This window comes from Polypterus senegalus, chromosome 15, assembly GCF_016835505.1.
Source record: "Polypterus senegalus isolate Bchr_013 chromosome 15, ASM1683550v1, whole genome shotgun sequence".
NCBI classification, from domain to species: domain Eukaryota; kingdom Metazoa; phylum Chordata; class Cladistia; order Polypteriformes; family Polypteridae; genus Polypterus; species Polypterus senegalus.
In genome coordinates, this window is record NC_053168.1 from 85,192,844 (window position 1) to 85,264,932 (window position 72,089).

Below are 72,089 nucleotides of genomic sequence, written 5' to 3' on the forward strand. Positions count from 1 at the left end.
AATTGCAAAAATGTATGATAGTTTTGTCAAGGGTTTACTGCCTGACAGGAAATATCAAAGGGCAAAGGAATCAACAAAATGATACAGTAAAAGTGACAGTGTCTAAATTAATTACTCTAAAAGAAGAAACAAAAATATTGAGAGCCAGAGTCCATCTCTGCATGATAGCAAATGCTAAGAGTGATGCTGCTAGTGAGTAATGTAGCTCTGTTTGATGAAGATTTCCAAATGGTTCAGTTATGACCTCTAATTGTCCATGACTACGATTTTTTTGTTTCAAACTCTACGACTCTCAGTCCGTGCATTTCTCACAATAATCTCAATAGACCGCAAGTATCACAACATGGCCCTTTTTAAGTTCAAGGCTGCATTCACACTGGGGCAACAGGATCTTTTCTAAAAAATGATCCAGCAATAAATGACCAGCTCTTTTAATCTCTCCTGTCATCTTCTCTAATGGTTGCTTTTCACATAATTTCTGCTCTTTGGTTCCTCCTTCCTAGCTTTGTTTCCTCCTCCTTCTCCTTCTATATGTGTACACTGTTTTTATTTCGTTCCACTCACACAGCTGATGAAGGCTATACATTCCAAATATTTGTGCCTCTAATTTTTTTCCTTTTATCCCATACAGAGTTATTCTTAAGTAAGTCTTTTGTCTATTTTTGCATTAGCCTAGACACAGAAACTCTTAGGATTTTTTATACAAAATAATGTTTTTAGATTGTGTGGAGGCTAAGGGGCGCTAGAGAACTCCAAAGGCCAAATACAAACACACAAAGATAGTCCAGGGTTCAAATAAAAGGATGTCGAATTATGCAATACCTCAGTAAGCACAAGCACAGACACCAGTTTGTTCTTTCTTTCTTTCGTTCTTCTCCTTCTCTCTCTTCCACCACCACCCTGCTCTCCTACAGTCAAGTTTGGCCTCCTTTCCTTTCAGCTCCGACTCTCCTGGACAAAGCAGTGTGGTCCCTTTAATTGAGGACCCAGAAGTACGTCTGGTGCCAGGGCTTTGCCCATTGGAAGCACTTCCGGGTCATATGGAAGTCCCAAATAGTAGGGAGTGTATCCCACTTCAGCAACCTCTTACGGCACTCCAGACCCCAACGGGGCTGCATTACTGGACAGCAATCCCTGCTGGTGTCCAAATGGGCATGGATGTCCAGGGATGTCCATCTAGCATCTTGGGAGATAAAATGGCCCTGGAGACATTCTTTTCCTTTCCTTCACTTCTATCCCTGCCAGGAAAGGTACCGTTGGCATAACTGGTTGGGATGCTTGTCCATCTGCCTGGGACTTTCTGTCTGGACAAAGGAACTATCCACATGGCGCCACTTGTTCGGGTAAGGAACTTTCCCCCTCTCAGTAGGGAGACCTGTCCATCTGCTTGGTGCTTCCTGTCTGGTTAATAATTCTTCCCCTCTCATATGATGGTAGGTCCAATTGTTTATTTATAATTGTGTTTCATTTGTTATGTTATCATGGCACCATTTTGTGCATGTATTGAAGCTGCATTCTCTGCCAATTTGTGTGTTGCTTTAATTTTTATCACTGCCACCCCTGTCAGTCATATGATTCAGACATTGCATGGCATGTAATGTCATCATGTTATTGCTATTTAATATATCCGTATGTTTTAACTTAGTACCCAAACTTTAACTTTTTGTGTTATCATTAGGCTTAACAATTTAAAAAACTGTGTAAATCATTTAATAAATGACTATGGTGTACACACTTCACAAGTAATCTGAGACATAAAACAAAGGGTCAAAAAATCCCAGAAATCTAAAATAATAATTCAAAAACACAAACCTGACAAAAGAAAGGGAGCCGAACAACAAAACATGGAATATTAAAGCCCCAGCCTGCTGGGCCCTTAAATAGGCCTCAGGCAAAGCTGTGTCAAGAGGTACTATTCCATTGACACAACATGTAAGTTAATACAAATATAAACAGAACTAATATGTTTAACAATTACAAAGTAATTTTAAAAATACAATAATGACAAAACAAATTATTAACCAAAACGTTAACACAGAAAAACATTACAAAATGATTAACAAAATGCTGACAAAAAAAATCTAAAATAAAGATGATTGAGACCAGAGGCCTCATTTATAAAGCTTGCATATGCACAAAAAGAAGTTTGAGCATTGGCAGCTTTGCATTTAAACCTCAGGATTTATAAAAGGAAATTTGACAGGAGAATGTGCATACATTTACAGCTACTCTAACACACGCATAGACAACATTTCAGAGAAACTGAGAAATGACAACACCCTTGATAAAATAAGGAAATGCAGCCAAAACCAGCTAAACAATAACTTGTATGAATTATTATAAAGTAATAGTATAATAGTTGACATCATGCTGTTATTACAATATGCATTGACATAACAAACATATTACATCTCAAAAGTGATGGATAGTTAACTTTTAACAAGGCCAATGAGGCGCATTTGCTCTGAAGAACTGTTTTGGTTATTTGTCAATTTGTATTGGCTACCTGTTGTCACTTGTCAGAGAACTAGCAGACAGGTGAGGAATATCTCAGCCAAGCTTTATTCCATCATGCCAGCTGTGCTGTAAGCCTTTAGCTGACTGAGGAAGCACTGCATTCAGATTATGTATGATGTGAGTATCCATATTTAACACATAACATGTTTTTGCCACCTTAAAAAGCCATTTCACAGCTGTGTCTGGGTCCCCTAACATAATCAGATCACTTTACTGCATATGCAATAAGGGCATACAGGCAGAATGAAACTCTTTTTTCTGCCATAAACTGTTATATTCCATTAACACACAAGTCACTTGTTTTGCTAAGATGAGACTGACAAACATCATGTCTCCATGACATGGGTCAACCTATGGTTAATTTATTTTGAGGCAAAATAGATTTTTCTATCACTTAAGTATTTTAAGAGACGCGAAACATTTATAGTAAATATATAATTACACTATACTGTATATACAGTACAGTGATCCCTCGCTATATCGTGCTTCGACTTTCGCGGCTTCACTCCATCGCGGATTTTATATGTAAGCATATCTAAATATATATCACGTTTTTTCACTGGTTCGCGGATTTCTGCGGACAATGAGTCTTTTTATTTATGGTACATGCTTCCTCAGTTGGTTTGCCCAGTTGATTTCAGACAAGGGACGCTATTGGCTGATGGCTGAGAAGCTAGCCAATCAGAGCACACATATTGTATTAAATAAAACTCCTCAATGATATACGATATGCTTCCGGTGCTTCGCATACTTAAAAGCCTGAATAGCACCTATCAATTTTTGATTGTTTGCTTTTCTCTCTCTGTCTCTGTCTCTCTCTGACATTCCCTGCTCCAGACACGCACACCATTGAAGAGGAAAATATGTTTGCATTCTTTTAATTGTGATACAGAATTGTCATTTCTGTCTTGTCATGGAGCACAGCTTAAACTTTTGAAAAAGAGACAAATGTTTGTTTGCAGTGTTTTAAAGTCACTGTCTCTACAACCTCCTGTGTTTCTGTGCAAATCTGTGACCCAAGCGTGACAATATAAAAATCGATACTAATAAAAGGCAAAGCCCTCACTCACTCACTCACTCACTGACTCACTCACTCACTGACTCATCACTAATTCTCCAACTTCCCGTGTGGGTGGAAGGCTGAAATTTGGCAGGTTCATTCCTTACAGCTTCCTTACAAAAGTTGGGCAGGTTTTATATCGAAATTCTACACGTAATGGTCATAACTGGAAGCATTTTTTCTCCATTTACTGTAATGGAGATGAGCTTCAACGCCGTGGGGGTGGAGTTTCATGTGACATCATCACGCCTCCCACGTAATCACGCAGTACATAGAAAACCAGGAAGACCTCAAAAAAGCGCTGAAGAAAACATGCATTATATAATTGAGAAGGCAGCGAAACAATAAGAAGCGAGCGAGTGACATATACAACCATATTCATGAGTTCTGCTACTTCGGAAACAAAGCACGATGTAAACCTACACTTTAAATTAAGTTCATAGACAGGCTGCCGCTGGCGTTTGTAATTTAGTGCCTGCCCATATAAGGCCATCCGTCAGCGGCAATCCAATAGCAAACTCCCACTAAATATTCACGGGTGAAGGACTGTGCTTATGGAGTGGAAGATGAGATGGTCAGGGTGGTGTTTGACACAAACTCAGCGAAACTGCGAGAGAAAGTTTTAAGTGCCAGGACTAAGGTAACATTAAATACAGCCATGGACATAGCACGACATGGCACCAGCACAGCTGGGAACCTTCGATGCATGTACACGAGTGCCTCCGTGAACAGGCGCAGTGCACAGATAAAAGCAACAGTTCCAAAAGCTGAACAAAACCGAATTACACAATTGAAAAGGCAGCAAAAATATGAGCGTCTCATACATACAAGCATATTCATAAATCCAACTACTGCGGAAACAAAGCACATGTTGGAAAAAGTCAATGTCCGCTAAAGGAAGACAGTGTAAAAAACCTGTGCATGCAGTGTGTCAGGTCTCAGATAAAGAAGAAGACGAGCTGTTTATTGATGCAGTAAGAAACGAATCGATGAATGAAACCTGTCATCTTGACAACGATTGACAAACACGGAATGTAACTTGAACACAACACATCCTACAAATACGAACCTGATTGAAAGAAATCATGATAATCAAATCCTTGATGACAGCAACACTCAGTAACACTCACAAAACAAATACTGTATATTGACAGTCATGTTACGTTATTTTAAAATGTTCCCATTTCTTTTCTAGCTTTTTAACACACTACTTCTCGCTGCGATCTGCGGGTATATATATATATATATATATATATATATATATATATATATATATATATATATATATATATATATATATATATATATATATATCCCGATCTACATACTCGAATAATGGATACTTTATTAGCCATCAATGATTGTTTTGGTAAAGCCATACTCAGTGTATTCATTAGATGAGCGGTAAAAAGTAAGGCGAGGGAGGATGACTTATTGAGGCATGCAGGCTGTAGTCTTGCGTCAACTCTATCTGAATTGCGATCACATTTGAAAAAATATATCTTTTCAAGTTCTATTTAGTCCATATGTGTCAAACTCAAGGGCGGGCAACATCCGCCCAGCGTGTAATTATATCCGGCCCGAGATCATTTTATATACTGTATTATTGTTATTAAAGCCGGGTATATGAAGCGCTGGTAACACAATAAACTACAGATCCCATAATGCAGCGCTTCAGCTGCCTTGCCGAACACTTACGCGTTAATCAAGTCTACCTTATGATGCTGCAAGTTATTGCGAAGCTAGCTCACGATGCTGAAGAGAAAAGTTGATTCTGAAAATAGAGCCTTTAAAACCGATGGGAGGCTGAGTATATGTTTACTGAACCCGTGTGTCTCATTTGTGGAGCTAATGTGGCTGTAATTACAGAATTTAATCTAAGGCGGCACTATGAGACAAAACATCAGGGTAACCTGAATGCAATGCAGAAGATACAGAAAGCAGCATAATTAAATAAGAATCTGACACTTCAGCGGACGTTTTACCCGTGCACAATCACAAAGTGATTTCAAGTGAAGCTGCTTTTATGGGAGACACAAATGCACCAGTTCACCTTGCCCCACTTTCCCTGTTGCCAAGTAATGTTAAACCAAGTCGTCACTACGGTGTTCCCAAATCGCACTTTGCTGATAAACTGCGCGCACTGAGTTTGCACGCGCGCTTTGGTGACTTTGAAGAACAAAAAGTCCGTCTACATGCGGCTCGAACCTTGTGCATGTTTGGTAGCACATATCTGTGTGAGAAGCTCTTCTCAGTGATAAAGACTAACAAAACAGCACACAGGAGTCGCCTCACTGATGAGCACCTGCAATCCATCCTGAGAATCTCCACAACACAGAACCTCACAGCAAACAGAAGCGAACCTGTGGCCAAAAAGATGCCAGGCGTCCAGCTCTAAAATGACATATGAGCAAAGACAACTGAATGATTTGATTTGTTATTGCTGAAAGGAACACATTTTATTTATATTTCCAGGTTTTGTTATGCAGCATGTTCATATTTGAATTTGTATAATTTTGACAGGATATATTTTTATGGAGAGCAAAATCTTTTGGGATATTTAAAATCTAAGTTTATTTTTATATAAAATTACATAAGAGTAAAGAAATTTGAATGTTTGTTCTTTTAACGTTTACTTTATTTCTAACTTGTATAATTTAGACAGGATATATTTTTATGGAGAGCAAAATATTATAAGTTGTTTAAGGTTTGAGTTGATTTATTCACAATAATATTCCTGTCTGTTTTTACCATTCCTACCAAAGATATTTCTGTCGACTAAATAAAAATTCCTTCTATTTAAAATTTAAATAGAACTTGAACAAATCGATAGTTCATAATATCCACGCAGACTTGCGTAAGAGGGAGTCATCCGTTTTAACAAGCAGCGTATTGCACTGATCTGAAATAGCTGTGTGTGTATATATGTAGATATGTATGTATATGTATATATATGTGTGTGTATATGTATGTGTATATATGTAGATATATATATATGTATGTATATATGTGTATATGTATAGATATGTATATATATATGTTTATGTGTGTGTGTGTAAATATATATATATATATATGACAACAACACTCATCACTCACAACAGAGACAAAACAATTACATTGACAATCATGTTACGTTATTTTCAAAATGTTTCCTTTTCTTTTTCATTGCTTCTTTAACACACTACTTCTCCGCTGCGAAGCGCGAGTATTTTGCTAGTAAGAATATAAACGTATGGTTTTTACTTTGTGGATTTTCACCTTTCGCGGGGGGTTCTGGAGGGATCACTGTACATACTGGGAGTTAGAAGTTAGAAGTCTACAATTTTCTGCTGTACTTGACCTCAAGAATGTCCTTCTGAAGGATCTAGCAATATTCAGCAAGCATACTGGTACTCTACTTACCTTTGTATCACTGATGCTGTTTGCCATGATGATCTTTAACTGCTCCAAGATTTCCTGGGAAAAAGTCCAGATTAGAATCCAGGGAATGCATTTTAAAGATGAAAATATGTAATTATTTACACTTTGACATATGATCATCAACTGACATGGACCTGTGCCTCAGATAATGAGCAGACTCCTGTTGCAACATGTCAAAAAGTGTTACAGCCTGCAAAACAGTCCCAGCTCAGCCGGCACCCAGGCCTGTGTCCGGCGTCGGTCTGGAGAATAAGCGGGAGCCCAAAATGAGGCGTCCGTAACACAGGTGCCGGCGTTAGGGCCTTCTTTAGGTCACTGAGCAGCGTGTTCTGCTTTGTCGGTCCACACCGCGTATAGGGGCGCCCTTTTTGTCAGGTCAGTCAAGGGTGCTGCTCTTTGGAGAAGAGGAACAAACCGGCGGTAGTAACCCAAGCCCCAAGAAAGCCTGCACCTGTTTCTTGGTACTCGGACGGGGCCATTCTAAGATGTCTTTCAACTTTGGAGCTCTGTGGCGCACCTGTCCTTGTCCCACGAGGTAGCCTAAATATTTGGCCTCCTTTAATCCAAAAAACACTTCCGGGGTTTATGCGGAGGCGGCTTTAGCCAGTGTTAGGAGGACAGCTGCGACCTGCAGTAGATGCTCCTCCCAGGTGCGGAATAGATGACAAGCGTCATCCAGGTAAGCGGCGCTATAGGACTGGTGGGCGTCAGCACTCTATCTACCAGGCGTTGGAAGGTGCGGGCCCGTGCAGCCCAAATGGGAGGACCTTGTACTGCCAGTGCCGCTAGGGGTGCTAAAGGCCGTTTTCTCCTTTGCGGATGCCGTTAAAGGAATTTGCCAATACCCTTTTGTCATGTCAAGGGTAGTCAGATATCGAGCCGTACCCAGCCGCTCAAGGAGGTCGTCAATGCGGGGCATGGGGTAGGCATCGAACTTGGAGATCTGATTCAGGCGTCTAAAGTCATTACAGAACCTCCAGGAGCCGTCTGGCTTGGAGGCGAGGACAATAGGGCTGGACCAGGGACTATGGCTCTCTTCAATTATGTCCATGTCCAACATACGTTTCACCTCCAGTTCGACCTCTGCGTTTTGCCTCCGGAGTCGGTAGGGCCTCTCCGGACGATTACCCGGGCTCCGTGACTATATGGTGCTCAATCAGCGGTCCGGCGGGTGACTCGCTCACTACCTCGGGGATGGCTCGGGTGTTTGGGCTAACTCCTGCCGCTGCTTGGGGTCAGCCTTAGCCGAGGTTAAGGGCAGTTGTGCTTGCGAAAGGGAGAGTGACCTCACGGGGCTGGGAGCTCCTCTCTATCTCTCAGGGCTTTAACAGGTTGACATGATAGATCCTCTCACTTTCGATCGGCGGTTGGGCTGTTTTACCAAATAGTCGGCGAGTCCTTTCTCTCCTTAACCTCGTAAGGCCCTTGCCAGTGGCGAGCAGCAGTGGGAGGTGGGGCGAGCACCATAACTTCGGTCCCAGGCGGAACTCCCTGAGGGCGGAGTTGCGGTTGTAACACCGGGCCTGCGCTGCTTGCGCCGAGTCCGCGTGCTCTTTTAGGAGGGCCTGATCTTTGTGAGTGGTCGGCGCGGTTGCTCGTACTCAAAATATTAGAGGAGGGAAGAGCCTCGGCCTCCCAGCCTTCTTTTAGGATGTCGAGGATTCCCGGGGTTGTCGCCCGTATAGTAATTCAAAGGGGAGAAGCCGTAGAGGCCTGGGGTACCTCCCGGTAGGCAAAAAGCCTGGCGGGAGGAGCTGGTCCCAGTTCCTGCCGTCAGCGCTGACTACCTTGCGGAGCATCTGCTTAAGCGTCTGATTAAATCGTTGACCAACCCGTCAGTTTGCGGGTGATAGACTGGCGCTTTCAGGTGCTTTATCTGCAGTAATTTGGCCACCTCCTTGAGCGTATCCGAAGTGAAGGCGTACCCTGGTCGTGAGGACCTCCTTGGTATGCCGCAGCGTGAAAACAAGTTAACCAGTTCCGTGCGATGCTTTTAGTATTAGCGGGCGCGGGGAACCGCCTCTGGGTACCGGGTGGCATAGTCCACCATGACTAGGATATACTTGTGGCCCGGGTTGAGGGCTCCAGGGTCCCACCAAATCGACCCTATCCTTTCAAAGGGATGTCCACGAGGGAATAGGGACTAGAGGAGCACGGTCCCTCCTAGGAATCTGGCGGGTCTGGCACTCCGGACAGGATTGACAGAACCGCGGACCTCTCATTGATCCCAGGCCAGTAAAAGCGGGCTTAATCCTCTCCAGTGTTTTTGGCCCGAGGTGGCCTAGGAGGTGAGCATGTGCCAACTTCGCATATCTCCGCCCGGAAGATGCAGCGGAATTAGCAACAACTTCCGCACCTCGCCCTCATGGGTAGCCACTTTCGGTACAACAGATCATTTCAAGGACAAAGAAGGGTTCCAGCGGTGTGGATCCGTCCGCTGTTGAGCTGTTAGGCAGAACAATGCGTTCGGGCAAAGCGCGGGAGTCATCATTCCACTGCTCCCTCTTAAAGGAGGCGGCGTGGACGAAATTGATGGTCCAGGCGCGAGGAGTCTTGGGGCCTGGGCCGGGAGAGTTCCTGGCTAGTCCCTTCTCCGGCGGAATCTTCGGGTCAAGGTCCGTAGCCGGAAGGTCCCCGAGACACCAGCGCCCATAGGGCCTGCCCTTGTGCGGCGTGGAGGCAGCGGGAGGGTGCCTTTTCCCCTCATGACAAGATCCAGCGAGGCCCGGGGCGGAATGGCTTACCGCTGATTCTTTTAGACCAGTCTTGTCCCAGGATCACTGGGAAGGGGGTCAGGTAACACAGCGACCGTCATTTGGATTGGTTCCCCTTCCAGGTAAGATAGCAGTGGCGGAGCGATATGACCTAGTCCCCCATGTACACAGGTAACCAACAAATGCTGCTTTAACCACTGTTGCGGTAAGGCAAGCGGCGAGCAACAATGGTAATGTTGCTGCGGAATCAAACAAAGCCACCACGGCGTGCCCATTTAGCAACACCACTCCCGTGTCCGGACTCGCCAAGGGATGCGGCGGGTACAATACCTCTCCGTTGATGTCCAGCTGCAGTCCATAGGCTCCGGGCGATGTGATGGGGGCAGTTTGGCAGCAGGTGGCGGTCTCGCCACACTTGAAACAGCGGCGGACCCGGCCTCTCTTTGGCTCTGGCTGGCGCTTCTGCAGCGTCGAGGGGCTTCGGGGTGGCCGCCCGTCCCTGCGGTTCCAGCGAGCAGGCTTTTCTGACCCCCAAGTGGAGGACCGCCAACTGGCGCTCCAGGGCGTCGAGGAGGCCCGACATGTTTGATAAGCGTGCCCGGACCTGCTGGGGGGAACTGGGCATTGCATTGACCAGGCCTTCACAGGCCACCCGCTCGGCGACTTTCCGCCCGTCGGGGCTCTCTGGCGTAGCCAGCGGCCCATCTTGCCCCAGAACTTCGAGCGCCTGGGCGGGGCACGGGTCAAAGACCCAGTTCCGCCATTGACGCCTGCTGGCCGGGCTAATGCCGTAGCGGGCCAATATTTGGGCTTGAGGAGGTGCGTAATTAGCGGCCTCCTCCTCAGGAGGTCATAATAGGCCCGCAGCGCGTCCCTTTAGGTATGGCGCCAAGATGGGCGCCCACTCGGACCGCTGCCACTCGTTCGGGTGGCGTCCTCTCAAACATGCCCAGGTAGGCATCGGCGTCCTCGAAGGGCCCCCGGTACCATAGGAGGCGGCTGCCTGGCGAGTCTGGTCTCGCCCGTTGGGCTTCCACTAACCTGGCCTCGTGGCCTCCAGCTCCCGGTTGGTAGCGGCTTGCGCTTGCTGCAGGGCCTGGAGCTGGCGTTCATTCCCTGCAGCACGGTGTTCAGGTCCTGTCCCTCCGTCATTCCGGGATCTCTGTATCCTGCCGACTACGCCACTTGTAAAGGACCGAGAGAGACAGTAGCAAGGGTTGGGGTTTTTCCGGCCCCGTATATTGTACAGACAAAAAAAAACAGGTCAAAATCATAAACTAAACAGTTCATAATCGCGACGCCGACTCCTGGCGTCGGCCATTATTGGGGAGGAGCGGAAGTGGAGGAATGTCGGGAAGGACGCAAGGGAGGATGGGAAGGATGGCGTCAGGGCAAGATGGCGGAGGAAAGGCGGAAGTATGCGCACTGCGGTCATCCATGCCTATGGTGCAGGGCGGTCTTTTTCCTATGAGGAAGCAGAGGGAGAAAGTTAATACCCCACCATTCCCTGGCGTGAGTGGTTTCCCAGGTGCTGTCGAATCAATCCGCGGCCTCCTACTCGCGCGTGCGTGACAGTATATATATGTTTATATATGTGTGTGTGTATGTATGTATATATATATGTATTTGTGTGTATATATGTGTGTGTATGTATGTATGTATGTGTGTATGTATTTATGTGTGTGTGTATATGTATGTGTATATATGTAGATATATATATATGTATGTATATATGTGTATATGTATAGATATGTATATATATATGTTTATGTGTGTGTGTGTAAATATATATATATATATATGACAACAACACTCATCACTCACAACAGTGACAAAACAATTACATTGACAATCATGTTACGTTATTTTCAAAATGTTTCCTTTTCTTTTTCATTGCTTCTTTAACACACTACTTCTCCGCTGCGAAGCGCGAGTATTTTGCTAGTAAGAATATAAACGTATGGTTTTTACTTTGTGGATTTTCACCTTTCGCGGGGGGTTCTGGAGGGATCACTGTACATACTGGGAGTTAGAAGTTAGAAGTCTACAATTTTCTGCTGTACTTGACCTCAAGAATGTCCTTCTGAAGGATCTAGCAATATTCAGCAAGCATACTGGTACTCTACTTACCTTTGTATCACTGATGCTGTTTGCCATGATGATCTTTAACTGCTCCAAGATTTCCTGGGAAAAAGTCCAGATTAGAATCCAGGGAATGCATTTTTAAAGATGAAAATATGTAATTATTTACACTTTGACATATGATCATCAACTGACATGGACCTGTGCCTCAGATAATGAGCAGACTCCTGTTGCAACATGTCAAAAAGTGTTACAGCCTGCAAAACAGTCCCAATCAACTAATTTTATGAAAGTTATAACATCTTCACGAACACCAATAAAAACATTTCATTCTGAATTAAACTTTGTACACCTTAATAAGATTAAGTTGTGGCCTAAAAAGACACAACTCAAAAACTATGGGTGACAGAAAAATGTTGATTACATTGAATATGAACTGTCTACTTTGGGATATTTTAAATGACAGCATAAAATGCATATAGCTACATAACATCAAAGAAAAATAAAGTGTGCAACATATGGGGGAACCATGAATATGCAAATTGTGAAAAAGTAACTAAACTTAAATGTTGTAGTCATAGGCTTAGACAAGGGATAGATTTCAGATTTGAACTTCTGCCCAGAAATACATTTCATGACAGTTACGAATGATGGATTATAGATGGAATTATGGTTCTTATACTTTGTCATCCCTTACTGAAGTTTAACCTGGTTACTGGAATTGGAGATTTCTGATTTTATACGTAGTTATATATGCAGTTGTGAATGGAACTGCTCAGGTGAAAAAATATATAAATAAATAAGATAAAAATTGCTGTGGGTCCTGTTATGAATATCTGCAGAGCAAAGAGAAGATCTGGGAAGTGATGATAAGCTGAATAGATATTTATTATGAGGCCAAGGTTTGTAAGTGGATTCACTGTGAATTTTAACAAGCTATTTTAAGTTTTTAATTGAAGTAAGTGGGAATGTAGATAATATTTTAAATTAGAAAAATCATCCAAATGTTAATTGTGTATAGTAAACATGGTTACAGGAAAAAAAAAAAAAACATTTTTGGATTTAAGGTTATGAGACTCAATACAAGACTAAGGGAAGGAGATGGTTGTGTAACATTTGTGAATGAAGGTTGGTTCTACCGTGAGATTTATGTACCGGATGAATTAAAATGTATAACAATGAAAGCGTTGACTTCATGGTATGGCATTAAAGTTGTGAATTTTCATATTGTTTTTGTGAACAGTCTATGGATGCTTTGGGGAAAGTTATTGGAGCAACAGTACAGGAATTTCTTGAGAACTGTGAATGTTTGCATGATGGAAGAAAAACTAAAGTTGATATAACTAGAAGAGGTACTTCTGTTTAGATCTGGTGAGGTTTGTTGAATGGAAGGTCATGGAATATACTTTAGAAGTGATCATTTTCTGGTCTTAAATAATTGAAGATTAATGTTCATTATCAGAATATATATTTTGGTAAAAATTGTTTTTTAAGAAAGCAGATTGGGAAAACCTTCTGTGCAGTGATATACAGTATTATTTTCTGGAAGTATCCTGAGAAGGAGAATATTTGAAAGCTTTAAATATGTTATGTAACATAGTAAGTTTAACTATTCCAATGTCATCTGAGAGGAGTTGTAAGAAATGTGTCCCTTGGTGAAATGAGCAGTGCACTAAGGCAATTAAAGATCAGCATCTGGCATTTAGAACTTTAAAAAGCAATTTAACACAAATAGCTTTGCTAGATTACCAGACGCTAGGTTATTAAAGCCGCAAAGAGGAAAGTATGGCAGGATATTGTAATTTGGCAGAGAATCTGGTATGGATGTAGCATTGAGAATCCTAAAGAAAATACGTGGGGTGTATGATTGTTGAAGGATTCCAGTGTTAAGAATGGGGAAAATTGCACTAACTAATCAGCAAAGGGCAGAATATTTGGAAATGCGTTTTTAAGAACACAGAATTGAGAATTTAGGAGAATATATTAAAATGAATCAGATATGATGTATTGACAGGGCATTTTGAAATAAAATTTAATATAGGAGGGAGAGTGCATATCTTGACATTAAACTGTTTGTTTGTCTGCCTATTTAGAATAAGAATGAAAGGAGTACTGTCATCAGAGTTTGTGATAAACAATAAAAACTCTCAAGATACTGTTTTAAGCTTTATTTTATTTAATTTGGTATTAATATCTTTGAGGGGACTGTATCTGAATATAGAATGTCTTTGATAATGATGAAAAGATATGGAAAAGAGGTTACAATGTTAGTCATGTGATACACTTAATGCAAAGGGCTTTAAAAGAGAAGAATGGTACTTACAGTATGTCGTGGTTTAACCTTTCTGTAACTTATTGTAAGTATTGTTTTATACTATAAAATCTTTAATTAATATATATAATCTTTTACAATTTATTACTAGTATATATAGGTTAAATCTCATTATAGTGAATACCGAAGTAACAAAATTTTTACGATAACAAACACTTTTTGTGGGCTGGACAAACATTCATAGAACATCATGTTAAACAAATCTCGTTTTAATGAAATGTAAATCTCAGTATAATGAATATTTTTTCGACCAAAAATGGCTAGAGAAGATGCGATACAAAAAATACTTGATGCTGCTTCTATGCTTTCCAAGCTGAGTCTCAGAAGCCCTGTAACAGGTTGTCTTAAGAGGAAGCAGTCTGTTGTAAAATGTTTGGTCTTGGGCAGTGTTGGCAAGTATGTCATAGTTATCATATATAGAATGTACTACCTTAACCTAAGACTAGCAAATTTCAACAAAAGTTCAGAAGAAATATTTCCATAACCAAATAGTGAACACTGCGAGCTGGAATGTCAAGGGTAACAATTCTAAATGCCAAGATAGTATTTTTACAGAAGCCTGTCTTATTAAATAAGGACCACTTTCAGTTACAAAGAGAGTTATCTAGCTAGATTTGTCACTCTAGCTATACAAAGAAAAACAGGGGCATTGGAATCTTAATACACAGAACTATCCAATTGTTAGTGACAGATGACATATCGTGATGGGCAATTTATCTAATACTACAATGATTTTTATTAATATCTATGCATTTAATGTGGATGATAGAGCTTTCTTCCAAAATGTATTTGCATCAATCCCTAATGTGAGCATTCACAAAATTAGAATGGCCAGAGACTTTGTGTTTTAAATCCAGACCTGGATAGATCCTCAAATACAACAATGGCAACATCTAATACTGATGTTGATACTAAGATAGTTACACAGTTTGCAATGGATAAAAACTTATCTGACCCTTGGAGGTTCTTAAATCCTAACCTAAGAGCATACACCTTCTTCTTACATGTACATTATTATTACTCAAGAATTGATTACAGCAGACCCCCGCGAAGACGCGATTCAGGGTTCACGGACTCAGATTTTTCATTAGAACCTAACTAATAATTCTTAGCGCAAAGCACAAATATTCTCCGCAATTTTTTCTGGCTTTTTTGTGGCAATATTGTGCTGTAGATAGAACAGGAAGCAACCGCTGAGGGAAATGCAGTTTGAGATGGTGAAAGTAGCCAATCCGAGAGCGTTATTCATTTCTCCTCGCTGCTGATTGACTACTGCCCTGTGACACGTCTACAGGGGCCTCATGCATAACGCCGTGCGTAGAATTCACACTAAAACATGGTGTTAGGACAAAAACGAAAATGTGCATACGCACAAAAAAATCCAGATGCATATATCTGTGCATTCGCCAACTTCAATGTTCTTCCGCTCCATAAATCCCGGGCAGCGTGAAAAATAATGCACGTACACGTGCCTGCTGCCACTCCCGAAACTCCTCTTTTAATATGCAAATCAATATAAATAGCCCTTAAGCTCAGAGTTCTGTGAAAAGGCAATTGCAAAGCATGGGGGGAAATAGAAGAGTTTCAGTGAATACCAAGTGGAGGCAAAGAAAAAACATACTATTTGTTGGTTTAAACAGTGATATAAGCAACAAAAGGAAGTTGATCGAGTGACATAGAGTGTCAGAGAAACTCAAAATCTCAAGTTCACAAAGTTGCACAGTGCCCGAAATAAAAAAGATGTTGTCAGATATGAAAGTTGCCGTGAAAAGGTGAGTCATAGCCCACTGTCTGAGTGTCATATGAAAGCTTATTAGGGTACAGAGAAAAAAAAAAATAGGCACACAGTGGGAAAAAAGCTTGAAATGTCAACTTTAATCTCGTAATTTCCACTTTAATCACGTAGTTTATTTTGTCATTAAAGTAGAACATCATAAACTTAAAATCGTTTAATTTACTAGTTTCTCAAATCCAATTGTAACTAAGGTAGCATATTAAATGCTTTTTATTCTATGTGTTCTTCTGTGTGCTCTACACTGACAGGACACATATTACATTACATTCATTAAATTACAGCTCTCTGAACAATTTAAATGTATACTTGATATCATTTCCATGATGATAGGAATTAAAACATGTATTAAACATAGGAACATGGTGGTGCAGTGGTAGCAACGTGCTGGTGTCCCGTCCAGAGATTGTTCTGGTCTCCGCAACATGCTTGCTGCAACGTGCGCAACCCTCGATGAAATCATTTTTTGCAATAGTACTGTCTTTTTCAAATGTACTAGCCCCCAATTCCTGTCCTTCCTTTTCTTTCTCCAAGTAACCCATAACCATACAAGAATAAATGTCAAGCCATCTCTAAGCTTAGAATGCTAATTCTTCAAAACTGTTAAGGAACATTGGAATACCTACGTAGCACATCTAAATATTCCATTGATCTATCCATCCAGGGTCGCACCAGTCACAACAAGCATACAGTGCGAGGCAGGAACAATCTCTGAATGGGGTGCCAGTTCATTGCAACCTCTGTGCCGCCATGCCCAATGTTTAATTATCAACAGTATTCATTATTTAATTGAAGTTAAAAATGTGCCTGTATAATGTAATACTTTACTGCCTTTCACCTTAAAAATGATATCAAGAGCTCCCAGAGGTTAGCACTTAGAAATCTAAATCAACTTTGAAGCCAGTCTTCATCGCATGTAAATATGTACTTTCTTCTATTGAATTGAATTGAATTCCTTTATTGTTATTGTATGGTACATAGAGATTCAATATGCAAATCCTACATCTACTTATTCTCCTTTAAACTGTTAAAATAACAACAATAATAATAATAGGATAAACAACAATGAAAAATATGCAATATGAAAGCCTAAGTGCAATAAACATGTACACATAGTGCAGATAGTATAAATGGTTCATAAAGTGGGTCAGGTTGTGCAGTTTTACAACTGTAGTGCAAGTTTACATTGAGGTAATTGCACTTACAGTATAAGTACAAACAGTTCTACCGGGAGCACTTCACAGAATGATTGAGTGCGTTTAGAGCTCTTGGGATGAAACTGTTTCTGAACTGCGAGTTCCTTACAGGAAAGGCTCTGAAGCGTTTGCCATACAGGCTCAGTTCAAATAGACTGGGCGCATGACTGAGGCAGCATGTGCTAGATGTTGTTTCCCGATAATCCTCTTTCTGATTAGCTGCTATAGGTCTGTGATTCCACACTCAGATATAGTGGGTTAAAATACTCTGAGCGGTGCACTAAGAGTAACAACGCTAAAGCAGCTATGGTATTTGGAATTGTTTGGCCATTCCGTGGACCATTATATTGTTACAGGTTGATTACAATTAGATGTCTTAAACTAATAAACAATATGCAGTTAATTTCAGTGTATTTGATAAAGCTGCGTCAGGGATGTGAATATAAAAAATAAAGGGAAACCACACAGGAACAGCAGCACTGCTTTGACGAAAACCTGCATATGCAATGGATTGAGCTGGAGTGAGAATGTGCATGGTTTTATGCCAAGTTTAGTTTTTATACATGTCAGTGTCAGCACGGAAGCGGGCGTATGCAACATTTTTGTGCTTATGCACCGTTTATACATGAGGCCCCAGGACGGTGTGAGGAAGAGCAGATCAGAGCCCAGTGTTAAATGTTACATATTGTGTGACAAGCGCGGTACGTGGTAACCATGATCCTGCAGAGAACAACCAATTGCTTTCTCCTTGGCTTACTGTATACCAGACAAGGCAAAGCAGCTATGGAGCTGTCCTTGCACCGATGCCGTTAGACTTGGTGAATCGCTGGCAGCCCCAATCACAATACTATACGCATTTTCCCCATATCCGTTTTAACAAATTTACCGTTCTAACAAAATATTTTTATGGTCCCATGAGTTTCACTGTAACAGGATTCCACCTGTATATTTGAAATCATAACAACATTAATTGTTAAACATTGTGAATTGAATGCAACTAAAGTGTTAACTAAACGTAATTTAAAGCTGAAAGCATACTAGGTTTTTGCCTCATCTTTGAGAAAATACCAACGTAATTTTCCAAGGTTAGAATGAGGTAATTGAGCAGCAAACACTCCTCCAGAAAGTCGGGATAAACTAATGGGAAAGAGCATACACCCAATCTGTAAATCAATATGACTGTGAAGATCAATACGACAATCTGCAAAAAACACCCCTCGTAATGAAGCAGTGTTCAGAATAATGGGAAAATTGACATGAGTCAGAAATTACTGGTGACATTAATTGATAGGAGGGGATAATACATATTTGCATATTAAGAGTCAGATGACATGTTAGATAAGGTAATGATAATTAGAAAAAGTATAAAAGCATATGATTTGCTTATTTGTGTGTTCACTCCATGAGACATTTGTGCATAACTCTGTGCAAAAAAAGAAATGTTTAGCATTCTCACCTGTGACAACCTTCTTTGAAAATGGAAGAAAGTTTTTTCCACTACCAAGAAAAAGTCAATTGCTCCTTTTTTATATGGACGGTTAATGTCTGAAGATTAGGATTTTAGATATTTATGACTGTGGAATCTCATTAAATATGTGGACAGTAAATATAAGAAGGTGCTTACTTTTGTATGTTCCTTGACAGGATGTGAATGGGGTACTTCTAGGAGTAGTTTAGTAATGATATATAAGGCTTTACTATGATCCATTCAGGTTAATAGGTTTATTATATAAGTGGAAATGGCTAGCTCATGTTTAAAAAGGATAAAGATATTATAAGATAGTGGTTTGAGAATTTGCTCTGGTTCATTTAGGATTACTGCAACATAAGTGTTATGGTTAGAATTAGAGGTTTTGAATAAAGTATAGCAACTTCGATACTTCCAATTACAGGCTGGCAGTGATTTGTTTTTGGTCTCTTCGATTTGCCATTATGTCTTGAATAAGCAAATTTCAAAACTGCCATTGTTTTTTTTTGCAGAAATAAATGCGTACAAATAACTATATTAAATTTCCTGGTTTTAAGACACTTTAAGAAATTAAAATAATATTAATATATAAAAGTTATTCTTGACATAGAATTACAATTTTTAATTGTGATTAATTGTAAAATGTCACTTGATCAATCATGTTTAACTATATGGATTCATCATTGTGCATTAATCCCCTGTGAATGTGACTGCTGTACAATATCTTGGCTATTGTAAATTTGAAGACTTATATCTTTCATATAAATCCTTGTAAGTGATACAATTTTCCCATATAAATGTAATGTTCAAGAATTGTCAGACCTTGCAGAATGATGTATCTAGGCCATGTATCTTTATCGATATTTAGGAGTCTACAGTCTGATGTGATCCATTTTGCAACAAACAGTAGTAGTTAATACTTTAAAATTTATTTCCGGATGTTACAGATTCACATCAAATGTTTGTTTTTGTTATATGATAATAATAATAACAGCTCACTACCCAAAGAGCTAAATGCAGAGATGACGTAGAATTCAAACCTATTACCTTGAAGTTGCTAAGCAGTAGCTTTTCCACTACACCATCAGCGTAGATGCAAGAGAAAAAACCAGTGACAACTGGTTGAAAACGTTTGAAAAGCACAAACATACATACAGTATGCAAGCATCTTTTATTTTGTGCCGATTGATAATTGGGCTTCGGCAACATGTCAGTTGAGCAGTTTATTTGTCTTCGGTTTTATACTTAAATAAAAGCATACTTGTTTTGTTACACCTTTTGTGAAAGTGTTTCTTGGATATTCGGGCTTCACACATCCTACAGTTCACATCAAAATGATATTGTTACTACTATAACATATGAAAACATTTTCTGTTTTAGCCATGTGTTCAGCAATTCTTGCCCTACATTTCCTCTGTCATTATATATTTACACAGATCGTTGTAGACACAGAACACACATGAATTGTATATATTTCAAATCAGGATATTTCATTTCCTATATAATTCCTTACAAATGCATCGCCAGATAAACACTTCAACACAGACTTGAACTGTGAGGATTGCAGCAGGGTGATGCTTTCATCTGAGTGAATAAGGGAAGGGGGTTGTGGTAGGCTGCGTTCTGCTAAACCACACATTTGCAAAACAAAAGTGAGCTGTTAGTGCAGTGATACGGAGCTACAGGCTTCATTTCAGGAAAAGTTAAGGAGGTCAAAGACAACAAAAAAAATCATAAGCTTCAGGGATTCTAATGTTAAGCATGGAGATTCATGTTTGGCAGCTGTGTCACCATCAGTCCTTTGAAATCTGACATTTTACTTTTTTTTGTTCCATTCTGTACCACCTGACAGCTGTTTGTGGTTGAGGACTGCTGCTCTTGTGTATTGATACATTAATATATGAGTACATACTGTATATAGCAAATATTTTCAGTTACCTGGAATATTTATTTAAAATCTGGGCAATTTCAACATAATTTTAAAAACTGGAATTGATTTCTTTAATAGTAGAATCCCTGAAGCCTTCAAAAAAAGGGTAATGCTGGGCCACCTTAAATTCCTTTGCACCTCTCCATCTTTGTTTTGCAAATATGTCAATCAGCATAAGCAGCAAACAGCCTGTTATCCCATCCCCCACAGACGCAGCTGAAGTCGGACACAAAGTTCTCCCAGCTCAAGTCTCTATATCTGGGTGTGAGATACCTTGAACTGTATAGGGTAAATAATGCATTATTATTTGGAATAAATGCATTTCATGTGTGTTCCTTGTCTACAACAATCTGTGCAAATGTAGGATGACAGGAAATGCGAGGCAAGGAATGTTGAACACATAACTAAAACAGAATCTTTTTTCATGTTATACTAGTAATTGACAAAATGCTGCCATGAACTGTATAATGTGTGAAGACTAGAAGACAAAAGCGTCTTTAACATTACAGAGGCCACTGTGTTTTTCTCATTTACTGTTTTCTGCTTCATGCTCTTGTTGCTCCCCATGACCTTGAATTGGATAAGCAAATCCAGAAAATGGGTGATAGATGGATACAATTATCTGTATTTATATAATTATGTCTTTACAAGAATTAAACAAAAAGTGTACTAGAAAATGGAATAAGGAGAAAAATGTTCAGCAATGTTCCTTTGACCAAACAATAAGACACCACAAATCTTTTGTTCACACAGCAAAAACAGATGGGGACATGCTGGCTGATAGCAAATATTACTCTGAAGGAAAGAGATGTAGAGTAGAAGAACAGCAAGCAGTTCAAAGTGCTATGCCTTCATATATGCATTCCAGCAATTTCTCATTTCACTCCGATGTTAGTGATTCTAATGAACTTATATTAATTTGGATAATTAGCTCTAAATGTTCTGATCATAATGTTCTTGTGTACACAGTACTACACCTGTGTCTTCCTTTTGCAGTGCAGTAGTATATCGTAACAGTGTCTGTATCCTAAACCACCTTTTGATTGTGCTTCCTGTTAAGATTTCAAAGGTATACACGTTAGCATTACCTGGTGTCTGTCTGTACTCTCCTTTTTTAGATTTTATAAATGTATTTACTGGTTCTGGTTTGGATTCTGCTGAGTAGTTTTTATGTCTAATCTTACCGTATAATATAAACTGTGTGACAGATAGAGGGCGCTATCATCCTCTGGAACCCTCAGACAATACGTCAGACACCAGGTAAAAGTCCAATAAGTTGACTTTTTATTAATTAACAGTGCACAAAGCACCCTCCTCTCCACAATACTCAATAATCACAATAACCAATCCTTCACTCCCAGACGCGTTGCCACCCTTCCACCCAGCTCAGCTCCACGTCTGAGGATTTCCCAAAGTCCTTTATATTCCCTGACCCAGAAGTGTTTCCAACCCTTCAGACCGTGTGACTTCCTATCACTTCTGGGTCAGATAAAAAGTCCTCCTCTTCATCCCGGAAGTACATCACTTCCGCTTTCGCTTTGCCTAGGACGTACTTCCGGGTTATAGGGCACATATGACTTTCTGGGCCTCACTGCAGCGTCCTCTGTTGGCCCCTGTGGTATCCAGCAGGGCTGTAGAGGAAAACTCCATTGTCCATTATTCCCTGCTGGTATCTGGGGCACCTCCATGCTGCAGGGAGAGCTCCACTTGGCGGCCTGGGGGTATTGGCCAGGATGACAAGCTGGCCATAGGCCACAACTGCTATACCTTGTAAGGTGCTTTTTTATAGTACCCACTGTTAAAGAGACAGGAGGTTTCAGTCCCAGTGCTCCTTGTGTCAAGTTTTTATATTCTCCATGTGTCCACTGCAGTTCCTCTTACATTCCAAAGGCATGCAGGTTAGGTGGATTAGTGATTCTAAATTGGCCCTAGTGTGTATGTGTGTGTTTCTGTGTTTATGTTCATTGTGTGATGAAACAGCACCCTGTCCAGAGATTGCCCCTGCTTTGCGCCTTATGCAGGCTGAGATAGGCTCCAGCTTCGCCATAATCACGCTATGGTTAAGTGGGTTTAGAGAACAGATAGATGGATGATTGATTGAAAATTCATTTAAGACAATGATACTTGACATAATTGATTTGAAGGGGGTACTTTTGGGCAGACCTTGAATCCAAATAAAGTCAGGGAGTCAAACAATTGAAGAGATTTATTAGGAGTCTAAAGATTATGTTGCGGTAGGAAAAATAAATCTAAAGTCCTTCCTCTATGACTAACTAAATAAGACCTAAATCCTATATAGCATGTCAGATAGCATTACTAACCCACTTGCATATCTTTCTGTACCTCTTTTTATCTCCTTCAGTCTTCTGGTCTCTGTTCTGTCCTCCCAGTCATATTTTTGCTACTACTATAACTTCCTGCTCCACAAGTGCTGTTCTGATAACCAGAAAGGTCTTTATGCCTAAGTAATACTTCTATGGTTATAAATTGTCTAGGCAATTCCTGGGGCCATTCAAGAATTCCTTTGGCAGCCCCAGGTGTCCCTTCATTCCTAAACCACACATCTTTCAGATCAGCTCCTGGAGACTTGCCCAAACTGGTGGTTAGGAAGCTACCTTATTGGTTTGAGGTACTCCTGCTCCTACATTATGTCATCCTCCAAAGTCTCCTGTCTGAATACATACCCCAGGAATAATTACCTCTAGAGTCAATCTCTTATAGAGGTTGTATTGCCTCCTATTGGTTGTCTTTTTCACTAGAAAGGTTGCCACTACCAGTGTAGCTCAGCTTTCTTCAGGCAGCAACTGCAGTTCCTATCATGCTCTGAACCACAATAAAGACAATTCACACTGCTAGTATATAGGGTTTTGTTTACAATAAATTCATATCATAGCATTATTTGCATTTCTTGCAGTCCTTTCCAGCCTTGGACCATTTTGTACAGTTTAATCAGGAAAAGTAAGCTTTGTACCAGAGTATGATCTTGTTATCCATTTGCCAAATCCCCCATAGATGCAAAGTAATGTTTTATGTTTATGTTACCAAACTATAATGTGAGGACTATATCAGAGAATATTGTTTTCCACCTTGTTTTGTTGAATAATTAATATTTTAATTTCACACATATATATTCTGTGAACAAAATATAAAATATGACCAAGAGCAGTAACCTACCCTGAGAAATAATGAACATTAAGGTGACAGAAACTAACTTTGTTGTTTAAATATATGGAAAAGTCTCTGAACTAGCTTTCTTCTCTTTAGAGCTTTAGGGAGCTGAAGCATATCCCAGAAGCACGTCAGGAATTAAACTTTAAAAAGGGCAGATACTCCATCATATACACACACGCACACCTCAGAGGTTTAGACTAGCTAATTAACTTAATGGATTGTCTTTCAGTGCTACAAAGAAACTTGAGTCTATTACGGGAGCCCACTAGGAGAACATGTAAACTCCACACATGCATAACGACCATTATTATGCAGCGATTTCTACACTGTTGTGCTATGCATTCATGTACAAGTCCCTCTATCCATTTTGAGAATGTTTCATTCTAATACAGGTTTTCAGATAGAATGGAGCTACTCAACAGCATTAGGTGCAAAAAGAAACACACCTGGAATTGAATGCCTGTCTCTCCTTAGCCATAACCACATGGTCACCATTAAATGTAATACATATGCTTTAGGGCAATGGTCCCCAACTCTGGTCCTGGAGGGCCCCAGTGGCTGCAGGTCTTCATTCTAACCCTTTTCTTAATTAGTGACCTGTTTTTGCTCCTAATTAACTACTTTTAAATTAATCTTATTTAACTTGCTCTTGAAGAATCAGACACCTTAATTGTTTCTTTTTCCTTAATTATCAGTCAAACAATAATGATTTACAAAATGAATCAAAACATGTCCAACATTGTTGATCATACAATATCTGAAAATAAAGAAAGGTGAATGTCTCAGGAATGCTGATCTGTTTGAGTCCCCAAAACATTTTAACAGTGCTCTTAGTAAAGAGAAAATCAAAAAGTTCAGAAATTTCTGCTAATGCACAATGAGAGAAGCAACAAGCCATGAAATTAAAGAATGGGTTTAATTAACAAGAATCAAAGCCTAATTTACCAACTTGTTGGAGTGAAAGTGGTACGAGTTTAAGGCCCTGACTTAGTTTGTTTTCTGCTGGCTCACTCACTTCACATTTCATTTTTATTTGGGTGCCATTTAAGGAAAGAAATGAAGCAATTCAGAGAAACAATGAAGACAATTAATTCAAAAGAAGTTAATTAGTAGCAAACACAGGTCACTAATTAAGAAAATTGTTAGAATGAAAACCTGAAGCCACTGGGAACCCATGCCTTAGGGACATGGAAAAACAAATGGTGAAATCACATATACTGTAGATCTGGGGAAAATAATCAAAATCTTCCCAGATCTGATCCAAGCACATTGGCAATAACTATTATGTCACCCTACTGCCCAAAATATTAACTTGTTATTTTTAACCCCTCCTCGAACCGCCACCTTATCGTGGTGGAGGGGTTTGCGTATCCCAATGATCCTAGGAGCTCTGTTGTCCAGGGCTTTATGCCCCTGGTAGGGCCACCCAAGGCAAACTGGTCCTAGGTGAGGGATGAGACAAAGAGCAGTTCATCAAACCTCCTATGAAGAATAAAAAATTAGGAAGCCGTTTTCCCTCGCGCGGACACAGGTCACCGGGGCCGATGGTGAGCGCCTGGTGGCTGGGCCTGCACCCATGGGGCTTGGCAGGGCACAGCCCGAAGAGGCAATGTGGGTCCCCCTTCCCATGTGCTCACCACCTATGGGAGGGGCCAAGGAGGTCAAGTGCAGTGTGAGTTGGGAGAAGGAGCCTGAACTAGTGCGCAAGGTCGAGAGGTTCCGGTTAGATATAGTCGGGCTCACCTTGACGCACAGTTTGGACTCTGGAACCAATCCCCTTGAGAGCGGCTGGACTCTGTACCACTCTGGAGTTGCCCCTGGTGAGAGGCGCCAAGGGTGTGGGCATACTTACTGCCCCCTGACTTGGAACCTGTTCATTGGGGTTTACCAATGTAGGCCAAGGTAGCCTCCCTCCGCCTTCAGGTGTGGGGGGGTCCTAACTGTTGTTTGCACGTATGTGCTGAACAGCAGTTTGGAGTACCCACCCTTTTTGGAGTCCCTGGAGGGGGTGCTAGAAGGTGTACCTCCTGGAGACTCCCTCGTTCTACTGGGAGACTTCAATGCTCACATGGGTAATGAGAGTGAGACCTGGAAGGTTTAAGAAGGGGGGCCGGAGGGTGTGTTCCAACTACAGAGGGATCACACTCCTCAGCCTCCCTGGAAAAGTCTATTCAGGGATCTTGGAGAGGAGGGTCCATCGGATAGTCGAACCTAGGATTCAGAACAGTGTGGTTTTCGTCCTGGTCGCGGAACAGTGGACCAGCTCTACACCCTTAGCAGGGTCCTGGAGGGTGCATGGGAATTTGCCCAACCAGTCTAAATGTGTTTTGTGGACTTGAAAAAGGCGTTCAACCGTGTCCCTCGAGGAATCCTGTGGGGGGTACTCTGGGAGTATGGGGTACCGGACCCCCTGATAAGAGCTGTTCGGTCCCTGTACGATCGGTGTCAGAGCTTGGTCCGCATTGCCGGCAGTAAGCCGACCCGTTTCTAGTGAGAGTTGGACTCCGCCAGGGCTGCCCTTTGTCACCGATTCTGTTCATACCTTTTATGGACAGAATTTCTAGGCGCAGCATTGAAGGGGTCCGGTTTGGTGGACTCAGGACTGGGTCACTGCTTTTTACAGATGATGTTGTCCTGTTTTCTTCATCAGGCCGTGATCTTCAGCTCTCTCTGGATCGGTTCGCAGCTGAGTGTGAAGAGGCTCGGATGGGAATTGGCACCTCCAAATCTGAGACCATGGTCCTTAGCCTGAAAAGGGTGGAGTGCCCTCTCAGGGTTGGGAGCGAAATCCTTCCCCAAATGGAGGAGTTGAAGTATCTCGAGGTCTTGTTCACGAGTGAGGGAAGAATGGAGCGTGAGATCGACAAGTGGATTGGTGCGGTGTCTGCAGTGAAGCGGGCTCTGCATTGGTCTGTCGTGGTGAAAAAGGAGCTGAGCCGTAATTCCTACCCTCACCTATGGTCATGAGCTATGAGTAGTGACCGAAAGAACGAGATCGCGAATACAATCGGCTGAAATCAGTTTCCTCCGCAGGGTGTCTGGGCTTTCCCTTAAAAACAAGGTGAGAAGCTCAGTCATCCAGGAGGGGCTCAGAGTAGAGCCGCTGCTCCTTCGCATCGAGAGGAGTCAGATGAAGTGGCTCGGGCATCTGATCAGGATGCCTCCTGGACGTCTCCCTGGTGAGGTGTTCCGGGCACGTCTAACCGGGAGGAGGCCCCAGGGAAGACTCATGACACGCAGGAGGGACTATGTCTTTCAGCTGGCCTGGGAATGCCTCGGGATTCCCCCAGAAGAGCTAGAAGAAGTGGCCAGGGAGAGGGAAGTCTGGGTATCTCTGCTCAAGCTGCTACCCCCGCAACCCGATCTCGGATAAGCGGCAGAGGATGGATGGATGGATGGATGTTATTTTTAAGATTTTTTTTTAAAGATTGAACCATTATTAAATTATGCATACAGTATTTACTAACGATATTCCTTACAGTTATTTTACGTAGATTAATTTAATACTAAATTTGATAGTTATACATTGTGGTGGAAGGACCGTTGGAGAGAACATGGACAGGGCATTATCTTCCCCGGAGTTCTAGATGGCAGCACCACGTTTTCCCACAGGGCTTCATGATAATTGGAGTTCTGTAATTCAGCCCTGTTCAGTGCTGTAGGTGCTTGCTAGGGATTGTTGAGGGGAATGGGGAGCCCTACTTACTGGGGCTCCAGCCTTCCTGGAAGTGCTCCAAGACCAAGCCTTTGGGACACTGGAAGTACGTCCAGGATCACTTAAAAGGAGCCGCCCACCTTCATTCTGAGGGCCAGAATCGATAGGAAGCTTGCAGGAGGAGTGCAGGAGCCTGTGACAGAGAAAGGAAAGAGTGCTGTGTTACTGCTGAGGTCTGTGACTGTGCTTTGGTGATGGGAACACTTGATGGAAGCATTTCCCACAAATAAAAGCTTTATTTGCACAGAACTTTTGCTTAGTGTCTGTCTGTGTTAGGTGTTGGGGAGTTAGGGAGTGCCCCCGGGTGGTTACAACATTTTATAGTGTAGTCACCGGTGATTACTTCAATACAAAGTAGGAAAGTAGGAACAGACATTAGCATGTCATTTCAGCATTATTTGTGATAATCTATACATCCATTCAGTTACATCTCATACTTATTTCAATTTTAGGGTTAAAGTTAGCCATAGTATTCAAAGAAAACTAAATACTTTAGAATAATGTAAATGATGATTGACAGTGTACAACAGCCTGCCAGGTATGGTATCACAATGCAGCCTTATGTTTTAAATAAATGCAGGGTTCATAATGTTCATTCCTGTGCTTTGAATTATTTTAATCATTGTCATATTTCCAGTTGACAATGAAACAAGGCAAGAATCCCCCTACAGATTGTATACAGTACATTGTACTATAGCATGCGCTGCAACAAATCTTTTCTGAATCAATTACACATACTGTAGCTCAGTTTAACAATTTGAATAAATGTGTTCCATTCAAAGTAAACAATACTTGTAAAATATATTCACATCAGAGGATTTATTTTTTGATGGCAATGCAACTTGAGAGCTTTGTGCACCTGGCAGTGTTCATTCACATCCAAGCAGACTCATCTTTCGGTCAGAGATAAACAGAACCCCTTCAAATTAGCTTAGGACACGTGCTGGGGCTGAGTAATGGTACACAGCAATTGCATTTTTATTCCAGGATGAAATTGCATCATTAAACAGACTGCTGGAGGCAGCAGTCGCAACAAATAATGAGTTTATTTTTTTTTAAAGTTGCCTATATTCTCTAAAGCTTTTGTAGGTGACTTTGTCAGTGCTAAATGAAGTAAAAGTGCTTATTTTCAAATCAGCACCTTACAATCTGCAATTAGCTGCATTCAGAAAAATCAGCCTGACAAAGTCCACAAAGCTTGGATTCTGACCCAGTACCCTAACTAAATCATAACAATAATATTTCCATTTTTTTCATATATTTAATCACATTTCATATGCTAATTTGAATTTTACATGCTCACCCTCCCAATGAAGTCTTAATCCTTATCTAATTACTAATTATACAGTTCGACATTGATTGAAGCATCCCTTCCAGTGGAAGCCAATTTACACATTGATGACGACCAGCTTTTATGTATATTATCTTCTGTCTTGAAGACTTGCTTTAATTTATTCTAACTGCTGCAGACTAAACATGATCACATGCTTTCTTAATTAAACAAAAGCAAGGTTTTCAGTTCAGATTGGAATAATAAAAAAGCAAGCTTCTTTCTTTTTTTATGATATAAAGTAATGTGCTAGCTTTTTCCTTCCCCTTGCTTTCTGCATTAAACAAAGAGGAAGCAACAGAAAGCTGCAATGTTTTTGTACTACACGAGCATAAGGTTAAACCATTGAAAAAAGGCCAACTCATATTCATGTGTTTTTGTATTTCTAAAATATATTATATTGATCATGTCAAAGTGAAATCTAGGACTATGTGTCCGGGTAAACTGAACAGATCTGTGATAGTCATCATTAATCGCACTTCATGTTTCTAAAGATGAAGCATAACCTTTGTTCACTGAACTCTAGCTAAATTTAGAGTAATCACCATTATTATGTGTCAAGCAAATGGTTATTAGCTAAGACAGAAATAAAATCTTTCAGAGCCAGGTGAGCTGACAGTGATGCATTATACACTATTAGTGAAAGATTCTCAATTAGTGCAAAATGAAATTGGATTTAAAATTATAACTGAAACAAAATGACAAGCTAATTTTATATTTTTAATATAGGTAGGGGCACTGCAGAAAAACAGCTTTAAGCTATTTACGTGGAAGAGATTCCGATGATTTAATAAGTTATTATTCCTTTCTATACATATTTAGTAAAATGCTCTAGATTGTGCCAAATGAATGCAATTTGCCTTTTTTGATGCAAGCACTTCTGACTGTGGAAGGTAGGGAGATATCTGTTTTACCAATTTTAGATAGAAATGAGTATAGTGCCTCTGTTATATCAATAAAGCGCCAGATGGGGGAGAACTAACCAATTTAGATGTTCAAATGCTGCTTCTGTTCAAAGGAGAATTTAATTTCAGAGGCAGGAATGGCCAAATAAAGCAAACAATGCAGATTGTCAGCTGCACAGTGCTTATGAGCAAAGTTTATTTATTAAGGCTGGGAGGTATTGTTTTTAGTTTAATATTTTTGACGCAGGCTTTTTCAGAATTCAAGTCAGGGTTAAAGTAACATAGCAATGAAATTTTGTCTATATTGCTACGGGGTGAAAAAGTAGTACAGTGATGTACAGTTGCAATGTATCAATAAGAGGGCTAGCTAATTGTGGTAAGGATGCTGATATCAGCTCTAATGATATTCCTTCTATTCCCAGAGATTATTGTTTGTGATTTCAACTAAAGCTTCAATAAGCTACTCTTTTGTTAACTATGCTTCTAAAGCTGCTGCCTTTTCTACAGTGATCAAGTAAGATTAAAAAAAGGAAAAGCACACACTTGATGAAGGAAAGAGAGATGGTCACAAAAAGTATCAGCAAATGAATTAAATAATAGATATCAATGTGTAGAACAAAGTGGTCCATTTATCTATGATTAAATGATAAGTGCTTTATGTATTTGGAATTCTGTTTGCTGTCTGAATAAAGAATTGGCTCATTCATCACCTCTGAGATGTTAGCGTTATGACTTCAGTCATACAGATAAGGTCACTGTCGTTTTAAACATCGAGTTTAACATTTAGCTTCAATCTAACCATTCATTATTAATGTCCACTTAACCAGGTTTCAGCTCATGAAGGATGGAGTCTGACTTAAGCATCAGGCACTAGTTAGGAGCCAGCCCTGGTGGAGATGCCAGCCCACCACATGGCATGCAGATACTCAAACTGGGTAAAGTCAGAATCACTAATTAACCTAACCCAACATATTTGAGATTGTTGGAGAAAAACTATGCAAAAAACAAAAGCAGAATGTGTAGACTCCACTTTGATAAAAGCCAAGCACGAGATTAAACCCAGGATGTGAAAGCCATATGCCAGCAGCATTAACCGCTTTGACACTCTTAAATAAAAACTAGTCATTCCTAAACCATGAAAAAAAATATGGAAATAGCGAGCCAGTATTGGCAGCTCTGAACTCAGAATGCTAAACTTTAGCTTGAATAAATTACTCAGTAGTTTCCAGGACTACTGCTGTTTCCCAAGAAAAAAAATATCAGGCTGAATAGCATTCATTCAACACTTATATAAAATGGCCTCTGGCTTGAGGGTCAGCAGTGAAAAACAGTCAATGCCCATCACCTCCAGACCTTCAGCTTAACTTGTCAGATACACACTACTTGAAAGAACCACATGTCCCATGAAGCCATGGGATCACTGTGCCACCTGACAGCTCGAGCCTGTTTTTTTTTTGCTTTTATTCATCAAAACTTCAGCACCACTTCTTTGTTCTCCTTTTTGAATTGACAACTTCATCATTGCAGAGTTACAGTCCTTTACAGGATTTTGTCTTCTTTGTTTCTTAATATGAAGTATTCACATGGATTGTCTGTATTACTCGTCCTCACGTGGAGCTTGCTACACAGATTTACATAAAAGTTTCATGCAATATACATTTTCCCAGAAAGCTATTCAATAATAATTTTTCCGTAACTCACCATCAGATGTCAGACTTCAACTTGTAAACTGGACTGTATTTTAGGGCTGTGTTTGTGAGTGTTGATTTTAGGAGGCTGGTGTGAGTTTCTGTAAATAATTGTAGATTTGCTTCATGTTTGCAAATAATATTAAAATTAATTTTATGTACAGTATGCTTTTTGCCAAAGTCTGTTTCTGTTGCAGGGGTATATGTGTAAGACAAGGCTGAGTGATGTCCGGGCATCCCCATTAAATATAAATGAATCAATGTAAATCTTATAGATCCTGGGCTAGCACAATGCAGCTCTCCTCTGCTGCCTTTTGAGACCTTCACACCGTAGACTTTGTCCCTTTCAGTCATCACAATTCCTGTCAGCACTCTCCAGACTGACTTAAGAGTCTTTGCATTCATGTTGTACAAAGAAGATCAGTGTTTGCTGCCATAGCCCTAAAGTCTTGTACCAAGTCTAATTTGTGGTATTTTTCCTCTCAAAAGATATCAGATCTCTGAAAAAAGAACAGAAAAATGTAGAGTGCCAATTCTTTTCCCCACTGATTAACAACGGTTAAGCACAGGAAAGGTAATTCATCCATACATCATCCAATTACTAACCCACTTTTCCCAGCCACATTGCATGTAAGGCATGTAGGCCATCAGCCCATGATCGGCAACATTTATACTTATACCCACAGTTCCTCATATGGGGCCATTTTAGAGTCCCCAGTTAATATAACATTTGTATCTTTCATCAATATTGATTTAGGTTTTAACCACATAAAACCACTTTGTCACTTTGAAGTGTCAAATTCTTTAGAATGCAGGCACAACAACAATAGACACAAGAGAGTAAAAACACTGACAAAAATGCAAAGAAATCAAATTTCTTATCATAAAAAAGTAATTAGGATAAGTACTGTTTCTTCCAATAATCATTCATATTCTCTTTATATCTCAAATGTCAAGGGAAAAAACTGAATTAAAATTATTACTGTATATTGTAATAATTATTCATGTGTTGTTTATCACACAATTTATTTAGTGAAAGACATTGGTATAATTGGCCAAAAATCAAATTATCGATAGTCTCCAGTGATTTAATCTTACATTGTCAATATGGACTGTGATTTACAAGGCTTCATTCTTTTTATGCAGCAAAACAATCAAGTCTATTATTTGTACTTGGTTTTGGTGTTTACATTTCTTTTAATGTTGGACTGTATCATTTTCATTCTGTGATTACATGTGGGAGGCTAGTTACATGCAATAGCTTTGTATGTTAAATAATGATTGTTCAGCCACTGGCACAAGCAAAAGTAGTTATAGCTTGCTTTTTCTCTTACCCTTTTTAGGTCGACCAGATTTACATGGAGCCAATTCAAAAAGGCTAGGTACATTTCCAACTGGAGGCAGAGTGGTGTTTGGTGCTTAATTGGATGCATTATAATGAATCATATTTGTGAGATATATTATAAATCTTACCAGTAACATCGCACTGCACGATAACATGCAGTGAATATACCTGACTTGAGCATTCATAGTTTTCATACTGTTTCTCTGTATGTTTAGCATTCGTTTGCTCAGAGGTTGATGTATTTGCTGCTTCCTGAGCAGCTCTTCTTTTCTCCACCCTAGCGGCCGTCTTCTTCTCTTCTTTCATCGCCATCTTTTCACGTTAAAACTGATTAAGTCAGTGTTTGTGTTGCAATTACTTAGTACGTTTTCTTTAATTTTTCACTTAAACTGGCACTTAAGTCTTCAATCTGCCTCAAGAATGACTTAAGATATGAAGAGGTAGGGAAAGTGACGGCGAAGGTGGTAAGGATGAGAATGGTGTCCATACACATGCGCCACACAGCCAACCTACTGTCCGCTGCCAAGAGTTGATTCTACAATAAAATAAAAAGAGAAATAACCTTGGAGGTCAATCATCAACCCGAAAGCGAATAATATATGTGTACCAAATTTCAGGTCAATAGGTCCATTGGTTTGCGAGTTGCAGGTGATTTAAAATTCTGGACAGACAAACAGACAGCCATGGTAGCATATTATATATAAAGATTATAATGCTGTTATAATAATGCACGCACCTGTATTTCACCCTTAAATACGAGTTCATGCAATAACTGCACAGAACTATAAGGCAGCCCTGTACAGTTTCTAATGTTATTAGTGCAAAGTACACAATACAAAAATCAACAAGGACAACAAAAGAAGAAGGGGCACAAACCACTAACCACACAGTCAAAAATGTTCTATTGAGGCTGTTACTAACACACAGTTGAAAATGTGAACATTTTTGTTATCTTCTATTTTTTATTTTGAATCCAAGCCTGGGAGAATTCTTCACCAGGGAGGGCCTGGTGGCCAAGTGACCCATGCAGCAACCTCAGAAACATGGTAAACAATATTCTGTAGTGCCAGTCTGGCAGATTCAGGCATACTAAGCATTGGCAATGGAACCTTTTTTTTGGTGTGTGGTACATGTATGGAAGTTGCCAGAAAGTGTGGAGGAGACTGAAAGATATTGACTATGAGATAGTGGGGCTCACAACAATGCCTCTACTCACAACAATGTCTCCTGAGCCTGAATTATTGATCAATGGAAGATTCTCTCCTACTCTGGAGTTTCCCCACAGAATAGGCCTCAGGTGTATGAGGAGATACGCCAGCTGTTGGCAGGATGCTGTACAGTTGTTTTTGTATTAAGAGAAAAAAATGAACTGCTTGAATAAATACACCAAACAGCTATTTTGAGTAGTTGGTCTTTTCAGAGATACAATATTGTATTTGATTTTCAAAATCAAAAAATCTAGAGGATTGTGATTAGGAGGAACATCTTGCCTAATATGATTCTAAATGGTTAGTTGATATTAAATTTCTCTACTTACCCTGGACTGTCCACAACAAACGCCACGTGCAAACACAAGTGTGTGTATAAGTGTACAAGGACCCTGAGCACCTTGGACCAAAGGTCAATAATTTACTTTATAGTAGTCTTACCTTAGTTGAGGTTGTATGTTTTAGGAACTTTTGACAAGAAAAGTTCTGAGCTGTCAACTAATCATCACTTTGTGGTGAACTGGCTCAGCTAGATAGAATGGCCACTGGACAGACCTCAACAGCCCAGACGGATAGTGAGGGCTTGCTGGAAATGACTAATGCAGGCCCCTATTCAGTATGAGTTCAACTCCAACTCTACAGGATTTTTTTCTTCATTTTTGAAAGTTCAAGAGACAGAGAATCTGAATGTTTTGTGTTCAAGACCTCACTAGAAGGTTGTTTCTGCCTGTCATGGCACCAAATATAGGACTTGATAGTAGACACCAGTCATGAAGGATGCTGTTAAGTTAAAGAAATGACCTTCCATGAAATGTTAGCAGGATGGTCTCCAATTTTGATTAAGAAGCACTGACATACCAATTAGGCAGTAGCTAAAACACAAGTCTGAGTTGTATCAAAGTTGCCATGAAAAGGCAAGTCTGAGTTTCATTATTAGGGTACAGAGAAAAGAAAAAAGAGACACAGTGGGAAAAAAAGCTTGAAATGTCAACTTTAATCCTAAAATTTCACTTTAATCACGTAGCTTATTTTGTCATTAAAGTACAATGTCATAAACTTCATCTTAAAATCGTTTAATTTACTACTTTCTCAAATCCCATCATAACTAAAGTAGCATGTTAAATGCTTTGTTTTGTATGTGTGAATACATTACATTGTGAATACATTACATTCATGATGTCACAGCTCGCTGAACAATTTAAATACTAAGAGATCATTTTCATGATAATAGGAATTAAAACATGTATTAAACATGGCGCCCCATCCAGAGATTATTCCAGCCTGCCAGCGCAAGATGCTTACTGCACTGTGCGTAACCTTCAATGAAATAATTTATTGCAGTAGTACTGTCTCTTTCAAACGTACTAACCCCCAATTCCTGTCCTTCCTTTTCTTTCTCCAAGTAACTAATTGACACACGATCAGCTCTGTAATAGATGTAAAGCCATCTGTAAACTGAGATCGCCTTTTCTTCAGAACTTTTAAGGAACATTGAAAAATCTTTGTAGTACATATTTAATTATTCTCTCCTTCCAGTTTTGCACCAGCCCCAGCAAGCATACAGCGGAAGGCAGGAACAATCCCTGAACGGGGCGCCAGCTCATCGGTACCAACGTCCACCATGTCCTCACATGTTTAATTATTAACAATATAGATTAATTAAATGATGCTAAAATTTTATCTGTATAATCTAATAAACATGCTTTGCTGCATTTCATCTTAAAAATTATATCAAGCGCTCCAAGAAGATAGTGCTTAGAAATCGACTTAGAAGCCAGTCGTCATCATATGTAAATATGCGCTTTATAAAGTGCAATATTATAACTGTATCACAAGTTTACAGTGAGGTAATTGTACTCATAAGCACAAACAGTTCTACCAGGAGCACTTGATGAACTAATTGATTGCGTTTATAGTTCTTGGGATGAAACTGTTTCTGAACTGTGAGGTCCCTACAGGAAAGGCTCTGAAGCATTTGCTGTATGGGTGCAGTTAAAATAGACTGTGCGCATGGCTGAGGCAGCGTGTGCTTGATGCTGTATAGCGATAATTCTCTTTCTGATCAGATGGTGTAGAGCTGTGATTCCACACTCAGATACAGTGGGATAAATACTCCGAGTGGTGCAGTGAGAGTAACAACGCTAAAGCAGTTATGGTATTTGGAATTGTTTGGCCATTCCATGGACAGATTGATTACAATTAGATGCCTTAAACTAATAAACAATATGCGGTTAATTTCAGTGTATTTGATAAAGCCGTGTCAGGGATGTGGATCTAAAAAAAGAAAGAGAAACTACACTGGAACAGTAGCACTGCTTTGACGCTGGGTGCCGCCAGTTTGTAAATCTGAGTGAAGAAGTTGCGTGTGCCAGGGATTGAGCTGGCATGAAAATGTGAGTGGCTTTACGCCAAGTTTGATTTTTATACATCGCAATGTGAGTGTGGAAATGAGCATATGCAACATTTTTGTGCACTTGCACCATTTTTACATGAGGCCCAAGTTCCTTATTTTAATGTATGGGAACTCAAGGCACAGCTGAGGATAAGATAATATCCAGATTAGGATGAGATCTGCATCCATGTTCTTTGAAGAAAATACCATCCATTAGAATTTCATCTTCAATATGCAAGGGAACTTCACAGTTGAGTTTAATTAAGGTTGGGTTGAGAATCAACACAATCAGATTTGAGGCCATAATGTTTTATGGAAAAGTGTGGTTCATTCTACTTAGGTATAAAGTTGAAGTATCTCAGGATCTGTTCACAAGTGAAAGAAAAGATAATCATGAACAAAAATCTCTGAATTGGAAAAGAGTACCATGAAACCTCTTGTCTTACATTATTCCATCACATATATTGTACATGTATTGACAAAAATTTCAAAAACAAGATCAGAAACAACAGCAGAGACAAAAAAATCAAAAATAAGGTGTTTCCAAAGGTAAAACTAACAGAAACCAAAACCATTTTGAAATCTGGGAATCCCAAATCAGAAACAAAGCCAAGATTCATAAATAATAAAAAAAGTACTGTCAAAAGCTAAATCCTAAATTTAAAAAAGAGTCATAGCATTGGGCTTTTTTACAGTGTAGAAGCACAGCATAGTTACTGTTGCTGGCTTATTAAAGGCCTGGGGTCAGTTCCTTGCCTGTGTCATTAGGATTCCAGACCCAATTAGATTCAACACAAAGATGACAAGGAACATACAAGCCAAAACTAACAAACTGTGAAAACTAGAGGGCGCCAGAGAACACTCAATCCACACACTACCTCACGGACAAAGGTGCCGTTTAAATAAAACCATTTATTTTTACTACTACCTTCCACAAATGGTCATATAGTGCAATGAACACAATTCTCTTTTTCTGTTTTTTTCTCCTCCCAAGCAAGCTTTGTCCACTTCCACCCGACTCTGACTCGGCTGGATGATTTCGAGAGGCTTCTTTATTCCTGGATCCTGGAGTACTTCCAGTGCATTACCTGATGGAAGTACTGCTAGGTCAAATGGAAGTACCATAAAACAGGAATGAGGAGTGAATGCATATTCAAAACCAATTTGAAAAAATTATATTCAAAAAAACATAAAATGATAAAATTAAAAGAACTGACACTTGAGCCAGGGGTCAAGAACTCTGGCTTTAGTACAGTATATCAGAACCATGGTAGTGAAATGGGACTTAAGTCCTTGGTGAAGCTTTTGATGTACCAGTTAGTGTGTCTCCCCATCCTCACATATGTTGACCAAAAAGAAAAGTATGAGTGCAAGCAGATGAAATAAGGTTTCTGTCCAAGTCTGTTTCCTGCCTTGTGTCAAGAGCTGCCAAAATAGGCTGCAACCCTGAATTGGATGAAGTGAATTTGAGAATGTTTTATGTTTTATAATGGGGATAAATGAATGTATGAAAAGCTAATTTGTTTTAAAATGTATGATCAAAGCTGTTCATTTGAGCTAATCATATTATGTCATTTTGCTCTACCACTGTGTTTGGCATTTTTGTGAGTCACAATACTGAGCAGTAATCTGTACTAGTGTAATGTTTGACTAGTATCATGTAATATGACTATGTGTTTTCTGGTGTGTGTGTAAAAAAGAATTATAGCCAGATGATGGATGATGAATTCAGACCACTTGAAAGGGAAAGCAGTGACAATTAAACAGCTTTATGCTAGCATAATATTAAAATATAATTATTTAAGACAATGTTTGGCTAGTTAAGCTTAAATGTCACATCACTAAAGGCCAGTTCATTACTTACCCTTATATGAGCTAAATAAATAAACAGAAATAATGTTCCAAAAGAAAAAAATGATTCATAAAGTTTCACCTAAAAGAAGAAGAAGAAAATTTTTGAGGATTGGTGATACATAGGGAAATTTTAAACAAGTGAAAGTTGCATCTGACTGGATGGAAAGATACACTGAAATTGTGTTATTCAAGTTAAACGTCTCCAGATAATACTAGGAAAGTATGAGGTGAGAGAACACGTCAAGCGTGAGAAGGCTAGAGGGTGATGCAAGAAAAGGAGGCCTGGACATTACTATTGATTTAATTCCACTGTGTTATCATGGTGCTACTTTAGGATAAAAAAAAATGATGGCTCACAGAGAGAATAATCTTCATGATGTACAGGAAGATTCACCTTTTGCCAGAAAAGACGCATATAAAACAGTCTAGGTATGTTATTTTGCCCATCTCCTCTGACAGCCATTGTTTCTTTTTTGACATGGAAAATATTGTTCTTAGTTACAATAGCCAGCAATTGCAGAACATTGAAAAAGCTGCAATCCTGGAGGCAAAGAATTGTTCAAGCTATAAAATAACAACTTGTAAAGATTTGATTTGATATACACCATGGCACACTACTCTTAAAATGTTTTAGTTTTTTTTAGCTGTTTTAAAAAATACATTTTTAAAAATATATTTATTCAGTTGAATGCAATTAGTTAATCAATACCGCTGCATATTAATGGATTTAAGGTGTTTGTGTTTTGTTAAAATGCCATTATGGTCTGAGACCTGAGAAAATGTATTTTTTTCTTCTTGAAATTAAAAGCAGTCTTTAATATGGTCTGAAAAGAGACAATGAAGTGAAGATGACACAGTGGATGGTGTTGCTATTGCACAGCTAAGGTTCTGTTACCAGCCTAATCTCAGTGTGTTTCAAGTCTGCACACTTTCTCCATGTGAATGGATTTACAACTAGCACTTCAGTTTCCAGCCATGTCCATTGATTAGCAAGATTATTAGCAAGGTTATGTGACCCAGTGAGGGTGAGTGACTGCAGGTGCGTGCCAGCTAACGAATGGTGCCTACCTTGTGCCTGATGCTTCTATGGGATGCTTCAGGATTCAACACTCCTATCAACAAAGAAGCTGAGACAATAGGCAGACAGATGAAGAAGTCCTATTTATGCTTTCTTTAAATATGAGAAAGGAGGGTGGAGTCTTGCATCTCTAAGATGTGGTAGTGTTAAATTTAAACAGGAGAGGGTCACACAATTTAAAAATTGTGAGTGGGCTCCCCTAGACTTTCTCATATACTAAGATATATATTCTATATATATATATTAAATCCTAAGCCTAAAAGTGCAACGATTTTATGTCACCTTTTTTGTCACGCTTTAAATCTGGCTTATTTTAAAATCTACATATATATGTTTGGTATCATTCTTTTCAGAATTTATCAAATTTTAATGTGATATTGTTAGATTTTCGGATTATTATTCAGTCTTTATATCAAGAACTCACGTCCCGTGAGACGACACTTTGTGCCAAGAGATTTAACCACGCCTGGGGCCAGAAATAAAAGACAAAGAGTAGGACAGCTGCTGTACAGGCTTTTTAAATGTTTGAAGCACCATGCAAGAAGCAGATCACGCAGTATGGCACCAGCAGCAAGCCAGCAGCTGACCAAGCAAAGAGGAGGTAAAAAAAAAAACTGTAGTTGTTTCCCATTGTATCACCGTTTAAGAGGGGGTTTCAGCGGAGTGACCGCGTCTCCTTGTGGTGCGTTCAGCCCACCTCTTCATAACGCAAGCGGCAGAGACGCAAAGTGGCTGACGTGCAGTGCAGGTCCAGGGGGGTTGGTGAGCGAAGTGAACGGGGGGCAAACCCCCTAGTATGATTATCTATACTAATAAAAGGCAAAGCCCTCACTCACTCACTCACTCACTCACTCACTGACTCACTGACTCATCATCACTAATTCTCCAACTTCCCTGTAGGTAGAAGGCTGAAATTTAGCAGGCTTATTCCTTACAGCTTACTTACAAAAGTTGGACAGGTTTCATTTCGAAATTCTACGCATAAGGGTCATAACTGGAAGCTATTTTTCCCCATATAATGTAATGGAGTCTTGAGTTGGAGATGGCCGCGGGGGGCGGAGTTTCGTGTGACATCATCACGCCTCCTACGTAAGTACGTAGAGCACAAGGAAGAACTCCAAACAGCGATCAGCACAAAACGCCATTTCACAATTGAGAAGGCAGGAAAACATTATGAAGCAAATGATGCATACAAGCATATTCATAAGTACAGCTACTGCGGAAACAAAGCACGGCGTGAACCGTAAGTTTATATTAAATTAAGTTCATAGGCTACCACTAGCGTTTGTAATTTAGTGCCTGCCCATATAAGGCCGTCCATCAGCGGCAATCCAATACAAACACTGCCGGTAAATATTCACGTGTGAAGGACTGTGCTTATGCAGAGGAAGATGAGATGGTCAGGGTGGTGTTTGGCACAAACTCATTGAAACTGCGAGAGAAAGTTTTAAGTGCCGGGTCTTAGCTGACATTACACGAGATGGCACCAGTACAGCTGGGAACCTTCGATGCAAGAACACCAAGCGCTCACGTGAACTGACGCAGTGCACAGACAAAAGCAACAGTTCCAAAGAGTGCTGAACAAAACCGAATTACACAATTGAGAAGGCAGCAAAAAATATGAAGCGCCTTATACATAGAATCATATTCATAAGTGCAGCTACTGCGGAAACAAAGCACACGGTGGAAAAAGTGAATGTCCTGCTAAAGGAAGACAGTGTAAAAAAAACCCGTGCATGCAGTTTGTCACATCACAGATAAAAGGAAGACGAGCTGTTTATTGATGCAGTAAGGAACTAATCGATGAATGAAACCTCTTATCTTTACAACGATTGACAAACACGGAATGTAACTTGAACACATCCTACAAATACGAGCCTGATTGAAAGAAATAATGATAATCAAATCCTTGATGACAGCAACATTCAATAACACTCACAAAACAATTACTGTATATTGACAATCATGTTACGTTATTTTTAAAATGTTCCCTTTTCTTTTCATAACTTCTACTTCTCCACTGCGATACGGGTATATATATATAAATGTATATATATACCCGATCTACAATACATACTTTAGCATAGACAAGCCACACGCTGTGGCAATTGTAGAGTCTTAAGCCTCTAGCCGACATTCGAGGTTCGATTCCCGAGAGGGTGTACTGACTATGTACGCTACCGATTCATTTTACCTTCGATCTCCTTGGTTTGGGACGTATGAAAAATATTAGGTTAACGCAGAATCATGTTACGTTATTTTTAAAATTTTCCCTTTCTTAGCACAAGCACAGCTGAGAAGCTTCGATGCATGTACTCCATAACGTTAAAAATAACGCATTTAATCACACTTTCAATTCCAAGCAAACGGAACTTTTGTCAATGCATGATTTCCTGGTACATCCATTACACTGATGCACACATCACAGCTACAAAAATGTTAGAGTCGGAATAAAGCGCGTTCCTACGACTGATCATTTCGACTCCCCGAAGCCTTGATAAAAGCATGGTTTTGTGCACACTGAAAAGCAAGCAAAATTAGATGCATTACAGAAAGCGGACTTTGTGGCTCTTACTGGGGATCATTGGACTTCCGTGACCGTTAGTAATTCTAAATACATCTAATTACAAAATGTTCAATGATCACACTGTTTTAGCCTAATGTACAAAATAATTTTGGCTCATGCCTTGATTGATTAACGTGTGTTCCGTTTCTGTAACTGTAAACACATTTTTTACTCAGAGTTTAAAAGAACATAACATAAGCTATAACTCAAATGTGATTTATTTGGCTATACTCGAATGTTATTTATATAGGGAAGAAAGTACAATGTACCTTTTATGTTTCTGACTTATTTTTTTAAGAAGAAAAACTGCACTTTATGGTGAAATTTTGGTTATTATTATTTAAAGACAATACTATTCTGCAAATGTACTTAAAGTACTTAAACTACCACTTTATTTTTAAGTCTGCCCAATTTTAACCAGGGATGATATTTTTGTTTCTGTTTTGAATTCAAATGCAGTTTAAAGGCTTTTTTTTCAGAAATTAAAACAGCTTCAGTTTACAATATTCATGTCCATGTCTATTATTTGATTCTGTCAGCCCACTAAAACCGTTTTAAATAAAAAAAAAAACATTTATGATTTGGGGCAAATTTACGTAAGAAGAAAAACTGCACGATTACATACGATTAATCAAGATTAATTCTTACACAGCCTCTAATTAATTGGATTAATTTTTTAATAGTCCCAGTCACACCTAATATATATATATATGTAGATATATATATGTAGATTTGTATATATATGTGTATATACAGTATATATGTAGATATGTATATGTTGTATATACAGTATGTATATATATGTATGTGTGTGTGTATATGTGTATATATATATAACTGTATATATATGTGTATATATATATATATATATATATATATATATATATATATATATGCCAGCAACACTCATATAAATGACAAAACAATTACATTAACAATCATCTTACGTTATTTTTAAAATGTTTGCTTTTCTTTTTCATAACTTCTTTAACACACTACTTCCCCGCTGCGAAGCGCGGGTATTCTGCTAGTATTTTTATATTATGTACACTAAAGAACCGTCAACATCAAATCAAATTAATAATATATTGAACAATTATTAAAAAAGTAAAATTGAATAAATCAGACTGCATGAATAAAAGGTAAAGTACCACTTGCGGTTAGCAGAAGTAGCCCAAAAGTTGATAGAAATCTACTTTTGTACCTAATACTTGTATGTAAAATTTGGTTGACCTAAGTGAAAGCATACTCAAGTTAACGTGTTTACATACACACACAAACACACAGACATAATTCCAAAAATGGTATTTTCAGACTCAGTGAGGTCTCGAAATGAAATTTTTTGAAGGATTCCAATGCTTTCTTTATACTTTGTATACGAGAAAGTCAGTAAGGTCTAAAACGTCGAAATTCATCAAAATCTCGACATTGAATCTTTGGACGAATAGGAAAGTAAACTTAAATCCTACCCAACCCAGCAAGGCCTTGTCACAAAGAAATGCTCATCTCTCTGGTAAGACCAAGAACTCATGACCATTACATTGATTGTAATCTTCACTGTGACTTAATTTATTATTTATTTATTTATGCTTATATGTTTACCTTTACTTTTACACTGTGTATATTTGGAACTGTTAATTGTACAGTAACTGTGCTTCCCATAGTTTAGTGTTTACTTAGTCTTTTATCTACTCTTATATACTTTTATCTAAGGCATCGACAGGCTAGCTCCAAACGATATTTCATTGTATTGTACAGTGACAATAAAGGTATCTTGCATCTTGACATTTCCTCCATTTTCATCTTCCATCTCTCTCTTTAACCCAACCTTTTTTCTTTCATCAATTTCCCCAACATCCAGGCTTCTGATTTACCTCTTTGGTCACTAGCTGCCTATCTTTGGCTTCAGAGATGATGGATAAAACTTTTGTACCAACCATATCTCAGCAGCTTTTAAAAGTTGGATCTTCAAGGTAGTTCTTAAAAAGTGTAATTTAAAACAATTAATCCATCCCTGTCAGGACCATGTATTGTTCTTGTGAGGCTCGGTGGGTGAGAACTGGCCTCTGTCTTAAGGGACAATATGGTGCAGCCTCCTTCACAGGGCATCATGTGCTTTCACCTTTCACACAGTTGGTCTTGTGACCTCTTGCTACTCCCCCATCATCTTTCTTTCTCAGCACAGGTTTAAGCATGTGTGGCATCTGCTGGATCTCCTGCTCTGTAGCAGTCTGAGAGAACAGTGCATGGCCATCTTCCCGGAGTGACATGTAAAGATGCTATGTCACCATCAGTGTCATGCTGTCTCTTGCAGACTCGTCCCTCTTTTTCCAAGCTGATTGCACCACTTTGTTACTTTGGTATGTTAAGCTGTGTTAAAATGTATTTTTCATGCTTGGGACACTAATCCTATTGTTTGTAATTAATTCTCGTTTGTCTTGTCCTTTTCATTTCAATTTACTTTTTTGGAGCTATAGTTATTTTTAAGCTGTGTTGCCTCCCATTAGACCCCTAGTATTTGCTTTACCCCTTCTGTATCCTTTTTTACATCACACTTTATTTACAGTGTATCTGTCTGATATTACTTTCTTTCTTTCTCCTTCCAAAATCTAAATTGGTCTTAAAACCTGCCTATCTTCTCAGACTGTTTTATGTCTCCATAGCAGCTATAATGATGTGTGATGTGACTAAAATACAACTCACCTTAACGAATGCCTGTCATCCCATGTATCTAATATTTTTATTTCGATGTCTCTGTGTTGGACAGATGACAAGTTAATTGCCATTGTTCAGGCAGACTACTAACACTGCCACCCTGTACTCTAACTGGCATCTTCACAACTGAGAGGAACCTGTTTCATTTTTAATTCCTTTTATGCTCTCATTGATTAGTGAGGCCTCCCCACAATCTGGTCACAAAATTATGTTTTGTTTTCCTTTTTAGAATATGGATGGCTGAACAACCAAACAGGATGAAGATAAAATGTATGCTTGTACAGTATATACAGTATTGGTAGCTCAGGATTTGTCCTCTGAGAGCATTGTATTCAGGCATTTATAACTTGATAAACTGAAAATTCTGTCCATTAAATAATTTAATTGCCTTTCATTCTTCACAGATCTATATATAGTATATATTGGGCTCTGTGTCTAAATATGCTGCTAATACCACACTTCTACATGCTTTCTCTATTTCAGGATTCAGCTAAATGACCTCATTGTCAATGAAGAGTAAATTAAAATTAATTCTGAATACACCTTAGAAAATGGTGCTACCTGCTTCAGTCAAATCAGCGAGAAAACATCCACAAATGAACACCAATAAAACTGAACTCAATGTACTTGGCTTTTACGTGGAGCTCAGGAAAATCTCATAATAATTTAAATTTGTTTATAGATAAAACAAAGCACTTCATTCGCTAAGTAGCTTGTTTGGTAAGCTAGCAGCTACTGCCTATAAAAAGTATACACCCCTTTGCAGTTAATTTCATTCAGTATCTGGAGGATAACAATGTATGTGTTTCAGTCAGGTTTTAAAAAACTTCATAGTACTGAATCGGCCCTGCTGAATGTAACAAATGATATTCTATTAAATTTGGACTCTTGCTTTTCTGCAACTTTGGTTTTGCTGGATCTCAGTGCAGCATTTGACACAGTGGACCATGGAGTTTTGTTAAAACGGCTTGAAGATAAGGTAGGCATTCAAGGCTGTGCACTGAATTGGTTTTTGTCCTACCTGAAAGGCAGATCTATGTCTGTTAACGTAAATGGCAATTTCTCTCAGCCATCTCCTCTCACAAGGCGTCCCTCAGGGTTCTGTCCTGGCTCCCCTTCTATTTTCCCTTCATCTGCTCCCCTTGAGGGACATCTTTTACAAACATGATGCCACTCATCATTGTTATGCTGATGGTACGCAGCTGTACCTCAAAGTTAGTTCTGACATAACTTCATCTGTAAAAAAAGCTGTTGAAATGCTTTGAGGATATTACATATTAGATGGCACAAAATTGCTTGCAATTAAATGAAAATAAAATAAAAGTCATTATTTTTGGTCCTATCACATCTGCAGTTGAAATCGGCATGCAGCTAGGACGTTTGGCAGCAATGATTCATAATGATGTCAGAAACCTAGGTATCATCTTTGAGGCATCACTAAGTTTTGAAAAACAAATCTCCATTGTAGTAAAGTCCAGTTTTTACCAACTGAGGCAAATTTCTAAACTAAAATCCTTTCTATCACAGAAGGACTTGGAAACAGTCATTCATGCCTTTATTACATCTCGCCTAGATTACTGTAATTCCTTATATGTGGGTCTGCCAAAACCTGCTCTGTCACGCCTTCAGCTGGTTCAGAACGCGGCAGCTAGATTTTTGATTGGGTGAAGAAAAATGGATCACGTCTCTCCCATTTTATCCTCTCTCCACTGGCTACTGGTGAGGTGTCAGATTGATTTTAAAATCTTGTTGACTGTTTTTAAAGCCTTGCATGGTCTCGCTCCAAAATAAATCTGTGACCTCCTTCACACTTATGTGCCACCAAGAGCACTGAGGTCATCTGGTCAACTACTCCTTGTAGTACCAAGATCTCGGCTGAAGTCTAGGGGAGATGGAGCTTTTTCAGTTGTTGCTCCTAGGCTTTGGAATGACTTACCTCTGCACATCACGCCTTCATCCTCAATCGAGGATTTTAAAAGTCGGCTTAAGACCTACTTGTTCTTTTCTGTCTTTCATTGTGTATGATGGGATTGTGGTGGATGTTACAATTGGTTTTCACAATTTATTGTTATACACATTAAATCAGAAGATTTAATTTTACATTTTTGACATTGAACAACATAAAAAAGATGTCAAAATTAAAATAGACCACTGCAAAGTGGTTTAAATTTATTACGCAAATTAACTAATCACATAAGTTTTCACACGCTTCAAGTCAATATTTAGTGGAAGCTCTTTGGCAGCCATGACAGTCTGAATGTAAATTTCAGCTTTGCATATCTGGACTACAGTTTTCGACTCTGTCAACTCTCTCAGGTTGCATTGGAATCAAGAGTGAGCAAATAAATTCTCAATAGGATTGAGATCTGGGCTCTGACTCTCCAAGACATTAACTTTGTTGTTTTTTGAAGCCATTCCTGTGTGGCTTTGGCTTTATGCTTGGGATTGTTGTCTTGCTGAAAAACAGGATTTCCCAGTAGTTTGTGGCATTCATTTTACCCAGTACCATAACAAGCCTACTAGAGCTTGCTGCAGAGGTGAATCCCCACAACATGATGATGCCACCAGCGTGCTTCACGGTGGGGATGGTATGTTTTTGATAATGTGCAGCATTTGCTTGCTCCATACTTGGTGTTTTTATCTGATGACTGAAATGCTCACATTAGGTCTCGTCAGACAATAAAACCTCCTTCCAGGTGACTTCAGTGCCTCACGTGTGCCATCTGGCAAACTCTTGATAAGATGTCATGTATATATTTTTTTTAAGTCATCCTACCGACTGGGGTATGTAGGGACCCCAGAGGTATATATTTTGTCATACCTCACAGGTGCTTTTTTTATCATTCCAATTTTTTATGACTTTGTCAAGCAGTTTGTTTCTAATAATGTCACATCATTATTTTCTATTTCTGCTTTATTACTTTTTAAAAATACAAATGTCAAAAGTGCCTAACAGCCCCAGTTAAAAGCACCCAATCCCGCATATGCAGCTTTAAGAAATGTAATTATTTTTTCAGTCACTGTTTCTGATTGGCCCTAAGTTAGAGTGTCACACATTATCAAGGGCTGTAGGGGCACTCTGTTAGTCATTTAGAAGGAGACAGACACAGCAGCAGCTAGAGATTTCCACAGTTCCTCTGTTCAAAACCTGAGATACTGCTGTTCCTAAAGTAAGATAAATTCCAAGTCAGAAATATAATGCATAGCTTCATAATGAAATGTTATATGACTATAAAATTTTATGTTTATGTTCTGTTATAAAAGATAATAATGTAAAATAGTTTGCCATGCAGTCAGAGCATGATGAAGACAAGGTGTGAGTGTGGGGAAAAAAATAAATTGTAATATGTTTTGAGGCTGCAGTGGGGTAAGGCTGGAAGGAGAGATATGTAAAAGGAAGGAGGTTTCTCAGAGCTTCAAGATGTGTTTGGCCGTAATAAATCTAGAATATAACTATTTATGAACATGGTGGATATTGCGGCCATCGCTGTCTTCATCGTCTTGGTGGGGAACTTCCCAGACTGGAAGTCATCAGAACGTGGCAGACGTCGGCAGATCTTTCTGAGGCAGCTGTTGGTCATGTCACACATGAGAAGGAGAGCTGAAACTCCAGCATTGCAAGCCCCAGTCAAAGCAGTATTGATGCTTATGGGTGGGAGTAAAACTCCTACTGCAGATGTGACTGTCCAACGCTTAGGTGGAAAATCTATTCGGAAAAGGTGTCACCTTTTCTCCCGAGATATAGACAGGAAGGTAGCGGCTGTTTACTCCTCCTGTCACATGCCAGCATGCCCTGAGCATAGCATGAAGCAAACTGTGTACTATGACTGCCTGTAGTGTGTTTAGTTTTAATTTTGTTTATTTACTTTGCACATTGCACAAAATACAATTTAGAAGTGTTGAAAAGTTTAATTTTAAAAGATACAAGAGAAGAATATGTAAATAAAAATTGTTGACATTTGAGTGACTGTGTTTATTTCAATTATTTTATATACAAAATCTGCAAACTGATTGTAATTTTGCTAAAATAATAATAATAATAATAATCTATTTTTTTCTTTAGATGACATTATTTAAATAACTAATAAAGTTTTGATAAGAAATAAGTTTTGCTATTATTATTATTTTGCTATAGTGATTGCTTCTTATATTAAATTTTCCTTGGGGTCTCCAGAGAGCACAGTCGTCAGTTTGTGTATGTAACATATGTCGGTAGGATGAGTGTTAACAGTGGGTTTCTTTTTTGCATCCAGTCAACAGTTGTTGTATGCCACAGTCTCTCCAGTCTCAGAAACTGTTCCTTGGAGGTCCTTACAGGGTTATCACAGGTCTCTTGGTGGTCTCCCTCACTAGTCTACATCCACGATCACTGTGGATGGCCTGCTCTAGGAAAACTTATAACTGTGCAATACTCATTCCATTTCTTAATGACTGATTTAACTGTACTACAAGCACTGGTGTACTGCAAAATTCATAGGTCCCCACTATAGCAAAGGTGGGACCTCTTCTCTGTAAAAAAGCATTTCCAATAGAACCACAATTTAACATTCTCATATTTAGCATTCTCACAAATTTAACATGTATGAAAACACAAGCCTTTTAAGGTTACATTTACACTGTAGCTAAAAGTGACAGTAGTCCTGATTTTTGCCTCATACCTGATTGCTTTTTGACTGCTCAATTTAATTTTGCAACCAAATCTGATATGAGTACAGATGTCCATCCTGAATGTGCACCCTCCATGTGCAAAATAAACAAAACACGTTTGTCAGAGAGATGCTGGTTGCTGCTAAGTTGTTTCAGAGCAAAATGTCTGTGAGTTTGTAAGACTGTGATGTGAAGAAAGAAAAACTGGAAATGAAAGATCAGCGCTGTTGGTTTGTGCACATTTATTACTGCTGGTGTTGTGTAGTGGCCCAAAAACCGGGGAGAGCAGAATGGGACAGTACCTATGACAGCAGTCTGAATGTTTTCAATGTTTTGGAAAGTTGTAATTCCATATCTGTTTTACCTAATCTATTTTTCCCAGGTCTCTGTCACATATGAGTGAAAAAAATGGTAATAGAGAGATATTTTGAATGTGGTCCTTTCTTGGTTTCAAAAATCAAACACAATTGATTGTATGTGACAGTTTTATAACAGTGTTGTTTCTATCAATGGCGTTCCAAAAAAGGAATACCAATCTGAAACAACAAAGATGACAATTATCATCCGACAATTTAACACAAAGTCAAGATATTTAAAAATTGATCATAACTATTAATCACAATAAAAACTGCAATGAAAATCTAAAAAAAACACCCTAAACACAGAGAACCCAGACCTGTACTAATCGGATTCTAAGAAATCATCGAAAATTTCCTGCAATTAATTCTTTTTTTTCATCTGTTCCTAGGAAACTGCTACATGGATGTTCTACCGTATTTGAAAATCAACTGCCTGTCCACTGATGTCCGTAACTATTGAAGCAAAAGGTCACCTACTTTGGGAAAAGGTGTGCAAGGAGGAGAAGGAGAAGAAGTGTTTTCTGTTGAGCTTGCCATGATGCTTGATTCACCTGATGTACATATAACCTCTGGTTATGACACTTGGAGGGATCGCCTTGCCGATTCCATCTTCCACTGATGCTTTACATGTAGATGTTATCTTAGGTATAGCTCGGCAGTGGCTTGTTTATTTCTTGATTTGAGCAGAGCTTAGTCTTCTTTTTCATCATGCAGCTCTTCATTGTCTATCCGCTAACTTATCTAGATTACTGCGCCCACCTATTACCTGTAACAGCATAAGATGCACAATATCAGGTTCTCACGGTTTTGTTTAATTTAAAAATGCACAAGTGTTTTTTTTTTGTGTTTTCAAGAATTAAAAATATTTTTGCGGTTGGCTTTGAGGATGTCTGATGAAGGGACTGCTGACTCAAAGGGCCATTCAATCACCTTTTCGTGGATTGTTCTTTTGTCTTCATTGTGTAGGTTAGGACAGAATGCTGACTCGCCACAAGCTGGACCTTCTAGATAAGGCGCATTTACATTACAATCAATTGAAACTCCTTGACTACAGACAGGTGATCTCTATTGAACTAATTATGGCACTTCTAAAGCCAATAATGATGTAGGTGTGTCATATAAAGGCAAAGGATATTTATGTGATTGACCATTTTTTTTTTCTATTTATAATTAATTGCATGTCTTTTTTTACTTTCACACTAAAGTCTTTTTCTGCTGATCAGTGTCAAATCGGCCAAATTAAATCCACTCTGATTCAATGCTATATAACAATAAAATGCAAAAACCTCCAAGAGAATGGATACTTTTTAAATGCACTGAAAGTCATCTAAACATAACATTCATAACATAACAGTGACTGTGGGCAGAGGGTACAGACCTATAAATACCTGGGAGTGCAGCTGGATGATAAATTGGACTGGACTACTAATACTGATGCTCTGTGCAAGAGAGGACAGAGCCGACTATACTTCCGTAGAAGGCTGGTGTCTTTCAACATCTGCAATAAGATGCTGCAGATGTTCTATGAGATGGTTGTGGCGAGCGCCCTCTTCTACGTGGTGGTGTGCTGGGGAGGCAGCATAAAGAAGAGAAACTGGTGAGGAAGGCAGGCTCTATTGTAGGCACAGAGCTGGACAGTCTGACATTTGTAGCGGAGCAATGGGCACTGAGCAGGCTCCTGTCAATAACGGAAAATCCACTGCATCCACTGAACAGTCTCATCTCCAGACAGAGGAGCAGCTTCAGCGACAGACTGCTGTCACCGCTTTGCTCCACTGACAGACTGAGGGGATCGTTCCTCCCCCACACTATGCGACTCTTCAGTTCCACCTGGGGGGGTAAACGTTAACATTATACAAAGATATTGACTGTTATAATTGCTTCGCACTCTCCACCCTGCATTTTTTAACTTGCACTGTATTTTTAACACTATTTAATTAATATTGTTTTTATCAGTATGCTGCTGCTGGAGCATGTGAATTTCTCCTTGGGGATTAATAAAGTATCTATCTATCTATCTATCTATCTATCTATCTATCTATCTATCTATCTATCTATCTATCTATCTATCTATCTATCTATCATTCTCAAACTTTTTTAATACAATTTATGCATTACAACTGCTTTGCTGTTTTTTCTGATTTCAAAATGCAGGACTTGCCTTGCTGGAAAAAAGATTCTGATTGAACTTGAGAACAACTCCAATGCTGCACTGTGACAAACGCCACATTTAACCGTCATAGATTTACCCTTCTATAACTAAGACACGGTCACAGCTTTTATTATCTATTGTACATCACTAGAATCAGGCTGATCGATCTTGGATGTGAAAATCATATGCCAGGGTATACAAACTCTGTACCACAGGCTGCAGGCTTCCATTTTAATCGCAGGCTTATTCTTGCTTTAATGGAACACGTGACTTAGATGAATTGCTCCTTTTTCCCATTCTGCTGTGTCTGACATTCCTACCAACTAAGTCCTTTGAAGAAAAAAGAAATTGTGCATCTTTTTATTTTGTATTACAAAGGCTTTTGGGATTACACACAGGTGCACATACTACAAAGTCAGTTATTGTTACTTAGCTATATATGCATATGTTTTAAAATGACTTAGTTGATTCTTTTTTTCTTGCCCTGCAGCCAAATACATGAGTAATGATATGCAGGAAACCCATTCCACACTCATTTTATCTTGTGTCTCTTAAATATTCTTCTTTTCAAGTATAGCAGCCCCCTCGAGCTTCATCATGCCAGTGTGAACATGACAGGAGCCAGTGAAAACACCCAACATTTTTCCATTATCAAGGATTGCTGACTCCTACTTCCAAGACTGTGCTGAAAATCAGCTCAACCAAGGACACATTTCATTCACATGTCTATTTTATCCATGAGGACAATGCATAATTTTGGGATAAGTTGGGAAATCTGTGTACCTGAAAATTTTCTACCTAGACCTGGAAAGAAAGTCACTTTGTACAATCAACAGTCCAGGGATCAAATTAAATCTCTAAGGTTGGGTGACTGAAGCACTTGCCACTGTGCTGCCAAAATAGCAATAAAATAAATAATTCCAGTCTGAATCAAGTTAGCAGATTGCTAATGTTTCTTGTCACACGCATTAGTTAACAGCTTCAAACTGCATTAAGTGGAGAAAAGAAATGAAACTTCCAAAAGTTCATTGACACAAATGCTAAAAGTGAATGGCAGAAAAAAACAAGACATTACTCAAAATATTTCGACAATAGACATTAACACACATGTTATTTATTTCTGTTAGGAGGGTATGCCAAAACAAATTTCGGAAAACTATGTAACTTTGATTATACAATACATGATGTTGTTTGCAGCAATACAATAAACTTGATCTCTTTGATCTCGTAACATCCCAGCAGACTTTATATTGACAGCCTGCAGCTGTGTAATTTGCTTAACTTCAAAACAGCAAAAGTGTTTGTACATATAAAGGTCAATTGTTTTTTATTTGTTAATAAAAGTTTTAGTAAATTACATTCTATAAAGAATTGTTTTCACTTCTGCATCGAAAGCGGATTTCAGAGAATCACAGTCTTATAAGAGACCTTGTCTGAGATTTTCTGGCTTCATGCAGGCTCATGCAAAGCAAACCAACAATTTCCACTTCATAATAGATGTCATTTTAAAACATCCAACAAGGCACCATCAAAAACATACAGCAGTTTTGTTATTATTGAAAACTATTTTTTATATTTGGTTTGCTTCATCTGCAATATATAAGTGGGTTTTACACAAATCATATCAGCGATGGTGGTGGTGAGGGGGCTTTAATTTAATTTTTTTTTTAATAATATTTACTAGATGACAATCTCATGATACATTCTTAAAGTCAAGCCTGGACATTTGATTGCTAAACATTCTTCCGAATTTGTCCATTTACATTATGATTTACATTATCACCTTTAATTCAATCCAGCACCACAGGCGTAGCTATCAGTTTATACCAGGCAAGCAGGGGAAAATGAAATGATTTGTGGCGATACAATCTAATGGTCTGTCATGCTTTCTGGCATCTAAACCAGTGTTACGTCAGTACAAAACTGTTACCCCATGTATTCAGGACACATATTACTTTTCACTAGATTAAAATTTGCGCGATAACTAGATTACCTTTCATTTGAAATTAATCTGTGTCTGGAGGTTTGTGATTAAATGAGGTAGAGTTTAACTGCATACTTTACTGTAGTGCCTAGCAGTTGTAATACTATAATGTTAAAATTAAAGCTGGTTGAATCTTGTTTGAACCCCATTTACAGTAGCTATGGAGAACTCATGGGCAATTTCAAAGCAAACAGTATTACTTCAGAAAATCCAAGCAAAAAATGTGTAAATAATTAGTTCAGCTAATAGGAAAGCTGAGTTTAGTCTGTCTCTTTTACTTACATTTTTGGTTTCTCAGTTTTTGATCATACATGCTTGGCATAATCCCCTTTAATATATAAAGGTCTTGTGTCATTTTATTTAGGGCTTTATGGTACTCAAAAGCACCTAAAGTATTTTAAAGATGCTGCTTAAATGCATAAAGTTATAATGTAAAATGAAGTAGTGCAAAGCATTGTAATTCACCTTACAGGATTGGAATTACCATATTGTCAAATCCTGTATCCTCTCAGTCAAACTGCAAGAAGGCGCTAAAATTACAATTATACAACAACTTGGTAGGATCACACACAGCCATTTGGATATATTAAAACATTGTAAATCATAATGTTTACTGTTCATTGTCATTGAAATGAGCAGAACTTGAATAAGAAGAGTGTGGCATGGTTATACATTGGGTAGCTGCGGTATTTAATTCTCATTTACTGCTTGCAAAGAGTTTACACATGTGGTATTTCTCAAGGTTCTATGGCTTTCACCCACTTTTCAAAGACATGCATGTAATGCTGATAGGTGTCTGCAAATTCTCAGGAGTGTCAGTAGTGTGGTCTGGATGACAATCTATACAGAATACAAAATGGTGTCACAAAATCAAAGAAGGCACAGAAAGGTCTGGGGCAGCCACCTGTACATTATTCCCTGGCTGCAAAATGGTTTGTACTGATGTTTACAGATTGGAGTTCAGAACAGAACTGAGGGGATGGAGGAAAGGTGGTGGCTTTAAACATCAGTATGGGAAAGTGACATCAAAGGGGCAGGAACCAGAAGGGTCTTCATCTATAGGCTTGCACCCGGAAGTGACGTCAAAGGGGCCAGAACCAGGAATGACGTCATCTGGGCCAGGTGGAATTTCCCGTGAATGGTCTATAGAAAAGCGAGAGAAATTCACTCCACTATCTCTTGGTCTGGCTCAGAATTACTCTCATTCAAGCTGGTTAGCTGCCTCCCATGCGTACGTGTGTGACAATGGTTAGATTTTTGGGAGGACATGAAATTCTAGAACAAAGCAATGCAAAGCAGCTCTTCCCACTGTAAGTCTGCTTTTCCTTTGGATAAAAATTGAAATACCATATAATGAAATACTAAAGTAACTAATTTTAATAACATCTGGCTCCCCTATAAAAATATTTATTCTCAAAGTCACTTACTACAGTTCAGGGTCATTTTGTAGCTGAAGCCTGTCTCGGCAGTACTGGGTCAAGACATGAAATTAATCCTGGATGAGGGCATCAGACCTTCACAAGACTCTCTCACTCACACTGAGTCAGACTGAATTTGCTATTTAACCCTTACAAAAATACGCCCACACTTGGCGACCAATTAACTTTGACATCCTTATGGATGTGAGAGGAAGACTGGAGGAAACTATAGTTAGACATGGGAGTCTTCATGCAGACATCCATTAGGCGTGGTATTCAAATGCAGGACAGTAGATTCATAAGGCAGTGACACTAACCATTGCACTACCATGCCACTGCCTCTTAAGTAATGTAAACAAAATTCAGTATTTAGTAAAATGCCTCAAAAGTATTATTTTTACTTGTTTAATTATATTAAGGCATAATAACTGCTATTAGCCAAGATCTGGTAGCTGGCAATGAAGCGGCAACTAAAAAGAGCAGAGCCTAGGAATAATGAGCGCTATTTATCAACACAGCTGTTCTGTTCAGTAAACTTGATAGGAAAATTGCTTGTATGGCTTGCATCAACTTTAAAGTGTCTTTAGGTTTACCATAAAACTTATAAGAGTAAATATTCAACATTTTAAGAATATCTATATATTTTATAGATAACATGAACTGTCAATGCACCAACATTTTAGACCTGTAGGATACTCCTGATGGGGTTCTGCCAGAGTATTCTGAAAGTACAGTAAGCAAAAACCTAATTCTACAGAGAACAAGCATCGTTCAGTGAAATATTTGCTTCAAGACAGCCACACTTTCAATTTGAAAAACTTCTGCAAAGCGTTTTATATCATCAAATGCACTGAAATATCTGAGACATGGATAATTAGTATTGTAGAGGGCCAGGACCCTTAGATGGTCTGGGCACTTTTATAGTAGAATGACCAGAGGAGAGAGCGTGCACAGGGCATTATCTCCTATAGATCACTAAGTGGCAGAACTCCTAGGTTGCTAGGGTGCCAGGCACACTGGGAATTGGAGTTTGATGGCTCTGCACTGTAGGGATCAAGGGGGTCCTGCAGGGGCCATGGAGCCCTACTTAATCAGCATTTTGCCTTACACAGAAATGCTTCCAGACCATGCTGCTGGAACACCAGTAGTACTCCCAGATGCCTGAATAAAAGGAGCCAGCTACCATTAATATGAGAGCCAGAGTTGGGGGGAGAGGAAGACGCTTGACGGAGGAGTCAAGGAAGAGAAAGAGGAAAAGGGAGAGACAGAGGCAAAGAAAGAAAGAAAGAAAGTACCGTGTCACTTGTGCTTGGTGCTGTACTGTGCATTGCTATGGGAATGATTTGGGAAGCGTTTCCCACAGTGAATAAACGTGAACTATGTGGGACTTGTGTCTGCATCTGTCTGTATCAGGTTTGGGCAGCTGGTGCTGGTGATCTTGCAGCAATATTTGACCAAATATTTTGATTTTTTTATTAAATTCATATCTATACACATTTTGGTGAACAACCAATCTGCTTTGTGCATTTTAATACAATACAATACAATTTATTTTTTGTATAGCCCAAAATCACACAAGAAGTGCCGCAATGGGCTTTAACAGGCCCTGCCTCTTGACAGCCCTCCAGCCTTGACTCTCTAAGAAGTCAATAAAAAACTTCCAAAAAAACCCTTGTAGGAAAAAAATGGAAGAAACCTTGGGAAAGGCAATTCAAAGAGAGACCCCTTTCCAAGTAGGTTGGGCATGCAGTGGGTGTCAAACAGAATGGGGTCAATACAATACAATACATTACACAGAACAGAACAAATCCTCAATACAGTATCAAAATAAAAAGTTTAGAAGTACGGAGTAGAATTTGGTCTCGTCCGATGCGAGAGATGGACGTCTGAAGTGGAGCTCCGCTAGCAGTGGTGCTATTTTTCATATTATTTGCTTATTATTCTGAGATATCCTGTATTTATTCAACCCGAGAGGGACCGCTACAGTATATGTAAACACATATAAACATGGCCAACAAGAAGGGGGTCGAAAGAATCAAGACTAAAGCTACATCCAAGCTGCGATCAGCAAGCCCTAGTTCGAGATACGGCCTCTCAGAGACAGACCTGGATCAGATGGGCGAAAGTACAGACTCCTCGGGACCACGGTCCGCTACATCGTCGCCGGCTGAGAGCGAAAAGGGGAGCGAAGGTGCGATCGTGAGTGCAGATGTGGATAGCTCGCCGATTGGAGAGGATTACCTGAAACTGGAAAAGGCCGGAAGGTCCGCGGCTTCAGTTACACAATTACGGGACTGGAGCAGCGGGGACACCGGCTTCAGCAGAGTCTGCTGCTTCATCTACGGTACAAGAAGGCACATTTGAGCTATCTGAACTGAAAGTGTTGCTCGCTGAGCTCACGCAAGATATAAAGAAAAGCGAGAAGGCTAATGAGAAAGCAGCGGCAAAGGCACATGAGAGACTGAAACAGGAATGGAAACAGGAGATGAAACAGGCCAATGAATGGCTGCGACAGGAAATCCAACAGGCAAATGAAAGGCTGCGTCAAGAGGTACAACTTGAACTTCGACAGGTGCTGGGTAAAATTGAAGAGCGCATTGAGAAAAACTCGTTAAACTGAGCACGCTTGCTGATCAATTGGAGCATCTTAGTGAGACATTCACGAATCGGATCGAAATGGCGAACATCTAGCTGCCAGTGCCGAGGAAAGAGCAGTAAATGTCAGTTCGAATGTAAAAAACTCGGAGAAAAACTTGGAGACAGACTGGCTGCTTTAGAAGATGGGAGTAGAAGGTATAATGTCAGAATTGAAGGCCTGCCGGAGAATCGAAAGTTTAAACCCTGTGAAATTCGCAACTGAACTTTTTTCTAAAATAATCGGGGGCGACTTTAAAGCAGAATCTGAGATAGCAGCGGCTTACAGCACGCTGATCAAACACCGTCAGACCCGACCAAGATCTTTTATAGTTCGTTTTGAACGATTATCATTTAAGTTAGAGGTGATGGAACTCCTCAGAAAAAAGGAAGATATTATATATGAAAATAGCCACATTCGTGTCTTCCTGACTTCTCTCCAGCAACAGCTATTAAACGCCAGCCTTCTATAATATTAAACAGCTACGGCAAGCCAATGTCAAATACGGCCTCCTGTATCCGGCAAAACTGAAAGTGGAATGGCAGGGTCATTTCTATGTTTTCGCTAGCAAGGAGGAAGCAGAAAATGAATTAAGAAAGCTGATCCCGGGACTATTCTGATACATAATTGTGAGTCATGGCGGTAAATGATAAAGCTAGGATTAATAATCTACTGTCTGATCTATTTGTTTTAAAATACGGGTTTTTATCAGCATATATTCTCATATTCTTATTATTATATTATTATTACTTACTTATTACTTATTATTACTTAGTATTACTAGGCTAAATGTTTATGTTTTATTGTGCTTAATTACGTTTTCCTCCTCTTTTTTCTTTTCTAATTATTTCATGTGTACCCTAAATGAGACTGTTCAATATCATACCCTTGGTTTACTGTTATTGCTATTACTGCATTAAGACTTGTTATGCTTGTTTTGGACACATCTTTAACACCATCACCTGGGTTTATTATCTGGGGATATCATCTTAATGCACTAAAATTGCTGAAGATTATATATATATATATATATATATATGCAAAATTTTTTCTTTTTCTTTTCCTCTTTTAAAGACTATATTGGTAACAGATATCTCTATCTTTTAACCTTAAAGCGCCACTGCATGGGGGCTTGATGTGCTTTGGACGTGCTCTGTCTCTGGGTATGTCAGAGGACTGGGACTGCATGAAGTGGGTTTTAGCCTCACCTGGGGAGGCAAAAGGGAGGGTGGGGGTTAAGGGGAAGAGAAAGAGAGCAGGCTTGATCTATATCTAATCTATCATCTCAATCTTTATAATTATAACTATCAACGTAATAATAAGCTGCATGGCAACAACTCTTGGGGGAATAGGAAATTAAGACCTAAACTATTTCACTTCCAGTTAAGACTATAAAATGACATCAAAAACTCAGAATCAGTGTCTCCATGATGGGACAGTTAACTTCGTAAGCTGGAATGTTAAAGGCCTGAATCACGAATTAAAGAGAAAGAAAGTACTTTCTCACCTAACAGGTCTAAATGCTAAAATAGTATTTTTACAGGAAACCCACTTACTAAGTAAGGATCAGTTCCGGCTGCAAAAAGACTGGACTGGCCAAATGTTCCATTCTAGTTTTACAAAGAAAACTAGAGGGTGGGAATTCTCATACATAGAACAGTACCATTTGTAGCATCAGATGTAGTATTGGATCCTGAAGGGAGATATGTGATGGTCATGGGAGACTTATCTAACTGTAAAATGATTTTGATAAATGTTTATGCACCTAATGTTGATGATAAGGAATTTATACAAAATTTATTTGCATCCATTCCCAATCTGAACACTCATAAACTTATAATGGCTGGGGACTTTAATTGTGTTCTAAATCCACTTTTAGATAAGACTTCCTCCACAGGGGGACAGGCAACTAACACCGCAAAGATAATTACAAAGGTTATAACTGATCACAACTTATCAGATCCCTGGAGGTTTTAAACCCAAATTCAAGAACATATTCTTTCTACTCACCAGTACATCATTGCTACTCAAGGATTGATTACTTCTTTATAGATAATAACTTCTTGCCTAAGATTAAATCTTGTAAATACGATGCTATTGTTATTTCAGACCATGCTCCGATGATCTTGGAGCTGAAATTACTAAGCCCCATACACTCACCCGCAGATGGCGCTCAATCCGCTTCTATTAGCTGACGAGAATTGTACTGAATTTATATCCAAACAAATGAATTCTTTCTAGAGACAAATACATCCCCTGAGATCTCTGCAGGAATACTCTGGGAAACTCTTAAGGCCTTCTTAAGAGGACAGATTATCTCATATCTTTCCCACAGAAATAAATCCGAAGCGAAGAAAGTAGCAGAGATAAAAGCGAAATTACTAAAATAGATGAAGAACATGCCAGACTACCAAGCGAGACTCTACATAAGAGGAGGCAGGCTCTACATTCAGAATTAAACCTCTTGACAACTAAAGAAACTGAACAACTAATTTACAAATCCAGACATCATTATTATGAACATGGAGAGAAAGCTAATAAGCTTTTAGCGCAACAAATTCACAAGCAAGATGTGCAACGCAATCTCGTAATTACTAACATAACGGAGATAAAATCATCGAACACAAAAATATAATGTACACTTTTAGAGACTACTATAAATCCCTATATACTACTGAGTTTAAAGAAGACAATATACAATCTAATGCATTTCTGGATACATTACAGATACCACAAATTGACGCTTTTAGTGTGGAGGAACTCGATAAACCTCTGTCATTATCAGAATTACTGGATGCTATAAAGTCACTCCAAGGTGGAAAAGCAGCAGGCCCTGACGGCTACCCTGCAGAGTTTTACAAGAAATTCTCCGCTCAGCTAGCTCCCTTCCTATTAGCAACATTTACAGAAGCCAGAGATAACCAATCTCTTCCACAAACCTTTCGCCAAGCACTAATCACTGTCTTTCCAAAACAAAATAAGGACTTATTACAATGTGCATCATACAGACCAATTTCACTTCTGAATAACGACGTTAAAATACTCTCTAAAATCATAGCTAGAAGGATGGAGAAAGTGCTCCCTCAGTAATATCACAAGACCAAACTGGATTTATTAGGGGCCGACACTTATCTTCAAATCTTGACGCCTGTTTAATGTAATATACTCACCAACTAAATCAAACACCCCAGAAATATTATTATCATTGGATGCAGAAAAGCATTCGACATGATTGAATGGAAATACCTTTTACTATTTTGGAGAAGTTTGGGTTTGGCCCAACATTTGTGCATGGATTAAATTACTGTATACTAACCCAGAAGCTTCAGTTTGCATCAATAACATTTGCTCAGACTACTTTAAACTAGAACGTGGCACAAGACAAGGATGCCCTTTGTCACCACTGCTGTTTGCAATTGCCATTGAACCACTGGCAATACATTGTCGAAATACTGATCAGATAAAGGGGATTAGCAGAGAAGGACTGGAACAGAAAATCTCATTATATGCAGATGACATGGTACTGTATATATCGGACCCAGAAAATTCTGTGCCTGCAGTCTTAGCAGCACTCACAGAATTTCAAAAGCTCTCTGGTCTCAGAATTAATCTGAATAAAAGTGTACTCTTTCCGTGAATTCTCAAGCATATAATATTAGATTAGACACCCTTCCTTTTATCATTGCAGAACAGTTTAAATACCTCGGGTAAACATCACAAGTAAACATAAAGCTCTATATCAACAAAATTCGTGTCTGCATGGAAAAAATTAAACAAGACTTGCATAGATGGTCAACCCTTCATCTCACACTAGCTGGAAGAATTAACACTGTTAAGATGAATATTCTTCCTAAGCTCCTTTTTATTTCAAAACATACCAATATACATTAATAAATCGTTCTTTAAGCAATTAGATTCAACAATAACCTCATTTATTTGGAATTCTAAACATCCACGCATCAAAAGAGCGACCCTACAAAGACAAAAGGCAGAAGGCGGCATGGCTCTACCTAACTTCCAGTTTTATTACTGGGGCAAATATACAGTCGATAAGAACCTGGACACAAATAGAAGAACATACACAGGCATGGACCGCAATAGAAGTAAAATCCTGCAGTACTTCTTTGTATTCCTTGCTCTGCTCCAATAAACACACGCTATCGGCAATACACTAATAACCCAATTGTGCTCCACTCACTTAGAATCTGGAACCAATGTAGAAAGCATTTTAAGACGGAGAAGCTTCTTTCTGTGGCACCCTGCAAAAGAACCACCTCTTTCAACCCTCACAAACATATGCAGTTTTAATATCTGGAAAAATTTGGAATTAACTTGCTTAGAGATCTTTATATAGACAACGTCTTTGCATCCTATGAACAAATTCCAAATTTCCAAATTTAACATTCCAGCTACAAATTTCTTTCACTATCTTCAAATCAGGAACTTTGTTAAACAGAACCTTCCAGATTTTCCTCATCTTGCACCCTCATCCACGCTGGAAAAATTATTGCTCAATTTCAAGGAGTTAGACTCCATCTCTACAATATATAAAATCCTTTTACAATCCCTTCCTTTCAAAGATCCAAGAGGACACTGGGAAAATGACCTCTCAATTAATATATCAGAAAAGGAGTGGAAAGTAGCAATGCAGAGAATTCACTCAAGCTCCATATGCAAAGCATACAATTATACAACTCAAAATTATATATCGAGCACATCTGTCTCGACTAAAACTCTCCAAAATGTTTCCAGGGCATGATCCAACCTGCGAACGTTGCAACCAAGCCCCAGCCTCACTAGGTCACATGTTCTGGGCCTGCACCAAATTAACATTATTCTGGACAAAAATTTTAATTACCTCTCAGACAGTCTTGGACTCACAATCCCTCCTAACCCATTAACAGCTGTGTTTGGGGTTCTTCCAGAGGGTCTTAAAGTGGAGAAAGACAAACAAATTGTGATTGCATTCACTACACTGTTGGCACGCAGACTTATTCTGATAAACTGGAAGAACCCAAACTCTCCTCTTTAAGTCAGTGGGAAACTGATGTGTTATATTATTTAAAATTGGAAAAATCAAATACTCAGTTAGAGGATCTGTGCAGACTTTTTTCAAAACATGGCAGGATCTAATCAGTAATATTTTGAAATAAGTTTATAAAGCACAGAGAATTTGTTGATTTAGGTATTTTTACAAGCCTTAAATTTTACACCGTTTGGCTTGCTCTCTCTCTCAAGGGTGGGGATCGATCTGTTCTTAACATAATTCTTTTTTTTGTAAATACTTGATTGCTATGTATTGATTGTAATAAAATTAATAAATAAAAATTAAAAAAAAAAAAAAAAAAGAAGTACGGAGTAGAATTTAACAGTAGATGATATTCCATAATATGATTTGTATTTGTTTAGAGTCCTGGAGACCTCATCCATCAAGATGTCTCCCCCATTTGGCCATTCCACAGCTGAAACATCGCTAATCCGATGAAAGGACCCCTCTTTCCCACGATTCCTACGATCCTCCATCAGGGATGACTTTACCTTTGGCAGGCAAAACAACTTGGCAGGTGGGCCGTGGCACCAAGTGCTGCATTTGAGTACCGAGATGAGAAACAAAATAGGTGAGGGTTAGTATCAAATTATAACTATCATGTTACTTATGTTTTAGTGCTAATGATAAGTTAATCAGCAGCTCTAGCTCTAGCGAACCTGTTGCCTCAGGTGATGAAGCAGCAGCTGCTCCATGGTCTTCATCACATGTGAAGACAGAGCGACAGGCCGGAAGTCATTCAGCTCACCAGGACATGATACCTTTGGGACTGGGGTGATGCAAGATGTTTTCCAAAGCCTCGGGACTCTCCCCTGTTCCAGTCTCAGTTTGAAGATGTGCTGTAGTGGACTCCCCATCTCCAAAGCACAGGCCTTCAGCAGTCGTGGCGATACTCCATCTGGACCCACTGCTTTGCTGGCACGAAGTCTCCTCAGCTCTCTGCTTACCTGGACTGCTGTAATTGTGAGTGGAGGGAAACTCTCTCCTATGCAGTATCAGCAGAAGGATGGGTGGAGGGTGCAAACCTGTTAAAAAAGGTGTTCATCTGGTTTGCTCTCTCCACGTCTCTCTCGATAGTGGCAGCCCGCTTTGAGCTGCTGCCAGTGATGATCTTCATCCCATCCCACACTTCCTTCTTGCTGTTATTCTGCAACTTCTGCTCTAGCTTTCTCCTGTACTGCTCCTTCGCCGCCCTGAGCTGGACTCGGAGTTCCTTCTGCACGAGCTTGAGCTAATGCTGATCACTGCCTTTAAAAGCCCTTTTCTTCTGGTTCAAAAGGCCCTTGATGTCACTTGTAATCCATGGCTTGTTGTTAGCATAGTAGCGTACTGTTCTTACTGGAACTACAATGTCCATACAGAAGTTGATATAGTCAGTAGTGCAGTCAACAACCTCCTCAATGTTCTCACTATAAGATCCCTGCAGGATATCCCAGTCCGTAGTTCCAAAGCAATCTCTCAGAGCCTGCTCTGCCTCAGGGGACCACTTCCTGAATAAGTGTGTGGTTGTAGGAAGCTCCCTCACTCTTGGTTTGTAGTGAGGCTGAAGCAGAACCAGGTTATGATCTGCTTTCCCAAGCGGGGTGGCGCTGTATGCATCTTTAACGTTTACATACAGTAGGTCAATAGTCCTATTTCCCTGGATGTTACAATCCGCATACTGGGAGAAGGCAGGTAATGTTTTCTCTAGTGTCACATGGTCAAAGTCTCCAGCGATTATCACGTGGCTCAGGGTGCTGCGTTTGTAGTTTAGCAACAGCAGAATGGATGATATCACCCGCTATCTCCACGTCCGCCCGAGGAGGGATGTAAACAATAACAACAATGACTTGTCCAAACTCTTTTGGCAAGTAGTAGGGACGCAGACGTACAGCCAACAGTTTGATGTCCCTGCAGCAAGTGGAGATTTTAACGTTTACACGTCCAGAGTTGCACCACCTTGTATTCACATAGACAGCGAGTCCACCTCCTTTCCGCTTCCCGCAGGTACTTGCGTCTCTGTCCACTCTAACTGTGCTAAACCTGGGTAGCTACACGTTAGCATTTGGGATGTTAGTTATTAGCCACGTTTCACAAAAACACAACAAATTGCATTTTCTGTAGGTCCTGACATTTTTCATCAGCGCAGCCAGTTCGTCGATCTTATTTGGTAGTGAGTTCACATTTCCCAGGATCACAGAAGGCACCAAAAGCTTGTAGCGCCACTTTCTCACTAGCCACTTGGCTTTTATCTTAGTGCCGGCTCTGCTGCCACGATACCGCCTTCTTACCTCATCAGGTAAATAGGGAACCACACCGACACGGGCCTTTGTTCTCAGCACTAGAACTTGACTACCTGAATAGACAAGTCATGCTGTAATTATGCTGTAAGTAAGTATGTAAGTATGTAGGTAAGTATGTAAGTATGCTGTAGTTCCAGGAATTAAGCTAATTCAGATTCAGTAGATGGTTCTGGCATATTGTGTACATTTGACTGTAGTGTTGAAATGCCATGTGCTGACAGGCAAAAAACAACAAATTATACCTCTGTAGCAGGAAAAAGGCACTTTTCTGCAATCACAGTGAGGCCATTCCAGGTCAGAGCAGTAAACACTAAATTGAGGCGTATATCATGAGTTGCATTACCTGAGCCATGCACTACTATGTCGTCCAGGTACACTACAACACAAGGGATGTTCTGCAAGATGGTGTGCATGATTTTTTTAAAACAGCTAGGTGCGGAAGAGAGTCCAAAAAACATCCGAATATAATGTAAAACTCCCATGTGGGTCACAAAAGTAGTTAAATTCCTGTTCTCAGGATGCAGAGGTACCTGTAAGTAGTCTTGAAATAAACCAAGAACCATTGAAAACTGTAGTATGTTCCTCTGTAGTCAACAATGGATATTTATCTGGAACCACAGCTTTGTTCAAAGTTCAAAGGTTCACTCAGACATGAAGGCCACCAGATTTCTTTTTTGTAATGTCTAGATTTGAGAACCATGGAGATGCATCCATGGGTTCTATTATGCTAGACTCTTACATCTACTTCACTTTTGCACGCCCATCGCCACACAGTGCTAAAGGCACCCGGCAGAATGGCTGGATAACAGGGGTAACAGAGGAATTAATCAATGGCTGGTGTGTGAAACAGGACAGACAGCCAAAGTGATTAAAAACAGCAGGCATTTCTGTGCCCAGGATGGAGACACCAACAGAATGTCAGTATTTGTACTGTGAACAAGTGAAAAATCAAGTCCCAAAAATAGATCTAAGCCCAAAAGTTTGGAGCCTGTAGCAAAGATGCAAAAAGGAAAAGAGGCGAGGGACTTAGCGCCATAATGTACAGTCAAAAGAAGAATTCAACGAACTACGATATCAGTGTTCCCATATCCTTGGAGTGGTGTGGTTGGGGGCTGAAGGTAAAGATGTGAGAAAAAGGTCCAGTTCAGTGAAAAAATTTTAGCACCAGTGTCAGTTAGCAAAGGCAGACACATGTCTTTCAAGTAAACATCACATACTTTGAAATTATTCTGTTTGCAGTGTCCGCAACGGACGTGGCCATCCGCTGTGCATAAGATACCATATTGACATTGGCAGGCGAAGGGGCCACTGATTCTTTCTCTGCCCAGGGCCGCCCCTACACAGGCTACACTACTGGCTGGGCTGCTGAGAATGGCCACTGGGCAGAACTGACCATCACGAGTAGCAATAGCCCACATATTTTCACATTCTTTTGCTCTAGTTTTATGTAATTTTGTGCTAGTATTGTAACAAACAGTGCAGACTACAGCTGAATATCTGAAGTGGACGCGAGAAGTTGATGAGTTGTTTATTAACATATTTTAGTGATTTTGAGTTTGTGAAATTAGTGTACGTCAGGTGGCTTTTTGCATATCAGCTTATTTTACAATATAAACTTTGAAGTAAACTTAGTAAAGAAAAATTTGATTTTTGGAGGATTTATTTTCCAACTTGAATTACTGAATAATGAATTCAGTGAACATTTTTGTGATTTCAGTTCACACGAACAGGACTTTGCTGTTTACATCACCATACTCTTACAACGTTGAGAATGTGCCTGAGAATATCCAAATGGAATTGGTTGAACTGCAGTCAGATTTTATTCTGAAGGCAAAATACAACAAAGTTGGTGTGCCAGGCTTGTATGCTTACCTGCCACCCTCGTATGTGTAGATCCGTAAGTTGGCATAGAGAGTACTGTCTATGTTCGGAAGCACTTACCTTTGTGAGAAATTGTTTTCGTTAATGAAAGCTACCAAAACCCCACATCGCTCAAGACTTCCTGTCGAGCACCTTTCATCCCTCATAAAAGATGGAGCTGCACAAGATTTCAAGCCTGATATTGACGAACTGGTAACTTACAAGAGATGCCAAGTGTCGGGACAAAAGAAATAGATCTCACACTGTAAGACTCCTATATAATATAATGAATATAACATAATAATATAAGGACCTAGCTAAGAGACTAAGACTCGAATTGTACGCTGTTGTACGGAGCTTGTATGGAAAAAAATTGCTTTTCTTTAAACTTTAAGTGTAAGTATAATAGTATAATAGTATTTGTTACAGTGCGGCCCACTGACGCACGTATGGCAGTCGAAGCGGCCCACCAATAGTAGTAAGTTTGACATGCCTGTAATTCTGGGGGGAGTCGAGGTGGGGCAGCAGGCACATGTGTTTCTTTTCACGCTGACCAGGATTTATGGAGCTGAAGTACGTAGAAGTTGGTTTACGCCTGGTTTTGTTCATCTAATACACAGTGTTATACCTGAGACCCAAGGTCATTTCTTCATACAGTATATAGGACTTTGGAGCTCAGTTTCCTCCTCTTTTTCAGTCTCCACAATCTTTGGCCACCATTACTTTCCTGCCTTCTGGCATGTAGGGCAGCAACAAAGTTCAGCCACAGTGGTCTGTCTTTGGTCATTGTCTCCAGTGTGACCCAAGTATAGTTCATAGCTTTCATCTCATCCTCTACCGTTTGTTGTCAGGTTGTTCTTGGTCTCCCACGTTTCCTGTGTCCTTCTGGTGTGCACTGGAGTGCAATTTTAATGATAGTATCAGCATCTCTGCTTATCACATGGCCCAACCACATCCAGTGCCTCTTCATTATAAACGTATCCATGTCTTCTTGTTGACATTGGAGGAGAAAGTCATGGTTGAAGATCTTTCTGGTCCAAAAAAGCCCAATATCTTCATCAGGCTTATGGTGTGGAACACTGACAGTTTGGTTAGGTCATTTGTTGACATGTGCCAGTATTCTGACCAATAAAGCAGTGTAGACAGGTCACAACTCTTATAAAGTTTAAATTTGGTGTCAATCCTATACTTGGATGAATTCCATACATTTTCCATTTCCTGAAGGTAATCCTTGCTTTTCCTAGTCTGCTCTTGATCTCCTCACACCTGTCTCACCAACCTTGTGGGTGACATTGCCTAGGCAGTACTTCTTTATTCTGGATAGGTCAGCACCATATACGTTGAATGGTGCTGGGGATTCCACATTCAGTGTCATGATCTCTGTATCCTTTTGGCTCACTCTCAGTCCCATGTGACCTCCAAAGAGGCATAAGTGTTCAGTATATGCGTTGGTGTGTGTAGGACTGCAAGGCAAGATCACTATGAAAATTCAAAGGTCTTCTAAGGTAGTGAAGAGAGTCCATTTGATATCTCTTTGTGTATTTTCTATTGTCTTTCTCACCACAAAGTCTATGGCCAGGCTGAAATGCATGGCAGACATCCATCAGCCCTGTCTTACTCCTGTCTTAACTTCAAAGGATTGGCTGCTGTTGCCTATTGTACAGGTAAAGCCTGCTTGAAAACCCCTGATGATATGTTCAGTCTTGGTGGGAAGTCCATTGAATCTCAAAATTTGTTACAGGCTTTCTTTGTGGATTCTGTGAAAGTTTATGTATAACTGCCTTTGTCACTCTGTATATTGCTCTAAGATGTTGCATAAAGTAAAAATCTGGACAGTACAGCCTCTGTTCTTTCTGAAGCCACCTTGTTCTTTATGTAGGCAGTTGTCAACAGCAGCTCCAATCTGCAGAATGATTATTTTACTATCCACTGAGAAGAGTGTGACACCACACCAGTTGTTGCAATCAGTTACTGCACCATTATTGGGAAACTTAATGATTATTTGACAACAATAACAATTAATTAAGTTTTTTGTATCTGTTCCTTCTCCCAAATATACAGTAGCCAGTACTGAATTCCAAACAAAAATTAAATATAGCACTGTATACTATATACATAATATAAACTAATACTTCAATAAAAAGACAATATACATATATTTTAAAACTTATGGTGACAGGCCTGAAACATATAGTCTTAGACCACAAATTTATATTACTTTCATTCACCTGGAAATTTTGGAAGTATGACAAATCAGTTTAACTGGAAACACTACCTGTTTACCACCTCTTGAATGTGAAATGTGAAATTTCCCCTTGGGAATAATAAAGTATCTATCTATCTATCTATCTATCTATCTATCTATCTATCTATCTATCTATCTATCTATCTATCTATCTTGAGAACTTGAATATATGTAACTAAATCTTGCCAATGTTTTGTAATATAGTTGCAAATCTACCCTGAAAGACACAAAAAATAACCAGTAGGACAGAATCATCTAGGACCATGAAATACATATTTATATCACATACTAAAGCCCAGAAACGCCTAGGAAATGTGCTCTTAACACGCATCTAAACAAGCACGTTAAGTGTGTCTAATAGGCTCACTATTTTTACCCAAATGAGAGCGATCAAGCACCTTGACTTATTGGATTAAAATTATTTAATTATCTGATTTATTTTAAAATATGCTAACAAAAAAAAAGGAACAGTCAAAACCATAAGGCTAATAAATACTTAATAAAATGTTGTTAATAAAAATAAATCATAAACTAAGCAAGTAATAAAAAAAATAATTGTTACACACTTAAAAGCACAAAAAAGGAAATCCTAAAACTTAAATTCAAGCACTATAAAAATATAGATGAAGTAATAAAAACACCAGAGATCCCTAGACACATGAACAACACATACCACAACCATAACTACTAGATATCAAAACCAGTAAAACTAAAGTGGTCTTGCTTTAGTGACTTCAGGCTGCAATGTGTTTTATCAAAGTTCTGTCCATGACAAATTGGCTCCACAATTAATTCTGAAAAAAAAAACCTTATTATAAAGGTTAAAGCAATGAGCGGACTCCAAAACATTTTTCTACTAAGAATAGACCATGTGAACATCTAAAAGACGTGACAGGTGACAGCCCTCAGGAGACAATACAGAGCCCGTTTGGAACTCTTACCACAGTAATGACATTTCAAGAGAATCAGATATTTCCTGCACTGAAATTTCTAGATTCTTCATATCTGCTCCATTCAATTCTACGCCTAGGACAGCCAATGTGTGGCTAACAGATGTGAAAGTGAGAGGCTGAATTCTACCGACCTTTCTCCTAATTCAAAGGAATGGTGCTATCAAAACAATTAAATATTCTGACTTTTACTCTTTTCAACATTAAATCTGACAAGCCAACTAAAGTCTTTCCTAAATCTCTCTGGGTTCCTTTTGAAGATGAAATAAAGATGTTTGTATGTTCATGAGGTAGTCACCATGGACATGTGAGCTATAGACTAGCTGTACCTTTTAATACTGTGGATGTAGGAACACAAGTGACTCAATCAAGTGTTTAGGGATAGGTCTGGTTTAAGTATTGCATAAAAAGAGAAACTGGAGCTATTGAAGGAAATTGTATATACTGTATTTATCTTAAAAATGTGCTTCTGGGCATTGTGGTTTTCCTCCCAAATGCAGTTTGGGTTAACTAGTGACTATAATTCTGCCTGGTGTAACAGACGGCCGGGATGCCCAGGGACTGGAAAGATGGGGGATTGCAGCTGCTTTGGGACACTGCCTCCCCCAAGACGCTAGATGGCAGATTCCCTAAAGTGTAGTGGTGCCCCAGATTCCTGCAGGGCACCCTGGGATATAGAGTTTGGCATCACAGCCACACTGGGTACCATGGGTGCCTCCAGGGAATGATGTGGGTAGATGGTGGGAGGCTAAGTTCTCACCTAGCCCAGAAGTACTGGTAGATCATGAGGATGGAAGCCCAGAAGTACTTGAATTCTCAATCTGACCCAGAAGTGCTGACAGGTCACATGGACAGAAGAGCAGAAGCATTTCCGGGTTGGGCACTATATAAAGGACTGCTGAAAACCCAGTAATTGAGCCAGAGTCAGGTGGATGGTGGATGAAGCTTGTTGGGAGGTGTAGAGGAGAAGAGATAGAATTGTATTGTGCTATTCTGATTACTTGCCTGTTTATTTGTGGCTCTGGTGCTTAGGGTGCACTGTACAGGAAGAAAATAATTACAAATGCTTCTTGGTGCTTTTACCTGGCATCCTGCATGTCTGTCTGTTGGGTTTAAGGGGCAACAGTGATCGCTACCATCCACATCTGGAGTAGTTGTCAGGATTCTGGCCATCAGTTGGGTGAGAATTCTAAAATAAATCTGTGGACACAAACTCAACAGACAGCGCTGAGACAAAAAGGAGCCCATGAGAAAGCCTTCACCATATTTTGGGCCATGATGCGGAAGAAAAAGATGAAGCAGATCGGCAACGCCGCTCAAAATCCAGCACTCAAGATCATCGGCGTCAAAGAAGCAATGGAGAGCAGCTACCTTCATTGGAATAAAAAAACTCAGAATATCGATGTCCATGATAAGGTAAGTGCCGTGGAGGGACTTGATCGATTTTATGAGTTGATAAGCTTTCGACCTTGCTCGTACCTCATAGAGGAAGAGAATCTGAATAATCCTGAAAATGTAGGTGGTCTCTCTAACAGACGTCCGAGCACAGAGGAGTTTTACCAATGGCTTGCTGAAGGGAAACATGTGACCTGCCCCAAAGGATCTTGGGATAGAAAAGATCAGCATCATCCTGTCTGTGAGGGCGTCAACACCCAGATGGACTCAGTCTCCCAGAAGGGGAAAGGGGAGGCAAGCGTGGCACCGACCAGCACATACAAAGATAAGAAGACCTTGGACGTGACTGAACAGTCTGTCGATAAATTTAGACAGGCAGACCGCAGTCAGCTGCAAGCTGCATCCTGGAACTCCAACTCCCAGTGGCCCACACAAGACCCAATGGTGCATGCACACAAAGTTGGCATGTTTGCCGGTTCACAGCCAGAAGGTGGGGCTGATGATTGCCCGAGCCCATCTCTGGCCAATCAATCTAATGATTTCAGTGCTGACAGGTCACGTGGACAGAAGAGCAGAAACACTTCCGGGTCGAGCATTATATAAAGGACTGCTGTAAACCCAGAAATCGAGCCAG